Source organism: Rissa tridactyla, chromosome 9 (genome assembly GCF_028500815.1).
Source record: "Rissa tridactyla isolate bRisTri1 chromosome 9, bRisTri1.patW.cur.20221130, whole genome shotgun sequence".
In the NCBI taxonomy this organism is placed as follows: Eukaryota; Metazoa; Chordata; class Aves; order Charadriiformes; family Laridae; genus Rissa; species Rissa tridactyla.
Genome location: NC_071474.1, coordinates 41,452,889 through 41,524,977, shown reverse-complemented (window position 1 = coordinate 41,524,977; position 72,089 = coordinate 41,452,889).

The window sequence follows — 72,089 nt, the reverse complement described above, 5'->3', positions numbered from 1 at the left end:
TAAAGCATGGTCCGTAACTACACAGAATGTGTTTCTGGTTTGTTTCCAGCCGAGGTGGAGCATCAAATGTGCTTGATAAAGATCTTGCACTGTGTAAGGAAAATCAAGCATGTCTCACTGGCATTCCACCTCCTAATAAATCCCTGTAAAGTTATAAACAGTTTTCACACACTTAATTGACCGTATACCAAATTGTCACCTCAACATTAAAATATAAATGGTTATTTTTGGGGGGGAAAGCAATAAGCACACTGCAGTGCAATAGTCTGAAACATGCTCTGTGAAGACATGAAACAGCTATGCAGGAAAGCAGGACAAAGTGTCAGAATGCTTTAGTTCCAAGACCTCATTCAGTGCTGGAATAACGACAGAACTCACTGGGGCTAAACACCAAATGTTCAAGATACAGATCTAGTAACTCTCTCAAATAGAAAAAGAGCGGGGAAAAAAGATTTCTATTTACAACATCTGAAGTTACAATTTAAGAAAACAGTATAGGGAGATGTAAGGATCTCTTACTTAAATTCGAATTGTCAGCATACAGTTTTATGGATGCTTACCACATGTATCAGTATCCCAAAGTTTGGAGTTCCTCTAATAAACATATAAAAAGTTAAGATGCATAAAAGCAATGATAATTTTAAGTTAGGGAAAAGCTGCACCCCAATAAGTAATCATAACAGCTTAATTACAAATCTGAGATTGTTCAAAGTATCTGTTACTTCTAATAATTAAATCACAATCTGTAGATGCTTAGTGAGTGATAAAATATTTAACTCGTAGAACGATAGGCATCAGCTATTTCTAACTAAGAAAGAAACATTCGTACACAAGAAAGCAAATAACTACAATCTAGTTGCATCTAGATTGCAACTGCTAGATTTTGTGAAATGTGGAAACTGCTTCAAATAAACAGTTCTACTTTTATATCCAATACATTTTGAATTCTCTTCTGTATGCTGGACATTTCAAAAGGAATGGGGAGGAAGTAACTGAAAGCCTGTAGGTTAGAGTGTTTGCCTGAGAGCTGAATGTCTAAATCATCTTGACCGAGAGAGAGGAATTTACTAGTAAAGTCTTGAAAATGAACAGAACTTGATTTTCCTTTGCCTTCCATGTCTTGGTATCTTAAAACTCCACCTCACCAGAGCGCTAGAATTTTCTACCCTACTCACGCAAGCATAAGTCGACCCAGCTTCGCAAAAGCTTTCCAAGGTCTATTTTCCAGCCTACCTACCATCATATTTTACTGAAGCTTCTAATAAGAGGAAAGAAGAAAACTAATTGTGTTCAATTTTTTTCTGGTTTATTTTTAGGCAGGAGAGTTGCTGATTTTTATGCAGTAAGATTTACTAAGTATAGTCAATACCATTTTCATTACTCTACCAACAAGATGAATTCCTGGGAATATTCAATGGTGGTCAAAAGCAATGCCACATGTGCTATTATAGCCTACAATATTCACGTCAGTAAATTGTCCTTTATTGCAGCTATTACTGGATTATGAAAATCTTATTACTAATTGATTATTAACTCAGAATAATGCAGTATGTTTTCAGAGAATGCCAAACAGCCTACAAACACAATGCTAAATCAATACTTATTTCTTACCTGTTTCATTCATCATCTTTGAGTCCCACTACACCAAATACAAAAGGTTAAAAAAACCCTTTCTAGCAGTAGATAGAGACGGGAGACTAAATAAATCAATATAAGAGTAAATAAAACCTGGAGAATAGAACACTAGTCATAAATTTAAAGTAGGACAGGTGAGAGCATACATTTACAGACATTTCTTCAGCTTGCCTCCACTCCTTTTCAATAGCAATTCTAAGTCCGATTTTATTCCTTTAAGTATTTTGTGTTGTTAAGATGTACCATAATGTACAGCGCATGACCCTGGAGTTTTCTTGATCTATCCCTACATATTAAGAGAATTTTTTCTGGGAAAGTGTCTCCATCCTGAGTTTGAATGTAGGCTACACTAAATTTTGGTGTGAAACTAAAAAGCCCCGGGGATAAGAATAAGAAGACACCTGCGAGCGACTACACAGCTTGTATGCAGATACACTATTTCAGCAGAGTTCTGCAAAGCTTAGTTCCATAATTTTCAGGAATTCCTTCGAGTTTATTGCCTGTCATATACTGCAGGACCCTCGGACATTACATTTATTTTAGAGAAGTATAACATCACCTCTAATAACAAGCTTTCATTTAAACAGCTACTTAAGTCTTTCTGTATAAGCAAAGGACTTTTGTTTTATTTTGAGAAGAACATGCATGAAAGCGCAGTACCCAACTGCAGATTTTAATTTACAGCCAGGCTGAATAAATCATGTACTTTCTGTTCCACAATTTAAAGTTCTACAAAGAACCCTTACCCATTATGAACTCAAACTAACTTTAGAAATAAGAAAAGGGATAATTTTGTTTAGTTTGTACCTGCAAATTAAACAATTTCACCAACATCAAAGATGATGCATAGACAAAAACATCCAGAACTAAAAGATGCACTGCCCAGATTCAAAAGGTGGTCCAAGAGAATCTTCCAAATAAGAAAATTAAAATTAATTTTGGAAATTTCCACAGTTCCCATAGCTCCAAATTTTCCAGGATTCAGAGATTCCCTTGGATTATCTGCTGGATCCATAGACTAGAATCTCTGTCTTTGTAAAGTGTCAGGTTATTAAGCACTGTTTCTATATTTCCAAGTTAAGCAAGCACTAACTATTTAAATTATAAGCTCCCATTTTAGATGAACAATAAATGCTGTTTTATTTGATTTTCTCATGTGTTATGGACAGAAAAAGACATCAAATTAATAGTTTATAGCAGAAACCAAGGTCAATGCATCCATATCGATCATCTGATGTTTGCCCTAGATACCTGCTCTTTTGCCAGGCACACAAACAATCTCTCAGTTAAGCAATATAGTTTTTCTTTGACTATACAATGATTTCCAGCATTCATAAATCCAACTCTTTCCCTCCCCACCAATTGCCAAAGCACACCTTTACACCACCTCCTTACTTCAAAAATATACTTTGAAAATTAAGTTTAAAAAGGAATGAATCAATATTTTCTAACCTGCTTTACACATACCAGAATGAATAAACCAGGAGAATATGATACAACCAATATTGCTCCCAAATATATAAGTACAATAATGTGTTTATAAATATCTATTATACAGTCATTCAAATTTAAGTGCTTATAAGTTAAAGCTGTGGGCTATCCTACCTACAACACTACAAGGGTAGGGAGGTTTCCACCCTCATCCTGATACAGTGCTGCCGTCAGTAGAGGTTACTGCCCACAAACGCTACCAGCATGTGCCTGTAATTGCTCTCCAGTATGGTTCAAAAAGTGATTTAGGTTGCGGGGTGGAATTACAACCAGTTAAGTAACCTGAATAATTTTTATGAGAAACACATCCGCGAGAGGCTACAAAGGAATTTAACATAGCAAATCTGAGAGAAAGGCTCAGCAGTGAGCAGCTGAGGTGGTCTCTTCATGTAATTGAGTCACAAAGTGACTGTAGTCCTTCAGGCAATAAGTTGATTACAAGGAAGTAGAAGTGAACGGTCTGTAAAGTCATAGGTACTATGTATGTCCAAAGTAACTTCAATCCGACTCGTAAATGATACATGACAATTGTTTATTTTAATAAAGAAAAACGATAGACAGATTTTGCTGCCAAGTGTACAAGAGCACTGTGGGCTGATTCTAGCTAAGGCTGATTCAGTTGTTAAAAATTGCTAGAGAGAATGAAGCTATCCACTTGAAATGAAGGATATCTGGACTCCTGGAAAGACTGAGTGTCTCAAGCTGAAATAAACTTGCAAGTAGAGCCTCATATATGAATGTTAAATAAGTTAGCTACTGCTGTGGAAGTAAGTGCCTTTTAAATTGATACTGAATATGTTTTACTCAGTGCAAAGAGAGTAGGTTCACAAAGATCAACTTCTGCCAAGGGAGATCTAACTCTCTAGGCTCCCCCAAGGATGATTTAGAGCACCTAAAGTTAGCCTCCAGCCTTGAATTGCTCTCATACGAACCACAGAGAGAGGGAAACAGAGACTGAATGAGTGAGAGCCTTGAAAAAATTCACATTGTGTGCAATGTGTGCAGCAGAATAGCCCACAAGGAGCTCTGAGAGACTGCCATAACCCAGGGCAACCCCTTTGCAAACTGTCTGCAGTGTGTGCAGACATCCAGACTAGGTTTAAACGGGATAACCTGAATGCCATTAACAAATTGCAACACCACAGACTTTAGCATGAAGAGACAGGTACAACTGCAAAGCTTAATTTAAGAACCTAACAAAGTGGTCTAATTAGATAAAGTGGTTAATCCCTACGTCTGTTTAAAGACAACTGACAAGAGTGGCTTAGATTGGTGAGAACCTGGAACAGGATCCTACATTAGGATCTCTGCATTCATGATAAATCCATAACAGTAGTGCTGAAAAAACTTACATAGATATAAAAATGCTCAGACTTGTCTGCTTTACACAGAAAAATGAAGTTGCAACAGTGTATTATTGCTGTAGAAACACCACAAGGTGGCTCAGCTGCCTCTATCAGTCTCACCAGCTGGTTAATCCTGTTAGATAAATGCTCAAATCTGTCTAAATTACTAAATGAAGTGAAATACAAATGATGATGTGGGCCTCTCTAGACACACAGAAATGACGTCAGGAAGGTCTTTACCCTTCCTAGGTATGACTTGAAATATGTACATCAAAAATTGGAATTGATATTTCATTTTCTGAAGGATGCACAGGAGAGCAGAGCATGCAGTTTAGGCTGTGGGAAAGACTTTGGTTTCCTGTGTTGTTATTTCTCCTGTTTCTCATGGTGCCAGAAAAAGATAAATAGGTACTCGGGGACCTTCTGAGTCTGTGCGTACTCCTTGCACTCAATACTGCAGTGCAGCTTGGAGGGTCTACTCATACAGAGCCGGTTTAGCTTGCTTAGCTAACAAGGGTGGATGGGATCATATCATAAAGCAAGACTGCTAAAGGCATATTCTTACAGGATTTAGTTTTACACCACTATAACATATGAGCATGTAGCTCACAACACTGGATTTTGGGCTAATGCTTTACTTCAAAAGTCAGGCTGTCAGAAAGAATCGACACGTACCAAGTACATCAAACCAACTAATGATCTTGTCCGGTAACTTTTGGTGGAACGCAGTAGCATTGGGACATCTACACCATGATAATGTTTTTTCCCATTTGTGAGTGGTCACTTCTCTGCCTTAGAAGCCTACATATTCATGCAAATTCTTGGAGATAATACATAATTTCTGAAAGCTCCACAAGGCATGGGAGTGATACACACTTCATATTTTTAATTCCGTATTTCATCTTCGTGTTCTTTTAATCTAGAGAGCTATGGGTCACTGCAAAGACCTGCAATAATATTAAGTTTGTATGTTATTTGGGCAGTAGCTCATGCTTTTATGGTTAAGTAAAATAATAAATAATGATAAATTGAAGTTATTTAATAAAACAATGTGGTTTACAGAACAAATTCTGAATGTTCAATTCTAAGTTCATGTCTACTTGGAAGACTTTTAATGTATAGTATTTTACAAGCACTCAGAGCTGGAAGAAAAAAAAATCCATATTTTAGCACTACTCAACAATATAATTCTTTCATTCTATCTTTATGCGAAATTCAATAAAATACCAATTCTGAAAAACGTATTACACCCTAGAACTTTATTTAACAGAAAGGTATTTTAAAGTCTCAAGTCAAATAATAACCTTATACTTCATATGAAAAGCCTTTTTTTCAGCCTTTAAGGATCAAGTAAATATAAGGAAAGTCTACTTATTCTTTAGCAGGTTTGTTCTGAACCACAAATTGAGGTGAAAGAGCACAAAAAAAACCCCCAAGCAAACAGTCTGAACCCACATGACATTACTTCCTTAAAATCTATAACGCTACAGTGTTTTACTATCATGGAACTTGTCAAAACACTGTAGTCATGCTAACAATGAAACAAAAGATAAACATCTGAAACAACATTCAATATCACGGACAAACTTAAGGTAGATGTCCACATCACATAGGAGAGCATCCACTCTGCCTAACTTAAAGTCTAGACTAATGGCCATTTCTAAAGGCAATGTGCTTCACACATTTTAAAAAGGGACTGATCACTTCCTAGTTTTTTACTGACTAAAAGGAAGCCTAAGCAATTTGCTCAGATTAGATACGTTTATAGCTATAGTAGATAAATCACATGCACAGTGTTTACAGTAGAACATGGAAAAATCTTGGGTTGTTTGAAAACCTCAGTCTAAAAAAGCATCTTCCCAGGGACTATACAACTTCACAAAGTAACTTCCTCAGTTGGCCAATTCAAACCCAACTCCACACTTGGGTAAACATTCAAAACTACTCCTCATTTAAATATAAGTTTGCTGGGACTGTCTGTTTGGCCTTAGGAACTCCGACTGGATATACTAATACTTTGAGTGTGAGAAATCGCCTTCGTTTCAATTTCCATTGTATACTGTCAAGAGGGGACAGTAGCATAAACCTTTCCATATTATCAGGAAAATTCCTTTCCCCAGTCCCCCTCCCTCACAAAAACCCCAACTCCCCCCCCCCAAAAAAAAAAAAGGTTAAGAGAGTAACCTCAATTCAGTACCTCATCTAATCTCTCAAAGTCATGTATATGTGAAGAGCTACAGTTGTGAAACGGTTGGTATTTTCTAAGTAAATGAACAGGGGCATAATTCAGTGTGGAACTTAAAGGCAAGTGTCCCAGACCTAGTTAGCAATTCACACATTTTATTGACAAGGAGGAATGATGTTGACGATATCTTGCCTTAAAAAGAAATGGCACAAGCCAAATGGGATCAAATCTGCAGGATTCTGGAATGGTGTTAATGGACTTAAAAAACATTACCTAACAAATCTAAAAGTCTACAGGCTCGGAGAGAATGCAGTAGTAGGTACTGAATGAAGGCCAGTGTAGCCAAACTGAAGGTTTCAGAAACTTATGCATGGAATTTAGCATTAACAGCACCGAAGCCATCATTGAAGTTCTATTCAGATAATACAAGGCACCTAAATTGGACAAGTTCTGATTTTCTCCCTGGTAGCATTTGTTCATCCCTAATTGAACCATTAATTCTTTTTTTTCCCTCCTATCAGCAAAGAACCATTTGTCATTAAGATGAAATTCCTGTCCAAAAAAACCCCAAAAGACAACCTTCCTCCCTGCAAAAACACTTTTTTTCTGACCTTTACAGAGGTAGCTTGAATGAAGGAGATGAAGTAATTGCAAATCTTTCAGAAAGTAATAATAGGAACGTTAACAGCAATCTAGTTTATTCATACAAGTCCTTCCTCTAATTGTTCGCCAGCATGGCCTTGGATTATATCCAACTGAAAGCTGAATTAAATACATACATTATTGGCATCACTACATTACAAATAGTGTGGAAAAGATGTGCAGTTTCTGCCTTACATCCAAAACTAATGGAAACCAATTAGCATCTTTTAATTATGGTTGAGCAAACCTGAACACACACGAGTAAGTGTCATGATTCAATTTGGTTCCCTTCTCACCTCATTGAAGTTCATTTAAATTTCAAAAAGATCTATTCTTCCCCATAGTCTATTTTTTACGCCCAAGTAAAGTTTAAGAAAAACTCCACAAGAACCCGGAAACTCCCAAAACCCACAGAGGCTTCTGACTATTGAAAAGACAAAGTCATCACCAAGTGGTCTTTCTGGCCACCTTTTGTTGAGCTTTGGGGGCAGGACGAGACTCCATGAGGTAACTACGCAAGTGCAAGGCCTGAACATAGATACGCTGGAGCTGAAGCTGGACTTGGCCTGGTCACGTACCGAAGCCAGCTGTACTGGGTTTGGTGACTGGTTTGTGGCGGAACTTTTTTGTGCTGTGCCAGAACGACATTATGGTTTGATGCTAATTACTAGTTGATGTGCAAATTAAGACCTTAGATCATCCCAAATCACAATAGGTCCTGTTCTTTCCATACCTGTGCACACTGTTCAGAAGGCAGGTGTATTTATAGTGGTACGCCTCTCTGCCGAGCAGCACTGGACCCTGAAGAGAGCTTTCAATGAACCAGTAATAGAACCAGAACCTTTTTGCTATGCAGGTGATATCTTGAAACCCCCGAATGCAGCCTTTTGGGCTGGACTTTGAAAAAGGTGACTTTCCAACCAAAGAAAAATAAAAAGGAACATAACATCTTTTAATATTTTATACATACACCAGCTATACTAGTTTTATTTGCAGAGGAAACATGCATGATGCAAATGTATGCATCTTATATCTAGCTATTTCATAATAATTTCATTTGGTTTTATTGTTATTACCTGTAGAAAAACCAGACAGACGGAAAAATGTGAAACGTCCAAATAGCAGGAAAAATTAGATCAAAGCTATGGACCCCAAATAATACAACCAGAAAAAGAGGGAAAAAATGGTTAGTTTAGAGAAAAAAGGTTCCTTCACTGCTTCTGGAACCACCTGCATGTTCGGAATGCTATCTTGTAGGGATGTTATCTTGGAGAAAATCTAAGTTTTTTCTCAAAGTCAGAATCCGCTTTCACCTCACCACACTCCTGTAGAAAACTCAGGCAAATTTCTGCAGTGCTTCAATTGTTACACCTCTCCAAGCTTTATGAGCAGATCTTTTTTTTCCTTAGGTAGGTAGGTAGTTTGCTACCTGAAACTTAGAGTGGACCCAGTAACAGGGACTCAGATGCAACAAAACAGGCTCCTGCACCTTTGTTTCATGGAATACCATTCCTCTCCTATTCATCACATGTAAGACCAAACCTGGAGAACTGTAGTCCAGTTTTGAGCTCCCCAGCACAAGACAAACTGGAGTGAGTCCAGCACAGGTCCACCAAGTCATTCAGGGGCCTGGAGCAGAGGACATACAAATAAAGACCACAAGTGCTGGGTTTCTCCAGTGCTCAGAAAATATTAAAGAGGCAATCCTATTGCCATTTTCAGGTATCTAAAGGCATTTTGCAGAGTGGATGAAGACTTATCTTAGAGGTGCAAAGTTAAAACAAAAGGCGAAAACATACAGAAGTTATATCAAAGATATTCTGATTAGATATTAGGAAAAACTTTCAGTGGTGAAAGAGGTCTCCCAGAGATGTCATGCAACCTCCATCCCCGGAGATACTAAAAACACAGCGCTGTGTGACCCTAAGCAACCTATTCTAAATTTGAAGTTTGATCTAACTTCAAAATTGGCTCCGCTTTAAGCCAGGGGTGAGACCAACCGCATCCCAAGGGTTCTTCCAGCCCAATTATTCTCCAGTTCTCATCTATTTAAAAGCTTTGATTTGTTACAAATGTTACAGTCATTTAGTGGATTTACTTTTTATACACACATAGACCTTATTATTTGTGGAGCTTTACATTATGCAAAACCACATACATGCAAAAAAAAAAAAATCTCGAAAAGCCAATCCCCAAACCCTTCCTCCCATAACAGAAGCTTTGTGGGGGATCTGTTTTTTCTTCTGTCACTGTGGCTTTTAAGTAATATAAAAGCCAAGGAGACCATTGTGACCATTACATGGTTGAATAATCTAGTGAAGCAACACTGCAAGTATTTATTTGTATCTTGTTGGTTGTTTTCCTTTGTTTTAAACTGTCACACTGTTTTTCAGACATTTCTGAAAGGAAGCCCAGTAGTTAACTATTGATTCTTCTAAGACTGTTTCTTGTCAGGCTTAAAGAATTTCTCTGCAAACACCCTCTGTACCAGGATTACTGATTTCAACGTTGAGTTGTGCTGTTCGCATTTGTCAGGATTTTATCCCTGCCTAGAAAAACACTTCTCATCAAAAATGCCGTATTAAAAATGAGAACTTCCTATCTCAGTCATATGACATATCTGACATTAACAAAAAACCCTATTTTCTCCACTAGTTCCTGATCAATTCTACTCCTGATCCCAGGAAAGATCATTTACAGCTAGGTAACAGACACAGCACCTTTCATCCTGGAGCGCTGGCTAGAATGCCAACCGAAGTTTTCCCGTACGAGCATTAGTGACCCTCTCTGATTTTGAAAATGTAAGAAAGGTCAGAGCGTGGTGGTTCATATTTCTCACGCCCAAGTTTGAGGATTGCCCCAACTTCTAGGCAGAACATGGTTCCTCATTAACGCTGCGCAGTCTATATGAACTGCCAAACTTATCTTTTTAGTTAAAGACACTAAAAAAAAAGAAAAGTGAGGCAGTGAACAGAATTTCCAGAGCTGTCTCCTGCAACCAAACAATACAGTGACAAACTACAGAGTTTGAAGTATGCTCATCAAGTATTGCAGACATGTAATTCCCTGTCTAGAAAAGCCAGTCAGCAACAGAAGCTATTTGGAACTAAAAGAAAGAAGAAAGCGTTCTGATTAGGAATTATATACAAACAGGAATGATCAAAAGGAGGAGGAGTTATGTATAATGGGCTCAGGGTGGTACAATCAAAGACTGAAAATAGATACTTCAGCAAATGAAAGTGAAATCAAGAGACTTTTACACACTATAAAGTAGCCAGGCATTGCCACCTGGTCCTGAAAGTCCTGCTTTAGCCCATTTAAAATTGTTGACCAGAAAAATTGGATTTACTTTTGCAAATAATTCTGACATTGAAAATGCTGACGTTATTTCAAAATCAGAACTGCTGCAAACTTGAAACATCAAAATTCTCTGTTTTTAGCTCTAAATACCTCACCAAATGCATGGCACACTGTTAAATGTAAAAAAAAAAAAAAAAAAAAATTCAAAAGATACCACAGTCACATTCTGGTGATGTTAAAAAAAAAATCTGCAATTTTGCTGACTACAAGGCTTCCACCTGGGAAGTCCATCTTATGTTCAGGAAGAACTTCATCTGAAGTTCATAAAATTGGAGGTCCCGAAGCTGTTACTATACAATACAAAGAGACAGAAAACGAAGTTTCCTCAGCTCTGCTGCTGCTCAGGGAAGTTTCTTGCCCTTTCTGGTTTTGCATTTTAATCACTAAACCAAGGAACCAAAGATCCCCCCACCTCTAGTACTTAGCTCACAAATACAGTCTCTGCTCATTTAGATGTCTCGTCAAAAGTGAATTACCTTTTCCACATGTGCTGCAATCGTTTTGCCTGTTACAAAGATCTATGCCTTAAATAAAAGTGCATCCTTTTCTCAACAGTTTCAAGAGCTGCAAACAATCTGTTTAGGCTATATCATTGCAAGGTAATCTCCGAAAAATTTACTGGACTTGAAAGCAGTGCGATAAAAAAAGCCTTTAAAACATTCTGACATCATGGTAACACATGCCATGGGCCATTAACAATTCTACCATTACTATCCCAGGAACATCTGAACACTGTTTCTAAAATCAAACTAATAAAAATTTTAAAAAGGATACGATACAACGAGATAGGGGAAAATGATGCTCATTTCAGGAAATCATCTTTATTCATGAAGACATTTTTGATTCTCATATTTAACTTAGATTAAGCTACCCGCACAGAAAATCTTTGCAGCATTCATTTCATCTCCAGGCTTAGAGTGAACATACCAGGCAGGGCTACTCTTATTTCTACTATTAATATTTTTATTTCTTTTTTATATTTCTGCAGATTTAAAAAGCATGAAATGGTTTAGGAAAGATCAAAAAGTACAAGAATAAGGAGTAAAACTGAGATTTCCCAATCTTTAGAACTCCATCCTCACCATTCCTAAGTACTAGCTCCTAAAAATATGTACTCACAGAAGCAAACCAATCAAAACCAAAACAACCAAACAAAAAATCCAGCCATTACCATCTACCTGGTAACGGTGAAACATCTTCTTCGGAGGTACGACAGGTCAGTGAAGCCCACACGGCACCTTGCAAAGACATCTAGTGACTTACACCCCATCCCAGGAGGCAGCCGGGAGCCCCACAGCTAGCGCTGGGGTGACAAAGGAGAAGAGCCTTCTGATGGCTGTGTGGCATTAATTAGGTCAACCCACTCTAAGCCAATAGCAGGAATGGCGAGAAGCTGGTTGGCAGCATTCACCTATTTCTCTGGAGGGTCAGATATAATTCAACAATAGGTTCATTTCAGTCATAAGGGACTGCTCAACTATAAATGAAAATTTGTGTGAAAGCATCAAGAGAAAAAACAGAGCAAGGGTTAAGAGATTATCGGATTCACTGCTGTCAGTCGCGTGGGTTGTAACAGGAGGATGGCAAGGGGCTTATACCACATTGTATATATCGCTTTCGTTTCTGTTAACCCAAAAGATAGGTTATAGCCCTAAAGATACCCTAATGAGGAAACAAAGACACAGGTTGCCTTTTGTCTAGTACACACATCTCTCAAAGTAGAGGGCAATTCTTTGCTAGAGATTTCTGCACTATACTGCAGCAATGTTATCTGTTCACTTCAGGCATTTCTGTGCTGAGACTATCATCACGTGAACACAAACATGTAATCCTAAATAAAACAGAGACCTATCTACCCCTTCAGAAAAATATTTCACACTAGTTAGCCAGAATTTGAACAACTATGATATATTTTAATATTAACCACAGTCCTCATAATTGCATTTCCAGTTCCCAAAATGCTCTCGATAATAATGTAGTGCAGCAATTGCAGGAAGTCAATTAACATTGAAGTGTTTTGGGCAGAATCCCATAATGCTTTGCAAGCTGTCCATAGGCAGATCCTGTGTTGCAAAAATTGTCTAGCAAAGATATTTTCATATAAATTAAAGCTAGTGACAGCTTTATTTAGTTCACTACTCAGTTCCTCTTTTCTACTGCACATAGCATGTACAGCGCACGTTCAAATCAACACATCTGTTCACTGTTCTGTTAGGAACCCTACCTAAGTTCACCTCTCTAGTTCTCCACACTATATATATATATAGCGTTGGTTTGTGGGTTTTTTGATGTGAAGAGCTTCTTCCATTAGATTGCCACTTGGCAGAAGAGGAAGCACCATTCAGTCACTGGTTTAGGCTGCACGGTTCAAATTCTCAGCTGTTGAAATTCATCACATGCTTATGTATGTTACAGATTTTTATCACGCACAGGTCAAACCTTGTAAATGAGTAAGAGGTATAATAAAGATTTTTTTATGAAGACACAAAAAGGCATGTGAACAAATGCAAGCAGATAACCTCTAATTAGAAGTAGAAATAAAGTATTAATCAAATTATAGGTAAGATTGTAAAAAACTACATTCTGCTGTCACGTCTAAGTAAGCCTTGTTTACACCCTGTCTCATCAAAGGACAGATCAGCATGAGAGCCAACGGCCTAACTTGCTTCTTTTTGCAAGATCCCTATCCAGCAAGCCTTACGTTGTTTGTTTGTTTTCCTGTTTTGATAGAATGGTCACTCAGTTTGTCCTACACTCCCCTTATAGGGAAAGCAAGTAAGGGTAACATTCAGGTAATTCTCTCTAATTAAGTCATGTCATCAGAGTTTAATGGTGTGAATGCTCATCAGGAACACTCATTCTGATATGCCAGCTACCAGCAAATTATGAGTTGCCAAACATAATCAAGAGAATAAATTACGAGAGCTATCATCAGCGTCAAGCTGGATAAGGAAATGTATGCTTATTACACAGCCATAGTTGAGAGATTCACAGTACAGTGAAGTGCAGAAAGCTCTAATTAATAAAAGCTGTGGAAGTATCCCACAATTTTTTGCCCCAACAAGATTATGAATTTGAAATAAAAACAAATATTCAAACTATTCATCCTGATTGCATTTTCCAGTTTTTTAAATCATCATGGATTATTTTCATATAGTGTTCACTACTCCAGTATCTGGAGTACTGAACATAAAAGTTCAGGCTGCCTAACATCTCTAGTATTACTACCTTGCTATTAGAAAACAAAGAAATACTCCTAGTTTTTGCTACCAAGCACTCTCCTTAAACACATTGGAAAATACTTACATAAAAGGTTACTTTGGATAACGAGAAAACTGGGGACAAAAACTCCAGGAATGTTCCCCTGCAGAATTTTCCTGAAATATTACCAAAATATTAAGATATCTATACGTTAAAGTCTTTCACCCTCCAGTCAGATACTTTCTCTTGAGAGCATTTTCACTTCGGACGTGTCTCATGGAAACAACATCAGCAGATAATCAGCTGCAGGTTTAACCACCTTAAATGCCCAGTGTGGGAAAACCACAAGAAAACTGAATTCAAGCCTAAGGAATGAATTTTCTTTACTCAGCAAATAAATTTTAGACACCCTGTCACAACAGCACTAACTCAGGGTGCAAATATTCACTTCATGTAAGCATTGAGATTTACAAAGGTTAACTCACTGATCAAAGAATCACCTGTATCAGCCAGCTGGGCACACTCAGGTAGGAATCTGTCGATCCCTGTTCCTGTAACCGATTCTCTGTGGGACGCACACTAGTTCTTATACCAGTGAGAATTACTGAGTACCCTAGCGGTTAGAGTCCTTACCAGAGAGAATCAGTTCCAGGCTCTAGTCACCTATTTGTAGAAACGCTTCGATATTTTGAAAGAAACTGAGGTATTCGTTCTCATAGGAAGAGCCTCTAATCAATAATCTAGAGGCACGCTTTCTCACCCAATGTCGACAATGACTTAATTATGCCAAGACAGATAACGGCTGCAAAAAGTGGGGTTTAAAAGCTCCCACTGCAGAATACTTCGAGCTAAGTGGTTAGGTCATCTTTCTCTACTTTCACCTCTACTTCTACCCATGGTTCCGTAGCCAAGGAATGCTTTAATCCAAATAAAATGGAATGATAACTCTTCCTTCATTAATATTTTGTGGAGCATTAGATATGCTTGGTGGCTCTGCGCTGAGTGATCTGTGAGTTAGGTAACACACAGCTTTCACTTATGCTGGCAAAAAGGCTATGCTTAGCTGTAAAACCATCTGGAATTTAGGAGATGAGCTGGATATTCCATCAAAAGGCTGGTGCTTCTATGCATTCCTAATACTGGCCTCAATGAATATTTAAGTAACTAGGAAATTTCTCTAGGGGAAACCTTGGTGGTTGGAGTCGATAGATGGCAGCTGAGCAGAGATTTCTGGAGGTTTACATTTTTGGTTTAAGAGGCTGAAGTAGCAAGTATGAACCTTTTGTCGGTCTACACCTTGCCCCGCTTCCCTCCTGGGTTAGGGGCAACCCAAGCCAGGAGGGTACCAAAGGTCAGAAGATGGCAGCATGTCACAAGACACGGGGCACAGAATCCAGCAGATGACAGAAAGATCAGGAGAGACCTGGTTTTACACAGGAGGCAGTGCTCCAAATTCATCAGCTCTCTAATCATCATCCCCTGGACGGGAGACAAATCAAGCAAGACCAGGAGTAGAAAGGTACAGGAGCAGAGAGCAGCTATTGCTAACAACATGGCTCAGGCAGGGACCTGCACTGAAATGCAGTCCCAAATGCGAGGGATAGAGGCTCCCAGCCTTTGAAATGTGGCTCAGCTGTACACACAGTGATAAGATTGAGATATTTCTATCCCTTTCCAGACACTACTGCATTCCTTTGTTTTATTCCTGGTCTAATAATTCATCAGACTTGACAGGCAATCCATCAGACAAACAATAAAAATGAAATGCATAAAAGCTGAAAACATCTACCAAAATTCCGATTTTCCAAACAGTTCTCGTTATTGACTGTGAAATATTCCAGTGAGCCAAAAGATTCGTTATTATCAGCTGTGATACCTTTAGCACCTACCCATTCACATGATATACTTGTAGCATTCCTTAATTCTTACGTTGCCATACATCATTTCTGCATAGTGTTTAAATACACAGGCTCTTTCCAACCTGAAACAAAATTGTTGTCACACTTCAAAGTCACTCATGTTCTCCCAGAATTCATACTTAATGAAATCTTGGAAATAAATAGTATGAAAATAAAAGTGGAAGTAGAGGAAAGAAAAATAAATGGCATAACCTTGACTTCTGTAAGTATGAGAAATTATGAGAAATGCAGTGCTCTGGATTAATAGAACAGAACCCAAGGCAGAAGATCTAGGAAATTCTGAAGAAATTTCTGAGGTTTTTTTCCTTTTTTTTGGTCTCCTTTTAAATTCAATCCCTCACCAAAAACTCAGGAAAAAAAACCTGTGTATCATTTACTCTGCTCAATGTTTGCAAAAAACCTCCTGAGCTAACAGCATAGACATCTTTATAGTTAACCAAATGACAGGAATTTCTAAGTATGATTCAAAGTATTCTGAAGTGCAACAGTCCAAATGAATTGGAAGTCAAAATATGCCTGCCCTGAAACCCAAGGAAGTCCAGAGAACTATCTCAGATGTAGCTGCAATTATAGCTAAATGTATCTGAAGTCAGGCACGGTGAATCCCGTGACTGCTGTCCCTGTCATGCATTCACCTGGGAAAAAGAATCATAGCTAAATGACAGCTCAAATACATATACTTACTTCATTGATTTTAAGGTTGTTTTCATTCCCAGTCAGTCTACGTTTTTTAGAGAAAGTTTAGCTATAAAAGTATGCTGAATGAAGAAATGGAATAACTACTTGAAACGCTGCTGAATTGGGATTTCAATTAGATTACGCACTAGATTTTATGTTAAAACTCCATTAGCATCTTTCCAATTCCACAAGTGTAAATAAGGCTCATTATTACAATCACACCCTGTACTTCGTCATGTGTTATCTTCTGTTATACACCTCTGTGATGTGTATAAATAATTATTGGAGGTGTATCAGCATCACAAAATTCGTCATAATAAAAAGTACTATAAAAGATCAATGATTTAATTTACAGGTGGGAAAGTAATTCAGCATTGTATGGTTTCTTTCACCCATGAAGCTCAACTTCAGATGAACATCCTCTGAAAATTATAATTCAAAACAGGATCTTATTTTTAAATTTAATTACTACCTTCCACCTTCAAACAAAAAGAGAGAGGCCTGAAACAATTTCTCCACCCCCCTACAATTCTTTACTTATTTTTCTAGTGTAGAGATGAAATCTCTTCTTTAGTAAAGATGAGCAAAGCCTGTGAATTTCCTATGTATGAACTTCATGGCCGCAGACTCACCTCACTAGGGATTGCTGATATCCTATTACCATGGTCTTTTGAATAGAGAAAAAGATATTAATTTCAGGAAACCATCTGTTTTCCTGTGATAAATCTTGTTTTCTCCATGGAGCTGGAATTGGAAACTTAACTCTGGTAAATTATTTTATAAATACTGCAGATGTAAGTGATGTGAGGGCTGCAATTCCTTTAGGTTTCATTATGTATCATTCCTGCTTAACATTTTAGCTGTTTTGCTGTTAAGCAAAAGGAAGTGGGAAATTAAGTGTATTTCCAAGTGTGAATATCTCCCAGGGCTTCCAGAAGTCAAACTGTTAATGCATCTGCGTTTCATTGAGTCCCACAAACAAAATACAAAACAGTTACTTTTCTAAAGTTACGGGTGCCATTTTTTCTACACTTAAAAGAAGTACATTTTAAAGGAAATTATTCACTTAGAGGAAAAAAAACAGTCAATTAAAGTACCTTCATGAAAAAAAAACACCATACAGCATTTGTGGCATTATTCTAAGCCAAATCAAACAACTTTTGGCTAGCTACGGAGATACCGTTTCCAAATTGAACCTGCAATTCTGGACCTTTATCTGTTACTCACATTTTCTGGAGATAAGCCTGAATGATTTCACTTACAAGGAAAATAAAGCTCCTGGAGAAGAGGTGATCATATAAGAATGCCTTGAAAGAATAACTGCAAACCAAGGGCACCGCAGGTACAGAAGGCAGAACAGAATTACTTATGTTGGAAAATTAGCGTGGGACTGAGATTTTCTGCTAATGCTGAAGATAAGCACATTCAGTGCTTTCAGAGTATCTAAATTCTCTCTGGTTTACTGTTCCTCATAACCCTTTTGTTATTTGCTATCCCCAGACAGATGATGGGAGAAGAAATTTTAGTTTTATTTGGATATTTTACATCTTTTGTCAGTGCTATAAGTCTTTCTTCTGTTTCATTATTACCATTAAGAAATAATTTTTTCCAGTGAAAAATTTACTGTTTTGATAGAAGCAGAATCAGCATGAATATAGTCAGTAAATAAAACTGCTAATGTGTAGTTACGTGACTGTATTTGAAAAAAATGCAAATGTTATAAGTAAAAGGTACAAAAAAGTCATAAATATGGGGAAGCTGATGATTAAACACCCTTACAAATTTGTTCTGGGAATGCTAGTTGAACACATCTGAATGGCAACAGTTGCAGTAATTGCACTTGCTGTCTGTAGATAAATCTCAACTTTTACAGGCAGCTGCTTTATGGATACGTGTAAAAGGTGCCCAACCTTTGAATCTCTTATCCAGCAGATCTTTTGCTATCAGGGTGCCATGCAATTCCTACAGGTTGATTAAAATGCAAAAGATTTAATAATTTGCTGATGCAAAATCTGTGTTTAATTTTCTTCTTCTTCAAAAAAAAAAATTAAAAAGAAAAAGCATAACATTTCCACTAAAATGTAGCAACTCCTCCAGAATTTGTAAAGCATTTCCAGAGCACTGCACTCTTGGAAAAAAATAATTCCACGGAAGTCAGCAAAAATAAACAAATGATTTAGCAGAAGTCTTTGAATAGTGGGGAACACCAGCAGCGATGCAAGAAGTTGTTCACACGCTTTCTTTAATCCCAAGCCTTGCTAAAGCCAACGGAATCTATCTCTAGCTATCGATAAATAGATTTGCCCAGTCCGTAGGTAGTTCAATGCCTCTGGTGGCTGTAATACACGTACGCTGCATTCTTGTGTGACAGTACTGTAGTAAGTGTTAGAAACCACAAATATTTGGGGATGTTAATTGAACAGATTATACCCTTGAGATGGTTCTGAGCACTCTTGTTTGGCAGATTTGTGTACACAGAAAATAACCCGTACTTGGTCAACTTTGAAGTCGGCAATGACATGCTTCTGCAAGGTGTCGTGGGCTGGTTTAGGGGGGGAGGGGGAGGTTGGTTGGTTTTGGTTTGGTTTATTTATTATTTTTTTTTAATCATCCTCAAATATAAGCAGCTGTTTGGATCAGGCAGATTTTCTTTGGTGGCTCTGCAAGGATATCTCCCCTCTACAGTAGTGAAATGCATTGAGCAGGGATTCTGTAAATATTTCCTGTGTTCCTTCCACTCCTTCTGTCAGTCATATGGTATGACAAGAACCATTTAATTAGAAGTGCTCGTGGTTCAATAATTGGTTTCAGTCTTTGACTTTTGAGTTTGCAGGGATTAGAGTCTTAGGCAAAGCAAACAACGCTTTCCAGTTTAAGAAGCTAGTTGTCCAGACAGGTGTAATTCAATAAGACTTTCTCGGCTGGAAGCCAGAGAAATTAGGTGTCGCAGTCAAATTCTAATGGAAAATTATATTCTACTTAATGCTTCTTCTCTAATGTACATTATCCTGTAGAAACTACAGTAGTAGTCCCCCTTCCTCGTACTGTGCTGCTATTTGGTATTAAACAGCTCTTCTTGTACATCTGAAAAAAATGCCTAAGTTTCAGCAGATAATATCTAGTGAAAAAAGCACACTAACAAGTTGCAGGACTGTCTGCACCTAGCATGGTCTTTGGTTAATACTAATTTCTATCATTTCGGATGTGCAAAGGCGCTAAAAGGTGGAATTATCCAAGGACGCTCACTGTTAAAATGTCTTTCACTGATCCAAGGTCACATTTCTTTTCTCATTTTAACAACTCAGTATAGGAAGTGTTGTAAAGCCGACTTGCTTACTTTTCTTATTGATACTTTAGATATGGATTTAGGTACGTGATCTCTTTTTCCTTCAGAAATATATTTTGAAAGAACAAAAATAAGTGGTTGTTTGACATCCCTCATTTTCCAAGGCGTTATTATCCATCAGCATTGATAAAACTGCTTCCTCATATACTTTTCAAAACAGAAGATCAAAGTAATTTCTGGAAATAACATTTCATTTCTTTCTCCTCATTATTTGAGAATACTTCTCCAGTAATACTTGAGATATCTTCTCAGACGATATAATGCCTGACATTTCCTTTCCTGCACTGTCTTTCAGTTCTGCATTGAAGAGATGTGTTTGGGTAACATACCTTGACATTAACCTCTGATGGACAATTTATTAAATGTGTTTGCTAAGAAGGTTTGCTATGAAGAAATAATTTGAATTGTGTGTTACTGTCTGTCTTGTTTTCATATTTAGCAAATGAGATTAGAATGAAGAGCAACAGAATACATTAATTATTTTCCTTGTCCTGGTCAAGAGATCTTTGTCATTCTGGGCTTCTGCAAACTTTCCATCAGTCTAAATTCATTAAAATTCATGGATGTGCCTTTACATCTAGCTCCAGTGGCAGATGAAGTTCATGATAAAGTTATTTGAAAGCCTAAATTCATTTAAATGTTTTTCACTGATAAACAAGGCATTATCATTTCTGTTCTTTAAAATACAGAACCGTCTTGTTAAAAAAAAAAAAAGTTGTCTGAAGTGAATTTTGTGGAAGGTTGTCTAGAACAGAACAAGGTATTGCAAATGAGGACAGAGGTTGTGCTTTATCACTCAGCCGTTAATTAGAATTGCATTTCTCTGCCCCAATTAGAAAATAATTTATGCACTTAATTGAAAATAGTTCTATGCAAGAAACCATCCAAATTTTCAATCAGATGTCCAACTTGCCTCACCAATTCTGAAAGCTCCACTGTGTTCATCATGCAGCGACTGTGAGTACTTATAGGTTATTGCAAAACATTACATGCTTTGAGTCTTTTATTTTGGTGTCCCATGTCTCCCCCCGCTCCCTCAGTTAATGCTCTTCTTACACGAGTAGTTCTGTGGTTTTGTTTAAATCCCAAATCCCTCCCTCCGCAAATGCATCAGTATAAAAAACTGTAGGTTTTGCCAGTGGTCACACCGTAGTTTTAGGTAAAATGTCTCTGGTGAATGGTAAAATATCATTAAAATTATGCAGCAAAGAAAAAAGGAGAAGGTTAGGAAAAGGTTCCTCACTGAGAGGGTGGTCGGTCCCTGGAACAGGCTTCCCAGGGAAGCGGCCACGGCACCGAGCTTGTCAGAGTTCAAGGAGCGCCTGGACGATGCTCTTAGTCATATGGTTTATGTTCAGGTAGTCCTGCGAGAAGCAGGGAGTTGGACTCAAGGATCCTTATGGGTCCCTTTCCAACTCAAGCTATTCTATGATTCTCATAGTAAAAGCTTCTAAAAGTTACACAGCCTCTTCTGCTAGTGGATGCGTCTTATGACTTTGCTGAAGAGATACACAAGTTTGTTAGTATTTCTTTTTCTTCTTAATTGGCTCGGGTTCAGTCCAACCTCCATAAAATTCTACTTTGCTGAACGCTTGGTGTTATTCCTTTGGATCACGCTGAAGAGCACTCACACGTTTTAAACTTCTTGCAAAAAAATGGCCAATTGATCAAAACATCTGGGCAACCCTGTGGGAGGCTTTGCAACTTTCGTTGCTCATTTTCTGTTTTATGCTGTAATTTCAATCACTTCTAATTCCTTTGGCCGGTCTTACTATTTTTGAGTGTTAAGCAAAAGTCCGCTGTCAAAGATTTATACTGTTTAAACTGAGTCCGTCATGCAGTACACATTTACCACTTCACTGTTCTTGCATTTACCAATTACTTACTTATTACTGCATGATTTATTAATATAATTTGTCATATAAACAGTATGAATCATTTAAAATATGGCAGACACCACTAACAGGGAACCATCTCATTATCTGATTGTGCAAAAATGAGTGAAGCGTCTGACAGAAAGTACCTCCAACAGCCAACCATTATCTAGCCAGACCCTGGTGATGTTTCAGACTAAAAGGCTCATTTGGGAATTTTTATAAGAGAAATGATACAAACTTACAGAGACAACTTATATGCATGTAAATATCATAATACAAAGCAACGCGTACGATAATTTAGGCAATCTGAAGCATTTGAAAAATTCTAAAAATAAAGATAAATTGACTTAAGACAACGCACTACCAAATGGATCTTGCAGATAGCTGAAGGATATGCATATTTAAAAAGGGACTTGTTCTGCATGCAGTTTTGAGCTTTTGTGTATTTGTTTTCACCTTAGTAACACAATTCTACAGAGCAGACACTATAAGAATATCTCTTCAGTCCAACAGTCTCTCAGCACCTGATTCTTGATTTACAGGTCAGTAATAGCTACAGTCAGAAAAACTATCGGTAGATAATCAGTAAGTGCCCTGAGATATGAGTTCACGAACATTTCTTTACATGGAAGTCACATGCTAAAAGTCTATTTCTAAAGCAAAAATGCTGGGATTATTTGTCTTAATCCTGAAAGCTTCAGTTATACAGATATCCTGAAGAACAAACAGAAAGAGAGAAGAACTGACTCTCCTTATATAATAACTAAGCTTGAATTCTAGAAAGATGCTTTCCCTTTATAGATTTAGGGAAAACACATTGCTGTTTTATATGACTTAATAACAAAACGTGAAGTATCATAATGATAAGGCTTAGGCTTGTTGGTTTTTCCTCTACATCCACAAGACAGCTGCAACAAGATGTTTGCTCTCCTATAAGTTTGTTAATTATTTTAGTGTAGCTGCAACAGACACAATGAGTAGTATCTGTATTATAAAGCAATTCTGAGATAAGAAACAGAAGCAATTTTACTTCTTCTAGTCATCTGTAATAAGAACTTAATTCTACCAGCATGTCATGTACTAGCATAATGAGAAGAAGAAAGGAACACATGCAAAAAACTTCTAATTGTGTTGGTTTTACTGCTCTGAAGAACTTAAGGAAACATTTTTCCCTACATTCATAATAAGCTACTCATCACTCGATTCTGATTTTGTTTGTTTTTTTTTTTTTTAAAAATTAATCTGCAAATGGAAGAAACCCCATGAGGACTCTAACTGATTAAATCTCATCCAAAGTTCTTGTAAGTATCATTTTTGATGAAAGTTAATTTAAATGTAACCCAGACGTTTGGTTTTTTTTAATTTATGTGTCTTCACTGAACACCTTAAAAATATCTTTCAGGATATAAAAACTATGAAGATTGGTACCAAATTTATCTGCTTACATTTTTCAGTTGTCTCTCTTTTTTTCTTTATTATTTAAAAAACAAAAAAAGAAAAAACTTGAACACGTGAAAAAAATCAAATGCCAAATGTTCTCCTTTAAAGAAAACGTTTTCACTCGGACAAAAAACATTCTCTGAGCAACTCCAGATCCAATTGCACAGTGCCAACAGCCATCATACTCCCTCTGGAATTGAAAAGAAGTTTATGGCTCCCCAAGACTCTTAAAATCCCAGACAATCTTTAACTCAAAATTACATCCAGATAACTTGAGAAGTTCTGCTCTCTCACTGGTGACTGATACATTCACTGCATTAATGACGGCTGAAAACTTTGGGGAAAAAGAAGTACAGAATCTATAATAGCAGGATTGCACACACATAACTCAAATCATAGTTAAGATCAGGACGCCATCATACAGGTCCAAGATAATATCTCAGTACGATTTGATAAAAGCATGTCTCTATATTGATAAGCACAAAAACCCAGAGATTCAGATAGCAACACGGTTTGTGAAATATGCGGGGAATCCTTCAAAAGCGACAGGAACCGCCTCAGTATCTGACGGCACTATTTTTTCAGCATAAGCAAGAATGTTTTCAACAGTGAATGTCTCTGAATCCTGATACTGAAGAATAAATTGTAAACACGATTCCCTGGTACCTTGTCTTGGTAGAGAAAGCAATGCTCATTTGCTATTAAAAAAAGCTTTTTGAATCAGCATCTAACAGCTTTGATTTATCTAACCATCCTGAAAGTGAAAAACATCAGGATAAGCACGGTGCCAATTAAATTACCGCCAGCGTAGTAGAGCAAGAGTTGACAATGTAATATGTCACCTGCAGAAGCATCAGGCAAATGGCAGCTGAGTCCTTGATATCTTTTCCTCTCCAAAGCATAAAACACCATCCCATTACACTGGGAATAGCAAAATAAGAACATTCAGATGAACCATGAAGAGTTATTGATGGAAGTTTTTTGAATGATACAAGATTTTGTTTAGAAAAAAACCCAAAACTTTAATTAAACTCTTCTAAATTGGGAGTTCAGTGATTCATAGCTGTGCCAAAAAAAAACCCTAAATGGCAAAAGTGCCCAAAAGAGCAGTCTCCTGTCTTCAGTGTTTATTGCAGAGTAAAACAGTTGCAAATGACAACAAATACTTTAACTACAGAGCATTATGCTTACTTGACAGAAGTCTGAGGAGATTAGTATTTTTTGTTAATTTTCTTTTGGTTTAAATTCTGCAGTGAAGGACCACTGTATAAACAATACTGAAACACGTGCATAAGTAAAAGGACAAAGCACATATTATAAGAACTGGACAGATCAAGAACATCAACGTATTATTCTGAAAAGCTCTAAGGATTTTTGGGAATCTCTGGGAATCACAGGAAATTTCTGTGAGGAAATTATCCAGAACTGGAACAAAACAGCCTACCTGGTTTGATCTTAGCAACCACTTTTTACAAGAACAGTAAACCTGACCTATCTTGCAATTGAAAGTATCTCAACTGTTACAAAGGGCATTTATATCACATGCATCTGTGATATATTCTGACATTTTAAATCATCATTGGCATTCACAACAGAGGACAGAGAAGCATCTTCAGAGTGTCAAACTAAATAAATCCTGCATCAAACTCATCCTTGATTCATGGAGTCTAGTAATGTGGTTCTCAAAAGGTTGCAACACCACGTAAGTGGCCACCGGTTTCATATCTGCAATATTATCATATTAGGTGAATTTAATGAGTACATACCATAAAGTTCCTGGTGGACACATCTGAGAATCACTGTCCTGGATCAAAGAGGTGAAATACATATCACCCAGCATCAGGAATGTATACCTTTGCATTGACACTTGCACACCACAAAGTGCACCAGTGTGAATAGCTGAAAGATTTATTGCTATGTGCTTATATCTTCCTATAGAAGAATTTCAGCAACATTTATCCCAAATCCTCACTCAGAAAACAAAGGACATTTCTACACGTGACTAAAATGAGTGATACAAAGTCTGGCTTAATTGTGTGCGTTTCCATCCACAATGAAAACATAAGATATAAACAAAGCTCATTTAATGTTACTTTTTACATAACTTTTATTTCTCTTAGACTTTTGCTAATTTCTGTTCCTTAGCTGAAGCTATTGGTGAGATTTACAGAAATCTTAGGTCACAAATAAAGAACCACTTAAAAAAATGGCAACAATAAAGAATGATATGAAAAGTGGGCTGCTCGATGATAAAGTATTTATATTCTTCATAAACTATTAATAGTTTTGAATCATAAACCCCTCAATTGTTTATTTTTGCTATGAAAAATGTATCTAAACTACTGGTTTAGGTAAAGGATCCAAATAAACTGAAAGTATTAGAGACATACAGATTTGATATTCAGGCGCATAAAACAGAAGTAAATACACTAATACACTTAGAATTGATGTGAGATCAGAATCCAACCCTATACATCTAATGAGAAAAAAGGAAAAAAATAAATAAGTTCTTTGCTTTTCAGTCCTTTCCAGCTTGAGAAGGTGATATATGGTACCATCTACCTATGTATTCTGTTTAACAGATTACAAAAAACCCTGGGGTCCTTCAGGGCTATTCTAGACTTCTAAAAACTCAGGTCAGATCCACGAGGTACCTAGACCAGAGGGAGCTGGACTTTTGGCACAAGATTCAGTTTTTAAACTAAAGCTTCTCGTGCCTGAGGCTGAGACACCCTACGCCGGCTCAGCAGATACTGTTAACTTGCAGGAGAGGAGATCCACTCCTATACAGAGAGGTATTTGGAGGCCTGGCTGAAGGCCCTGGAACACCTTAAGCCATGTTAAATACCTGCTGAATCCTGCCATAGATGTCCTATTTCCCACTCTTGATGAAAGAGCTCCTTCCTAAGTAACTGCCTAACCCCTGCCCAGCTGAATAATCAGGCTATCAACATTTGCCTAGACTCTACCGGAATATCAAGCGAGCTAAAACTACAACTAAATCTTTCAAAAACCCACTCCTGTATGAGTACACAAAGCACGTACCTCTACAATCACCAGCAGGATTTTCATCCCTGCCTGCCCCTGAAATGCATCCGAAACCACTTTATCTATAAAGCACGGCACTTGGGAGGAAGGAGGCACGCTCAGACTCCCTCAGAGCAGAGCTGCTGATTACTTTTTCACAGGCTGCCAGTACGATGACCTGTCACCATCCAAAACCAGTGAGTCTTGCTCAAAGAGCAGTGTATCTTCAGGACAGGACTCCAACATCTGGATCTTCAGCAGAAAGAGACTTCTGCTCGGCCTAGGTACCTGTGTTCCAGAGAGGAAAGGAGTTCAGATATATCCTCTGCCTAGTGCTTCCTACAGACTGGCCCCAGGACCCTCCCTTTCACAGGACTCCAGCACACAAATACTTGCAGCATACAAACTGACTCTAAAATGTGGAATTTAATCCCAAGGAAAGAGAACTTGAAAATGGGGTATTGCAGTGCTGGTGTTGGCTTATCTCTGTGTGGAGGCATAAAAATCGACCTGTAACACATTCCCACCTGGGAATATAGAATATTATTCAATATCCATATAGAGTAGAGAATTCTACAGAATATAGAGAATTCTACGTTCATATATCATTCCTTTGATTAGCATGATCTTAAGCCCCAGAGGCTACAGAACTTAAAATGAACAATAATTCATTTTGTATGAACTGCAAATTTGGCTGACACTCCCGGGACTGAAACACGGAAATTTGGCTGACGCTCCCAGGATTGAAACAGGGACCACCAGAGCAAAAAGCATGAGTTTTGCAGAAAGTGATCAAAGAAATTTAGCTAGGTATCTAAGACCACAACAGACTCATCCTATATGGGCTGACCCCCTCCAGTGTGGCAGACAGGATGCTCCTTCCATATTCTAGCATTCTAACAACAACCTTTCTCAGTCAAGGACAACAGCTATCCAACAACTGGCAGTCATAATTATTCATGGTGGTTCTCTCTCACTGCCCCAAGACTATTTTATTTTTCATGAGTACACTCACGCATTCGACTCTGCACCAGTGTCTTCAGTTCTGTTGCCTGTTATTAGCTGGCCTATTCCACCACTGCTTTGTATGCACCGTGTCCTGTTTCCATTGATGTTCAGTCTTGCACTTTCATGTCTTCAGTGCATTTTCATCTGCTATTCTTCAAAAGCCATTACGAACAGATGGTATCCCTCTATGAATGTTCATTCAATCTGCCATAATGGTGTCTGTTTAGTACTGGACAAATTGTTTCGCTAGCAAAGTTTTTGGTTTGACATTGGCAGTCGCATTAATTTGGGTGCCAAGTTTTCACAATCTATTTTGTTAATGCCTTGTATCAAGCAGGTTTTTTTCAATGTTACTAAATAGTTCTGCATTTCAGGGATTACACATATGCCTTAACCTTTAGTTTGTCAGTCAAGATTTCCTATTGTTCTACCCTACTTACAGTAATGATGAAAAGAAGCTTCTAGGATGCTGAGAATTATATGTTGACAGATTCAAAAATAGACAGGATGAAGATTTTGCTTTCTGTCAACGACGTAGCTTCTTTGGAACCTAAGAATTACAATTACTCTGATAATTTTTCCAAAGCTAAATACTGCAGCTAACTCTAAACAAAAGGATTACACCATACAGTAAAAACAAGCCAACTTCACCTTCCCATATTTCACCAAATGATGTGAGAAATCTTCCAAGCTGGTGAGGCCTGAGTCACTAAAACTTTAATGTGTTTATAAACCATGGGGAGATGCAAAGGGACAAGTATTTGTTTGGCCTGCATGCCAGTGAATACAGGTTTTTGTTGGCCCTGGGCACTCACAGGTAACTACCCAAAAGACATGGAGTTTAGGCTTAGGGACGTGGAGTTTAGGCTGAATAATTCTGTCTCCGTTTTGGTTTTGTTTTGTTTTTTTTAAATATGGTTATAAATACATTTTTAAAAAATAGAAATAACTGCAATAAACCTAGCCAAATATTGCATCAGTCAGTCTCTTATTAAAATGAGCCTTCTGTATTTGCATACTGCAAATGGTACAGCGGTGCAGAGACTCTTTTCTATATAACAGAACACAGAAGCATAATGTGCGTATAATGATACTGTGCACTTTTAAAATTAAAATTTACATGAATTTTATGCAACTGAAATGAAATATTCTGCACAATTTTAAACCTGTGCTTTATCACTGCTGATCTGTCCAGATTTCTTAAAGACTCTCTGGCAAAAACATAACATTAAATGATTTTCAAAGGAGCAGTCTTGATTGTTGCAGTAATTTCATCTATTCTAGTTAGGGAAACTGAAAACCTTGGAAAAGCCAGAGACTTTCTGAGTCATAATTGATTTTTTCCCCTACGTTTTAGTTCAAGAACATGGCCTTCATTGACTAGTAATTAAAAACGGAAGAAACAGGCAACCAGAGATCTTAAAGTGCTGATACTCATTTGCAGTAAGTACCGCTAAACTCTGGCAACCTTGCCATATTTACTTTTTCAGAGACTTTTAACACCTTCCATTCCATGGAAAATTACAAATATTCAAAATTTGTTTGAGGGAAAGATCAGACATGAAGTTTAGGGAGGGGGAATCCCACAAGATTAATCTTAAAAACTCCTAGAAATGTCATTTTAAAGGGTTCTCAGACACAGTGCTGCCAATACACTGAAGTCAGCGTATTGGATTTGCATGGCCAGATTTTAAGGCGAGGAGGGGGGGAGCTACTGAGGGAGGGCTTCTATAAGAAGACACTAGAAGCTTCCCCCGTCCTACAGCCAATGCTGGCTGGCTCCAAGACGGACCCGCTGCTGGCCAAGGCTGAGCCCATCAGCGACAGTGGTCGTGCCTCTGGGATAACATACTGAAGAAGGGGAAAAAAGTTGCTGCATAACAGTAACTTCAGCCAGAGAGAGGAGTGCCCCTCTACTCCACTCTCATGAGACTCCACCTGGAGTACTGTGTCCAGCTCTGGGGTCCCCAGCATAAGAAGGACATGGACCTGTTGGAGCGAGTCCAGAGGAGAGTCACAAAGAAAATCAGAGGGCTGGAGCGCCTCTCCTATGAAGACAGGCTGAGAGAGTTGGGGTTGTTCAGCCAGGAGAATAGAAGAGTCTGGGAAGACCTTATTGCTATTTTTCAGTACTTAAAAGGGGCCTACAGGAAAGATGGTGAGGAACTTTTTATCAGGGAGTGTAGTGATAGGACAAGGGGTAACAGTTTTAAACTGAAAGAGGGGAGATGTAAATTAGATATTAGGAAGAAATTCTTTACTGTCAGGGTGGTGAGACACTGCAACAGGATGCCTAGAGAAGCTGTAGATGCCCCGTCCCTGGAAGTGCTCAAGGCCAGGCTGGATGGGGCTTTGAGCAACCTGGTCTATTGGAAGGTGTCCCTGCCCATGGCAGGGGTGTTGGAACTAGATGATCTTTAAGGTCCCTTCCAACTCTAACTATTCTATGATTCTATGAGTGAGAATATGTGAGAGAAAGAACTCTGCAGACACCAAGGTCAGTGAAGAAGGAGGGGGGAAGGAGGTGCTCCAGGCGCCAGATTAGAGACTCCCCTGCAGCCCGTGGTGAAGACCATGGTGAGGCAGACTGTCCCCCTGCAGCCCATGGAGGTTAACGGTGGAGCAGATGGATGGATGGAAGGAGGCTGTGACCCTGTGGGAAGGGGAGGACCCCACACCAGAGCAGGTAGATGCACCCCAAAGGAGGCTGTGACCCTGTGGGAAGCCCATGCTGGAGCAGGCTCCTGGCAGGACCTGTGCACCTGTGGAGAGAGGAGCCCACACTGGAGCAGGTTTACTCGCAGGACTTGTGACCCTGCAGGGGACACACACTGGAGCAGTCTGTTCCTGAAGGACTGCACCCCATGGAAGGCACCCACGCTGGAGCAGTTCATGAAGAACTGCAGCCTGTGGGAAGGACCTGTGCTGGCGAAGTTCATGGAGGACTGTCTCCCATGGGAGGGACCCCACGCTGCAGCAGGCGAAGAGTATGAGGAGTCCTCCCCCTAAGGAGGAAGGAGCGGCAGAGACAACGTGTGATGAACTGACTGCAACCCCCATTCCCCATCCCTCTGCACCGCTTAGGGGGAGGAAGTGGTAAAATTGGGAGTAAAGTCAAGCCAGGAAGAAGGGAGGGGTGGGAGGAAGGTGTTTTTAAGATTTGATTTTATTTCTCGTTAATTCATACCAATCAAATCAGAGTAAACTAATTTCCTCAAGTCAAGTCTGTTTTGCCTGTGATTGTAAAGCATGAGTGATCTCTCCCTGTCCTTATCTCAACCCATGAGCCTTTCATTATATTTTCTCTCCCCTCTCCAGTTGAGGAGGGGAGTGACAGAGTGCCTTTGGTGGGCACCTGGCATCCAGCCAGGGTCAACCCACCACAGTCACTAATGAAACCATTATCATGCTACTCAATAAAACCATTATAAGACCACAACCTAAATACTGTGGGTGGTTCTATCCCACTTTTTTCCTTTAGTGAAGGGAAACATCAGAACTGAAAAAAACCACAGAGAACTGGAAAGGATGATCAAAGTTATGGAACAGCTCCCACATAAAAAGAAACTAAACAGGTCAGACTGAGGTCTGGAAAATGGTCCAGCCACAATTATTTAAGCTTCTGGAGAATTCTCTGATGTAATGAAAAAACATATGGATATAAACTGGGTAGAGAGGTGCAGCCACTGACATAGAAGTCCTCTGAAACTTTCAAAATATATTGCAGTCTAGTTATATTTAGTTACAACAGAAAATGAGATAAGCCTTCGGTCAAATTTAAATTTGAGACTAGCAGAGTTATAATTATCTCATTTTTGTAATAACACAGATTTAAGAAGCAATCACCTTTATGTTGATAAGCACTGTACGGCAACAAGGAACCAAATAAAATGAAGTTGTACTATGATACATTTAATATATTGTTTAACATATTCAGATCTTTTTCCTGGCAGAAAAGCAAAGTAACCATCAAAGTACAGTAGCAGCTGGCCACTGTACATGCCAATATCTAGCTCCTCTAAGGAAAAATGTTGCATTTGAGACAAGTTTGGCTTCCTGTGTTTCCTTACAAACTATTCCAAAATTTTTTAGAAAATAAATAGGAATATTGTAATGCAGTGGAATAACAGCGATGATCAAAACAGATGTTATGAGTCAGATCCTCAGTTTGAATAAATCAACGCATTTTATAAAGCCAAGAAGCAATTTGTACCATTTAATAATCATGTCTGCATGTGAAAGGTATTTCTCCATGAAGCTCCTGAGCTCCAACACGTACAGAGGGCAAAGCAAAGAGACATCCAAGCGAGTACCAGCCAAAGCACATCGAGGCAGCATCGCCTCTGCCCGGCACAGCTCAGCGCACAGCCGGAGCTCATCAGCCCTCCCCAGGGCACCGCTTCCGAGACCTCTGGCTCTACCTTTGAGAGGCTGTACTTGCAGCAGACCAATGCAGCACTTCTCCTGGAGGCAGACCCAGGATTTCTAACACAATTTTGTATCTTAATGAAAAGACTCGAGCATCTGGGTGTTTTGACCCTTATAAGACAATTTTCAGGACTTTTGCAGCGACATAAATAATTAACTTCTTTCAAAGATTTGAGTGCTTTCAGCCCTCCTGTGGACCCCCTTCTTTGCTTGTAACCAAAGGGACAGAAAAGAAAAGAACAAATATTTTTGTTTGCCTTTAGGCCTGGAAGATCTTTCTGTGGTTCTGTCTTTTTATTAATGTGTGGTAACCTTCACAATTCACTTGTGAGTAATATTCACGTTGGTGTCTACTGCGGAATGCTGCAGTTTTCTTTCTGGAAATAAAATCATTAATTGAAGAAAATGCATCACTGTAACATGAGATACAACGTCATTGGTTCTCACTCAACGAGTCTACAGATGTTACAGATTACCAATGTCATAAATGTTTATATGTTCTTCAAATGGAGAAACTATAGAATACAGTATGTACTCTTCATCAACCATACAATTTTTGTCTGACAGTTGGTGTATTTATTTTAACTGTCAAATTACGATATCTGTCAAAATATATCGCCTTCTTTCTATCACCATATGTCAAGCTAAATCTTCACGTTCTCACTTGCGTGTCATGACTGCTTCAGCATTTTGTATTGCGTATTTCTCAAGTGTAGAACAATCTTTGAAGTAACACGTTCCTTTACTAATAAAGTAACAAGATACAAAGTATCTGTTATTGTCACTAATTTCCACATCAACTGTTCTGTGACATTATGACTATGGCAGGAAATGGTCTGTTTGCCTATAATTAAATGCCATAAATGTATCTGTACCTGACATAAATGTAAAGTACCAGATTTAAAGAGTGTGAGGGGACAAAGTACCACTTAATTTAATGGGAAATTTAAATCGTATTTTCAAAATTTGACAGAAGAATATGAAAGCCTATGGCTCATTTCATCTAATGAAAATTCTCCTCCAAAAATTGTGAATTAAGTGAGAACTGTGTGTCTTCTGTCATTGGCTCTAAATGCCAAGTGGGTGCCTAAATGCATTCTTCAACATTGAAAACACTCTTTCACTCTGATCAAAAGTACTATTTTATTTCACATACCCAAGGAACTTAATGCAAAGGCACCTACTCCAAGTCTTCGGTGTCACTTTCTGGACATAGACCAGTGGCTTAAAGAATCTTCAATGTCCCTACACACCAAATCCTTTGCCTTTCAAGGCAAACTTGGAGGTAAAACCTGAAATCACTTCTCATCACAGATAGCTTCTGGATTTTTCACAGCCCTGATGAGTCCACTTATTCTGTAGATGGGGAATTAATGATCCCTTTCACGCAGAAATATTGAGATATTTGAAAATGTTCAATTGTAGCACAGGGTATTTTAGAAATTTACACTGGCAATTCTCTCACAGCCTTGTTAATAATTTAGTTTCGTTATAATACAAAGCCTCTCCATTTAACAGTACAATCACCCACACTGAAGGGTAGTTTTCAGCCCAATGATACTGTAATAGATGAGGTACCAGTGACTATCTGGACATCCTTCACTTTTATGATCCATTACAAAACAAGACAAAAGACTAGAAAACACATAGTAATTTGGAGAACAAGACTACACTAGTAAAAGGCTGTTGTTTTTCTCTTCATGTAATGTAATTCCAGTGCAATGTAGTTCCAAAATTGCTTTCTCAGTATCACCACGTGCTGATACAGATACCATTCTTAAGATTTTCCTTTGTTCCATTGACCCATCCTTGCTTGTCTTTCTGGTATCTCCTCCCTTTGTTTCTACTGATCAAGGTAAAGGAGTTTAGGTTTCATGAAACTACAGTGGAAATTTAGAGACTTGTCAAGTTCAAATCCTCAGGAACCACTAGAACACTTAGAATGAATTCCAGAATATTACAATGCAGCTACTTCTGCATTCAGCCTAATTGCTTAACTTTCATTAAGAATATCTTCTGGAAAGGCATTTAGTTGTCTTATATGCCACAAGGAATGAAATTTTGTCTTTTGTCAGTTTATTACAAATGTTTATCACACTCAAAACTATTTAAAAAGTCAAATTTCCCATTTGAATGCACCTTTCCATGCAGAATTAAAAAGCTCTTTAGAGCTAAGCACTTTTTTAAATCAAGTTTCTCATGTAGCGTAATAAAGCTTGATTTTAATCCGCTTTCTGATAAGCTTAAGAAATTGAGATCTTAAAATCTCTCTGACACAAGTTCTTCTTTTTCAAGTATTTCTGTGGCTCTTTGCTTCCTATCAAATCCTTAACAAGTGGGAACATCAGAGAAAAAAATTGTTAAACTTTTCCCTCCAAAAAACTCTGGGTTTACTTCCCCTCCCTCTGTTTATCTGTACAAGAATCACATCAACTTCATTCTAGCACACCACCCTACAGTTTCACTCGCAATGAATTCCTTTCATACCGTCTGTTCCATGCCATGGAGTATTCCTGCATTTGTAGATCCCAGGCACAGATCTAAAAGACCTTCTGAACGGGCTCTCCTCTGCATCCAATTCAGAAAACTGTATGACTGTACTGTAACCAATACAGCTTTAACTCTTAACCATCTCTAAATAACAAATTTAATCAGCTGTCATTCTGCACGCACTTACTCCAAAAATGATTGATGAAAATAAAAACACAGGGCTTCATATGAATGCCTTCAGAAACTCACCTGAAACACGTTCAATTACTAATTTTTTCTAAACCACTCTACACCAAAAGAGTTGATTTCAACGTTTTGAAATCCTCTTAAGAAATGCTTCCTTGACTGTTAACTATTTTATAGAATTCTTAGTCATATTTATGAAAACAATTAATTGCATTTACAAATGTAAATGTTAAACATATTTATATCGTAATTTTTTAAAAAAATTACACCCCTTTTTTAAACATGACTTGTGTTCATAAAGCTTCCCAAAGTCAGTCAATTGGCAAACAAGCCTACAAAAGTAAAAATTGCAGAAGAACGTGCAAGGGAAGCAGAGTTTCTAGTTGTAGATCCCAGGCACAGATCTAAAAGACCTTCTGAACGGGCTCTCCTCTGCATCCAATTCAGAAAACTGTATGACTGTACTGTAACCAATACAGCTTTAACTCTTAACCATCTCTAAATAAATAGAGTTGGTTCTAGTTGGTTTTGCAATCTGGGTCTAGGGAATAAGTTAGGACAATACAGACGTAGAAAGCTCTGGCTGGGAAAAGATGGCAAAAGCCACCAAATCATGATTTAGATCTGCTTTTCAATACATTGCCTCCCATAACTAGAAAGAAAGAAAGTTGCACTTTATCCTGATGATTTAAAAGGACCTGTTAATAAATCATATTACACCAATGTGTAAGTGATTTGTTGAGCGGGCATCGTAGCTCATTTATTTCAATAGGCCACGCACATAGGAAGGTCCTATTTGGGAATAGTAGAGAACCCTGGTTAGCAGGGAATAACTTTAAAAAAAACAAAAATAAGCCCACTATATTCTTATTTTATTTCTAGTAATTATTTGAATGTTTCTGAGTGAATTCATTTAATAACATTTGATAACTGAATATCTGGTTTCCAAAGTTATTAAATTATAACACAAAATGGCTCATATCTCTTTTTAAAGTATAATGGATTACATCAAAGAGAATGCCTTACAATTACTGTGATATTCAGAAATAAACAAGTACGAAAACAATTATTTCCCTCTTGAGTGGATAACACTTCCAGTTTAACAGTCACTAGCAAAGTAATTTGTGAAGTTTATTAAGATTATGGCTTTACAGGCTCTAATTTATTGAGACAAAGCCTCATTTATGCAGAAACATTAGGACATGCTACTGACTCATTTTATATCAAATATTCTTCCTGGAAGAATTTCTTCACATAATTACTTCAAATAAATGAGGGGTTTATAGTAAATGAACCTACTCCCTTTAATCTGTTTCTGAAAAAATAAATACTTATGGAAAAATAGCGTAAGTTTTTTCAAACTGAAAAATAACTTGATAGTGAAACATAGCAAGTAGCTGGTATTTCTAAAGAAATACTTCTACTTGACTAAACATATCCCTACATAATTTTAAAAATTCCTGTTATAACTACAAAATTTTTAGGTGTCATTTTTGCTAACTCATTTCTCAGATTGTTGTATAGACAAAAATTATTGTCAGATCAAATTCCAAATCGTTGAGAAGCTTTTTTTTTAATCCGTTTTCACTGGATTGGACCAGACCTACTGTGAGTAACTCTGCAGTGTTCAAATCCACACCTAGATGAAAGACCAGCCACTGAATCCAGTGAACGTTATCACAATCTGCAACACCTAAATTAGGGGAATCTTGAATAAACCTTGTAGTGTAGATATATGAACTAAGCTCTCTTCACAGTCTGCTCCGTCCTGCTAAGAGGTCTGCTTAATCAGCAGCCAGATGAAGCTAAGTGCCTCCTGTGATGAACTGACTACGTGGTTCCTCAGCCAGGCTGGATAAGCTCATCATGCCTACGCACCATACCACTGCACAGCATGGAAGTGGAGTTCCCTGGATAAGGGAAACAGAAGAGCATCAAAAAAGTTGCTAGTGGACCATTGCTTCATTGCCTTAACAATAAAGTTCTTTATTCTCACAATGAAATTTTAAATGTATTGTTTTAAGTAGTCTTCAGTGCTCAGTTATCCCCAGTAAAAATAAAATAATAAACACAAATTGTTTATGTTCCTGTGTTTCAGTTTGTGCCCACAGCCTCTTGTCCTGTCACTGAACACCACTGGAAAGAGTCTGCTCCATTTTCTTTATACTCTCCCTTCGGGTATTTCCACAAATTCATGAGATCTACCTGAGCCTTCTCTTCTCCAGGATGCACAGTCCCAGCTCTCTCAGCCCTGTCTCTTAATCATTTTAGCAGCCCTTTGCCTAATATCCTAAGAAAATAAAAATCTTCCCCCTAGCTGGGGGTAGACTGAGCCCCCACCTGGGCTGAGATTTGGCTGCTTAAGTGTTCCAATTGCTACCTTCCTAAACAGGCAGCCCAGTATAGAACGAGCTGGTATCTTATGACTGGGAGAAAGAAAGTCTTCTGTAATCACCTGAAGATTTACAAAGGCAAACAGAGTGAAACATGTCGCGTTGAGTTCAACTGGTAGGACTCTGCTAATCTTCAGTGTACAACTCCATAAACCAACTCATTTCTGTATCTCCTGACTGTCTCAGATGGCAGATGTGTTCATAATACACTAGCACCCTGGAGGATTTTCCGTATTGTTATGTTAATCCAGTAAATGGATAACATATGTGATTTACATAAAGAGTACCAGTGTAATTCTAAAAGCTCTGCAAAACCAGCTTTCATTCTCAAGGGGTTTGTTGTTTGCGGTGTTGGGGTTTTTTCTTTTTTTTTTTTTTTATTATTTAAGAAAGCTCAAATAAATGCATTTTACTAGGGATAAGAACATGAGAATGAAAGAAAGAAAACAGAAGTGTCACAAACTGGGAATACATTAAGATCAGTGCTTGGAAGATTAGTGAAAATAATTACAATTAAAATACTCTGTCTTCTCGTCTACTACTGACTCACATTCCTTCTTTTTAACAGGATATTAACTGACTCCTGTTAAACTAACAAATACTGCAAATACGTATATGTTACTTTCTTTGGAAGTCAATGTTCCAGAATCTAATCTAAGCCTTGTCTTCCTCAACAAGACAAATATCTTCTTGTGGTTAAAACCAGAGCAAAGTGTTGGGAGCAAAGACCTATGGGTTTATCACTGTGGAGAGAAGTCTTCCTTTCAGCATTCATACACACGTGAGCAGACGTGTGCGTGCCGTGGAACAGGGTATTCCTCCACATTTACTGCAACAGGAGCAAAAAAGATTGTCAGAGTGCCTCTGCTTCCCAGTGAAGAAAATTTCATAAAAATATTATTTAGAAGTACGTTCTGTAAGAGTTGGTTAGAGAAATTATTTTGCGGTATACAAAACAGTAAATGGTCCACCATTCACTTATTTTCCAAAGATATAAAACTATATTTATTTTCTCAATAACTACTGACATAAAAACTGTCGATTCTTCATATCATTAGGACAACTTTGGATTTTTTTTTTCCTTACTTCTAACCAGGAAATCCAAACAGGTTTCTGCTCGCTCCCATATATTATTTGATATGATAAACTAAACTAATACGATACCTGGCTAAGAAGAAATACAGGTACCAACATGGAAGCTATCTGTATTTCATATGTTCAAACCCAATAGTCAGAAAGCTCAAAACATACAATCGCTTTCAAATTTATGCTTATAAAAATCTATTTTCAAACAATAGCATTTCAAAATACTATTTGCCGAAGAGCAGCAACTGTGTTAAAATGAGAATAACATACATTGTCAGGTCGTGACGTAAAGTACAGCGAAATTTCTAGCACAGCCAGCATGCCACGTAATAAATTGCCATCTTTAAATGACAGGAATTTTATTTTTCTTTAAATGTAGCCTTGATCTTTCTTCTGTATGAGGCTCGTGTTTTCTGTATAGTCGATCAGTTATTATCCATGTCCATTCTTATCGAGCCCACATAATGATTATGTAAAGATAAGCATAGATTGTTAATGCATTTTTGTTTGGTATATTGGTTAATTTAAAAATATCTCTGCAGGAAACAGGGTGGACAAAGCTATGCTGGTCCAGCAGGTGGTAAAGATCAAAAGTGAAATAAATCAAAGAGGATGTACAACAGTTGCAGGCGCTATTATATCAACTCACTTATGATGTGATAGTTGTGGTTTTAACTATCAGTTTCATTAGATGTTACTATTCCTCAGTGTAGACAGCTTTGAAGTGAAAACTCCCTTGATGTACAGCCTTGGAAATAGGAGTTCTCAGCTAAAAGAAAACACCTCCTCCCACATGACAAGCCTGTGCTTTTGGTTACATTTCTTCCTTAAAAAGATGCAGTTTAAAAAAAAATAATCGTGGTTTATCATTAGCATTCTTGCTTCTAACAAGTTGGCAAAAAGTCTTCATCTCTTGTCCCCCTTCACCACCACCCACAGAAGACTCTTCACAGGCAGCTGTTTTTAATAGGGGGCATCATTTATTCTAAACAGAAAAAGTAGAGCTTTTTTCAGAAAAGCATGCTGCGCCTTTGTATTCCTTTTACGTAAGTTGTACACCTGAAATTCACTACCGACTGAACTAATGCAATGGACTCGATAGGATTGTACCTCTTCGAGCCAGCAATTCTATGTGGTGACTCTTACATTCTGTTCCTACGGAGGAAGTTTAAGGAACTAAATCCAGGAGCCCAATCCCTCCCGCAGGCAACTAGGAGACACAAATTAAGATCCTATTCTGAATCACCCACGACAGCAAGTTCTCTGCATGCGCCAGTGTTAGAGTCCACTTTGTCTAAGCAGGTATCACTGTCATTATTCGTTCACATAGGAATGAAGATCCTACTGTCTGTAATGCGGATGGGGAGGTGTTTAAAGTGTTCCCACGGTCCTGGCCTTTGGGGACACACCGCATTTCCCCCACGGCACATGAGGAACACAGCAGGGGCCAGAGGGGGAGCAGACATACCGTGTCATGTAAACCTCACTTCTGCTTCCCGGCACAGAAATTGGTTACCCCTGAGATGCCACGGCTGCTGTCCTGATCATCATAGGAAGGAAAATAATAGTACTAATACTCTGTGCCTTTTGACTAAGAGCCGGCAGTACGGAATAGCGGCAGCATTGCCCTTTGCCAAGAGCCAGCTTGACTGCATGGCTGGGAATTAGCTGCTCAAAGACAGCAAACAACTTATTCCTCACTGATATCAAATGTTAAAGCAGAAAAGTACTAGGACTTCTTTGTTCTTCCTGGGATAATAGAATTACCCAGGAAACTCAGAGCGGTTTCTAAAATTACATTTCAGTCTTGTGTAATCTTAAGATTAATTAACTTCTGTGTTCCTTAGTTGCTCCTCTGTGTATAATACTGTTTTATTGACATGTAAATTTGGGGGGAAAAAGAAATCCTCAGATGTTCAATATCTTTTACAGCAGAGCAGGAAAAGTAAAGCAGAGGTCATGCAGTTAATTCAATGCATGGGAGTCACAAACTAATATATTTTCCATACACGTTCCCAGAACTCTGCTTAAATGACTGCTGCACGTATAAGAAAAGCAAACCCAACCAGAAATTGCCTTTTCCTGTACCTCATCTTCAGAAACAAGGGGAGATCATTTGTAATGAAACTTGCCCTTTCTCATTTGAAAAATTAATCTGCAGGCAAAACTAAAAAGTCTTTCCCCACCTCCTTCCCACCCAGAAAACGTTAATAATTTTGGTTCAAATACAAACAGATCATTTTAAACTCAAAACCTTTCCTCCTTTCCTAACACCCACACTTACAGTTCTCCGTCAATACCACTATTTAGCTGTTTGAAATGATGCTACAGTTAATTTCAAACCCATCAATGTGCAAAACTTCTTTAAACAAACCATTCTTCTATGCTACAGGTTCCTTTGCTCACCAGTGATTTATTTTTCTTTAATCTATCAGAGTATTTCTACCTTATTGGTTTTTACCAGCCAATTTCTATCACCTGTGAGGAAGAAATCAAGAAACAATGAACGTATACTAAAAATACCAACACTGTTGGAAATCATAAACCATGTTTTGTTTGATTTCTCAGGACAACTAGTTTTGTGAATACATGGAATTTACTGCCTTACCTGTATACTAAAATTTTATTTGAGCACAAAAATCATATGACGAAGATAGGTAACTACACATAACTTCTAACCACACATAACTTCTGTCAGATCAAGGTAGTGGCCTTTTTGTCTCCTGCTTTCTGTATCAAGTTTTATTTACTTGTTTCCACGAGCAGCCACATAGGTTTTGCAAAAAATACTAAAAAAAAATAGAAAAAAAAGCCATAAAAGGAGCTACCATATGGTAGAGAATATGCAGAATGGATTTAAACATCCTAAAGCATTTCTGCACTTCACATTTTGAACAATAATCTAAAACAAGCATATGCCATCCTGGTCTATATACATATGTATTAAGGTACTGCAAATCCTCTCCTCAGTGAAATGCTGTGACCCTACACTGGAAAATATCTAACTCCAGTGCTTTTTTAAACTTCATTAGCCATCCATGTCTCACCAGAATCTCGGACATGCACACAAACCATGATTTGCATTTCAACCAGGTGATAGGATGACACCATGTCCTGCATGTCGCATTGAAATGAGAGGCTTGGGTGTTCTTGTGCAGTTAAAACCAACAGACATGCGGCGTGTTGGCATCTCAGCAGAGTGGCAGTCCTTACAGTGTCTTTCAGCCACAATCTCCTTGACTTGAATGCAGTTGCTGCTGACCTTCAGAGTGATATAAAACTATCCTATTTATCTCCTCTGCATATCGGGATATGTCCAATGCTAGAAGGTATTTTTGTCACTGCTCAATCTGTCAACTAACTCTCCAAACGAGTGCAAAGGTCCATTTATCTGGCAATTATTGGCCGGGGGAAGAGGATGTGGGAAAACATCCTTTGAGAACTACAGAGGGTTTAAAGTAGGGAAATATTAAAGAACAAGCATATAAATAACAGAAACTTAACACACTCCTTGAATCCAAGGCTCTAGTTATATCGGAGATGTGCTTCGATCTTGCTTCTAGCAGATAATTTCTAACGGATCTTACTCGTCTTCTTGTACACTTGTATGGGCAGCAGTCTCCTTAATGCGCAGTTAACCCCAGATGGCAGGGCTCCAGCCTCAGATGTAAGACCTGAGATGTAACATATAAATAAACCCTAAGTAGAGCTGTGAAAACTTGTTTTTGTAGCGAGTGCTACTTTATTTATTTAGCTTGAAAGGCAATGCCAGTCCAAAAAAGGCTGCAGGAAAGGGCAACACAACCGTACACTGAAGTAAAAAGTCTTTCCATACACGATTTAGCTCTGTATTTTTTCCCAATGACACCAACCTCAACTTTCTCAGCACCCCTCAGTAAGATGATTATGACTCACATATTTAAAAATCAAGTTTTAAAATAAGATACTTTGAGTTTTTCTTTGTAAGAACATTTAACATCAAAAAAATGATTCAATGTCTCCCAAATCAATCAAAAAAAAAAAATAATCATCAGAGTACACTATCTAAATACACAAAACCTAGATGAGAGGAGTTATTTCATTGCAAAGGACAAAGCCATAATGAAGTGTTTTCTTCTGGGCATACCAAACCCTTTCATTTAAATAAAAAGCCAAAAACATTGTGCTCTTACATGACATTGTATTAGGTTCCCACATAGGGCTCCCTCTGCAAATCTGCTTTTATTGTTACGTTGCTTAAAAACATGCACTTCATTTTTCTCTAGAAAACAACTTCACAAGCGAGGACAAATGTGCTTATGTTAAGGACTTCATATTTATGATTCACAGTAAGGAAAACCGTCAACTAGCTCACTGCTCATGTGGCATATTAGTTACTAGCAAAGAAAGAACGATGGGCAGTGAAATCAGTTTGCAGTCCATTACAGAAAACAGTTGACACTGATTACATTTTTGAAGCTTTATCACATCAATTTCAAAAATGTATCTAACAAACAATTTCCAACAAAACTATGTATCAAGCAACAAAACCAAACAGTATGAGAGTATTTAGAAGCGGAAGTCTGTTACATACAATGGAATTTCACCAAAGCACTTGAAGGGTTCTCAGTCTCCCTTCTACTCTCTTTCTCTCATCAGTGCCACCCTGGGTGACAAGCAGAGGTTTATTTCCTGGGAAATTTCCTTGCTATTAACAGGAAGGAATTTAGGATTTTTAATTTTTATTTTTTTTTCTTTTAAGAGGGCTGAGCATTAACATCGGCAAATCTAAAAGCTGTTACAGGGAAATTCATATCCAGGGACAGAAGCTGACTTACGAACCACCAACAGTTGTCGTGTACATATCCAGGTTACAAGAACGCTATTTCAGCTGCAGAAAATCTTCAAGATTTCCACTCAAAACAATTCTCCAAGTGTGGTATACCTGGTCTTTTATGTCCAACAATAAATGGCAGCAGTATGTAAAAATTCAGTACAAATTGGGAACTTGGTCAGAAGACCTTGCTCTCTGAGTTAGAAAACTCAAGGTATGCACTTATAGCATGAACACAATATAGATTTTAAAACTTTTTAACATATTTGTCTTAAAATACAAGAAAGTATAGTTGTATTGTCATGGAGCCCTTCCACATTTTCATTCAGTATAGAGCACCTTAAACATGGTCTACTCTGCAGACACAATCGTGATCTCACGATGGTCTCAGCTGCACTCATGGTTAATTCTGGTGGATTGAAAATGTACCCGGTACACTGCTGTTAATTTATTCTTCCTATTTGGTTGGATCATAGATCAGCATCACTGGTGTCCTGCCAGACAGCACAAAAGCAACAGTATCTGGCAACTGAAGAGATTTAAATTTATTGATAGAAACATACCGTCTCCAAAATAACTAAAGATCTGGCTCCTATTCAGTTGTCAAATGAAGTCTTATCTTAATTATAGGGTTTGGGCTTTTCTCTGAGCAGAGTAAGATTTTTTTTTTTTCCTCCTTTTTCTGTATAGCTACTGAAGCCCAACTGTTACAGGATTACCTTTTCATATCTTAATACTCCAGGCAACACAGTCATAGAGAAGCTGCCACTTGAGAAAAAGGAATACAGAACGGATGATTTCCAGAGGCAAACAACATAATGAGCACCAATTCTGCAAGTAATACAGAGAACGCTCCCATGAACTGAGAACACTGGTGTTCTCTTCTCTTCTCTGTGTGCATCATTTCAGTTTATATAATTGCTAAATTTGTTAATTAAAATCAGCCCTTAAAAAAACTAAGGAAGCAAAAAGATTGTAAACTGTAGCGTTTCATGAATCAAATAGGACACTGTAGTGATCCAGGTATTTAATTCCAATTTCCCACATCTCAGTCTGTTACACCAGTTTTGTATCCCTGCCATCTTGCTGGTATCTACAGACACACTCAAGATTCCCACCAATGTGCATAGCACAATCGGAGTAGATGGAAGGGAGGAATTTCAAAATAGTAATACATCCATGTGGGGATTTCAAATACAGACCTTCTGTGCTTACTTCTGCATATTTTCCTGCAACTTACGCTGGAAGGAATTCCTAGAGGAAGCATGTAAGCCATTCACTCAGCTTTGTTTCCTCTGTGAAAAATCCTACTTGCTGTTATCAGAACTAGCAGAGATGCTGGATTTCAAAGATAATCCTAGCGTTTCTCTTTAGTTAATCACAGAATGGTAGGGGTTGGAAGGGACCTCTGGAGATCACCTAGTCCACCCCCCCTGCCAAAGCAGGGTCACCTAGAGCAGGTTGCACAGGAACGCATTCAGGCGAGTTTTGAATATCTCCAGAGAAGGAGACACCACAGCCTCTCTGAGCAGCCTGTTCCTGTGCTCTGTTGTCCTCAAAGTAAATGTTTTCCTTATGTTCAGACAGAATTTCCCGTGTTCCAGTTTGTGCCCATTGCCTCTTGCCAGGCGCCACTGAAAAGAGTCTGGCCCCATCCTCTTGACACCCACACTTTAGATATTTATAAGCATTGATGAGGTCCCCTCTCTGTCTTTTCTTCTCCAGGCTAAACAGACCCAGGGCTCTCAGTCAGCCTTTCTTCATCAGAGAGATGCTCCAGTCCCTTGATAATCTTTGTAGCGCTCCGCTGGACTCTCTCTAGTAGTTCCCTGTCTTTCTTGAACTGGGGAGCCCAGAACTGGACACAGTACTCCATATGTGGCCTCACCACATCTGAGGCAGAGTAGAGGGGGAGGATGACCTCCCTCAACCCGTTGGTCACACTCTTAATGCACCCCAGGACACCATTAATCTGAAGATACAATTTTGCATGGATGGAATTCCTTCAGGATGGAATATCTCCAACAGCAGTAACTCAAAACCATTCTTAGCAGGACAAAATGCACCGCTGCATGCAAATGATTTCACTCTAGCCCGCGTTAATGTCATAAAAACCCCTATATAACTAAGCTCTCCTATGTTCTCTAAGCAATTTCATTGGGGATAGGGTGGGACAGAGTGGGCAGGAAGGACTGGAGTTCGCAAATCAGACTTCTCAATGCAGAAGCATTAAAGAGATTTCCAGTCACAGCGAGTTAGTCAAAAATGTAAACGAAAGCAGTAATAAAAAATACATTCTATCATTTTATTCCCCAAGTCATGGACACTCACTGGAACTATAAATCCCAAAAAGCATTGCCACAAGACATCACGTGTAACATAACAAACCAACTTTGTGTAAATTAAGAACAAAACAACTTCTACTTCCTGCTCAGAAATGGAAAAAGTTCAAGAAAAATTGGCCCTACAAGACCAAATAGAAGCACTGTAATTGTATGATTAGATCAACAACATAATACAAACAATAGAGACTTACAGACGCTCCGCTTTAGAAAGATCACTCTGATTTAATGATTTCACATGATACAGAACTTTGGTAAATTGTTCAGATAGTCACTGTTGAAGATTTGGGTCCTATTTCCTACTTGAATTTGTCCAGCCATTGAATCTGTTATTGCTAGATTAAAGCGTCCCAAAGCAATTTCCTTGATTTGAAAAAATTACGAATAACTGGAAGATGATGATCAAAATATCTCAGCTCAGCATCCTTCTTGAGCAGAACACATACTATGGAAATGTAGAAAATATTTATCCTACTTTTTGAATGTCCATTGATTTGATCAGCATAAGACATAAATTGTCAGTGATTTCCTATATGCTACAAAGCACCACTAATACCAGCAGCATTGATTGTTCAACTGATAATGAATCACCTATTCAGCCTAAACACCCGTCCTACAAAAAAAAATAATCTGAGTAATAACCGCTCCGCTAAGGCCCACATCGCACCATTTGGATAATCTACATCTTTTCTTCACAATCCACTTCTTTCTAGTAAATTTTGTGAAATGACTACTTTTTCGTTCTGTATCTATGAAATGCATAGTACTCATGCTATTCATGGTTACAGCAGCTAGATTTGTGATAAACATCAAGTTCAGTCTGGAACACTTCATAAAATCTGAAGCACAAGACAGTTGAAAAGGCAAAGTAACAACGAGCAGAAGAATAAGTAATGAGTTCCTCGTACACTGCTGGCTTTCCCACGTACAGCTTCATCTGAACAGCACTTCTCCTTGTCATCTTGGCCTTTCTGCATCTCAGACAAGCATGCCTAAAACTTGACTTTTATAAAACCATAGTGCTTTGATTAAAATAGCAACAACTTCAACAGAGGACCTCTCCCTCATCTTAAAGCCACTGACATACCATTATGCAGTGCTGATACTCCATTGAGCTCTGTAAAGTCATGTCATATCACGTAAAATGATTTCACCAAACTACATGGCATATCATCTGCAATGCATTGCACTGTCTTCTTGCAAAATGCTACATTTTTAATATGTCCATAGGCACAAAGAAAGCAAATTATTTTACCTGAGGGACAGTAGGCTCTGTGCTCCACTGACAGAATTGTAAGCAGTCATGCACACTTATGAAATGCGTTTTTCCCGTTTCTCCCTTCTTGGGGGTAAAAAAAATTAAGTTAATAAAAAATGCCAGCTTCTACAGCCTGCAAAAATTTATTTTTCAAACTTCAATTCATGTTAGCTGTTCAGTCCTCGAAGTCAGGATTCCCTATCACGCAGGGTTAAGTACTGTCCAAGTACATCACATTGCATGGTAGTATGTAACCCAAAGTCACGAAATGCAAAGTAAATGTCACGTCATACCACTAACTTCAAAAGGTGTGGCTTCTTTCTCGTGGGAAGTCCAGACTATGAATTTAACAGCCTGATTCATAAAATCAGAGGCATGCTTTTAGTACCTGAAAATCCCGTAAGAATACAATCCCTCTAAGGAAATAGTCTTAGTCTTCATTATAATGCACAACGAGCACTACGCAGTGACACTTATTTGCAGCCCTCCATACATATCCCACAGCTCATACTAACGCATTAGAAGGGTGATCTGGTAAGCAGGTTGTCCCGTACCTTCAATAAGGGACAGGAATCCTCAGGGACCAGCCAACAGGTATGGAAAAGCACCTAGCAGAGCAGCAGCAAGTTGTGTGGAGCTGACCTCGGGGAATCTAGCCTCACTGGCAAGTATTCCTTATTTCAAGGCAGAACACATCTGCTGCCTCCACAAAGCCCGTTAGTATCCAACCCTTCAATCTCTATTTGTACAAATCTCGCTTAAACATATAGAAATGGAAGGAAAAACCACACGGAGACACTAGGGGTCTCCGTTCTTTTACAAACCTTTTGTAAGGCTCCCTCCCCAACAGCACCCAAGTGGATTGTGGTTTTTTCCATTCCCGGTTATGCAACATTTTCCACAATCTAATACATGAGAAAAGGAACACTGAACTTCAGAAGGCAATCCTTATCTTAAATCCTTCGATCCTTATCTTAAACTCTTGCTCTCACAGCTTCTTATAAGTCATCAAAAAATATTAAGTTGTCTTCACCACAGTGCAGAACTTTACCATGTGGAAATACACTGTGCTAGGCCCTATGCTGTATTTCAACTCAAACCTGAAATGACTTTAGGACAACTGCATTACAGCCCATTCAGTGCCCCTGTTGCCAAAGAACTAAGCCTTATCCCCAGACTCAAGACTCCAAGTAGAATTTGCAGTTTATTTGCTTAATACTAAAATCAATGAAATAATCTATCTTCAGGCTGAGATTTATTAAACAGAAAATGAGAGGCTTTCTATGGAACATCTTTTACAAGTTACCCCAAAACCCAAACATATATCCAGTCCAACTTAAACATACCGAGTAGGACTTGGACAGACTATGGTTAAGCCATAGCAAAACAGAACTTAGAGGCATGAAAATTAAAGAATTGAGGAAATATTGCTAAATACCCCTCTGCAGTAAAACGTGGCCAGAATTCATTCATAGGCTATGTACCTATTCTGACCCCCACAGAGGAAATTCTGGTACACATGAGGTCAATAGAGGCCTTCACTCAAGTAAAACTTAATTTTACAGATCAGAAGTGGCAAGAGGAAAGAGGGGCTTGCTAGAAAATAAAATTACATATTCTTTTAGTTGAAAAAGAAATTAATGATTTGGAACATCATGCTCCAAAAAATGTTCTTTTTACCCTTAACTTCGGTTGAAATGCATTCTGCGTCCTCCTTTCATACTTGGAAGGCACCCCAAATGCTTTGAAGTTCATCAGTCTAATGAGGAGGTCCATATAGCTCAGGCAACTGCTGCATACTTAACAGCTCTTAAAAAGGAGAACCATTTATAAACTAAAGGGATGGTTATCCAGATACAAATATAAATTCACTTACCAGCTCTGCTGTTGACATGACTCACTGGACTCTGAGCACAAGATTTAAATATAACAAGGAAAGGTATTACAGAAGTCTTTGTTTTGATTCACTGCAGCAACGAACAGGGTATATCTACAGCAAAAAACAAAGCTACAGCCTCTATCAAAGTTATGTAGTCTTGGCATCAGCTGTGAGCAATTACTGCACTATCTGAATGCTTTAAGGATTTCCACAAGATTTTAGCAGCCTGAACAAAGGAGCGCACTTTTTAAATGATCTATCAATGTTTTAATAAAAAATAAGCCATATTTACTGTATTATATTCCTAGCCCTATACAGGATTTGATCTTCTATTGAATGCCATAGGCTTAGACAAAGTCCCATGACTGAAAAATGAGTAAAACCAGAGGTTTCTATTGATAACTGAAACACACTGTGGATAATATCTGTGTCTGGGAAGTGTTACTCATGACCTGTAAACCAGTTACTCCCTTAAACTCTGAATTTCATTTTCTAATCTTTTGCTGCCTGCAGATCCTCCAAAACTTACATTCTTGTTGCTTGGTTTTCCTGTGCTCCTAATTACATTGTAGCTGAATTTCTTAAGAGAAAAAGAATTTGGAAGAAACGGGCCTCTCAGAGACAAGGGCAGCAATTAAGCTGGAAATGCCTGCTTTTTCTTCAGCATAAACTGAAGCATAATTATGCAAGTGACGTTTCTACCATACCACTTCATTATCTGTGTGCCAACATAGAGGGTTTCTATTCCTGTTGGACGGAGGTACCATAGTCAATGTGCCAGCATGGAGATTTGAAGTTGCCCAGTAATTGCAAATGAACTGAAAATCATAAATGAAAAGGAGTATTTACAGATATGCATGTTTCCTGAACACCAAAGATTATCTGCAGAGAAAGGGTAGCAGAACTACCCCAAAACTCATTTACAGGATGCAATTTCTTTCTGATAACTCTCGAGTATGTTGTCTTTCTGCTTCCTACGGTGCACATAAAACTAAACTCTGGAGTTTGCAGACTATGACAAAGGAATGCTAAAATAAGGTACTGAAATCAAGCGTTTTAAAGGACAAGGAAGGGAATGACATAAAAAGTCACTCCAGTTGGCCCACTGATGTCAGCAGTCCTTCAGCTAAGTTCAGAGTGCCTACACCGCATAACGTGGAATGCAGAGGTGGCTGATTACTGATCACCGTGCATCTTATTACTGATGCTTGAGCATGTAACTCAAAGGGCTTCAAGCATGTAGGCAGTCTGTCATTACATTTTAAACCATCCAGATAGAATTAGATCATGAGACTGGATCAGACATTTCAGAAAACCCACTCCCGCTGTCTCCCAGATAAAGTACATTAGACAACACATAAACCACTGAAAAATAAGCTTTTCACTAAAAAATTAAAAATATATCTTAAATATTTTCAAAAAAACTTCAACTTCTATCCTTCGATCTTGACTGATTACTCTTAATATTACAATATTAAGTTTCAAAGATAGAGTTATGTTCTGCACAAATAAACAAGGGAGTGAATGTTAACTTGCTTATATTTTCATATATATTCAAATTGTTTTCTTATTTATGTGAGAGCACAGGTACGTGACGTGCTTTCTTAGAATGTGAAACAATATTAAGAATACTAACCCCTGCTGTAAGACTGCAAAGTAAACTGTAGGAGTTTTTAACAAAAACTGTAGGACTTTTGTTATAGTTTCTCTTGGCTTTTTGCTGCCTTCTCCCAAACTTATCTCATCAATTTGCATGTTAAACATGTAATTAAAGTCACAGCATTCCACAGATGCCACCATGTAAAACAACTAGAGGAAATAAAAGGGGAGGAGAAAACAAGGAAATTTAATTTTACAGACACAAATAAATAGATGGCAAACATGACCATGAAAGTAGATAGGCAGATAGCAAAAGCACAGGGAATAAAAAGTAAAGCACACCATCTGGGTATCCTGGATGGCATGAACGTTCTGTCCCTTTTGTCCAGCTGGCCAGGGGCTGGGACATGGTACAGCTACTGCTGGTAACGTATTTGAGAAGCTTAGCCATCTCTGTGCTGCTCAGCAATCTGCATGTCTGGCTGCAGCAGGAATGAGGGCATTGGCACTTTATGTGGTAAAAATGCAGTTTCTGTGAATCAGGATTGCTTTCCTATTCACTTCAGTTGGCATCAGATCAAGCCCTGAAGTTAACTGCCTGAACATCCTCCATCATTTTGAATTAACTTCTCTTTGGATTGGTCACTTCTTTTAAGGACTAACTTCATAAGATGACGACTGAAGGAAAACACAAAAATAATTTTCCATATTTGCCACTGCAAAGAAAAATTCAATAAAATGTTCTCTGTATCCATTAAGTACAGAGTAGACATAAGGGGATTAAAGTTACAGCAAGGGGAATTTATATTGGATTTTGCCACGTTTTCTAACAATCAGGGCAGTGAACATTGATACAAATCACCTAGAGACACTACGCAACAGTCATCACTGCATCTAACCAAGAACAGGTCAGAGAACTTCTGAGAGAATGCTTTAGATACAGTCCATTCTGATTCGGGAAAAGATGTTGGAACAGTTGGAATAAGACAAACTCTCAGAATCCCTCCTGGCTCAAACTGTTATGGATGTGACCTCCTGGGGTAAAAAAAAAAGATGGTGAATACTTGGTGAGATAACTACATTTTCTATAGCATAACACAACACACGAAAATACAGCTACGTATGGATGTGAGTTTCAGCATTTTTGCTTTAAATTATAATGTAGCTTGCTGTCTTCATCCTTCAGTAATATTTTTCTGTTCTGCTTCTTAATTATCTCTCAGAATAATTACCATGTCATGGCTTGCAGTCTTTCCTCAGTTGTAATCACTGCTAATTTGCCTGAGAAAAAGACAGCAAGTTCAAATGTTGCAAGAATCTGAGAACTATGATGACCGCCTCCAGAGAAAACGGCAGCATAGGATGCAGAGGTATTTTATCTGAAGTAATTCTTAAACTTTAAAATTTGTCACAGTTAAACTGTTAGCATTCTAAACATGGTAATATAGTCCCAGATACACTATGACCCTGCCTCGGCATTTTGCCAAGTCAAGAATGGTGCAAAGATGGTGGTGTTGCTACATACAGCTGTAAGGGTTGAATTAGGTAATACTGTGTTCAAAGAAAACTACTCTTTGTATTTAATTTTCTGTACTGTCTATGTACCCACGAATTTCGTCCTAATATTTGCCATAGCCATAGCCCAGAGAAGAAACAGAGAGAGAAGCAGCCCTTTGTACTCAACTTGTGCTGACTGAGGTCAAGGTAGTTCATAAACAGAAAGAGGAAATATTTTTTCCTGTTGTAGTACGTGACCGTTCACAGTAGACAGGTGTTAGTCAAGAAGGAAGAGCTTCCTTTCTAACACTGAAATACATATGATAGAAATTGTACCATTCTGTCCATCACATTTTCTTGTGTTCAGTTATAGCCCCATAAAAAGTATGTGACCTGAATATGCCAAAAGATTACTTCTGAGAAATATGTGACTTCATTAAATAGTCCTGAAATATAACATGCAGGTAAAACTGAACCCACAACCTTTTCCAGAGAGAATTCAAGAAACATTGCCAATGATACGCCAATTGGTATGATCAGGAACAATAATTCCAACGATAATAGCATACAATGGTCAACATTAAAAAGGTATTTCACACCAAATGCTACTGAAATGCTTTTTAAAAAGTCCGTTTAACATAGATGTTAGTATGCAAAATACGTTGGCACCCTTTACAAACTTCCAGTTTGAGGTTGTCAGTGTGAAAGGTCAGAGGTTAGTGCAAATTCCAGGCTGTCCAGAAATATCTGACAAATAATAAAGAGCAAAAAGCTGCAGCCCATTTTAATTTGACATTAATGAGGGCTTTTGCCTTCGAAAGGACCGAGAAAAGTATGCAATATTTATGCTGGGAGGTGTGACAGTTAAGACATTTAAGGCTAGATTCAGAAAATGTAGCAGGTAGTTAGGAACTGTGCTACCAACTGGTATTTACAGTGGGGTAGCCAAGAGCCTTAAAAATGCATGAACCATGAGACACCTTAAAACAAAAAGAAATGGTTCAAGAAAAGCACAATACTGAGTAGAAATCTCCTAAAACAGCCAGGTATGCTGAGATGAGGGGAAGAACTTCAGGTTTCAAGATGTACTGCTGTTCCTCAGCTTTTTAAGGTTTACTTTCCACAGAAACTATTCAGAAAATTTTGTGTGCTCCCTAACTTTCCATTTTGGGCCTAAATGCTTCTAGTCTAAAAAGTATTTCTTCCTTTGCTAACAAATGTTTATCCTGCACTTCTAACTGTTAGGATCTATTGACTCATTACCAGTGCCGCTGGGCCTAATTGATAGCCTATAAATAATGGATGCAAAATAATGTAGTTACAATGGTACCAATTTTACTTGCAGTAAATAAATTTTTCCTGTAACTCTCAACTACATAATAATCCATAACCAACAATCCCCATACACCTTCCCTACTGGGAAAGATTATTATTCCTATTTCAAAACAAAGTCACCTAGAGAAGATGCAACTAGATCCAGAGGAGACGTGTTTAAGCGCGTGCAGTTGGGTCTTTACCACCCATTTCATCCTTTCATTACGTTAGCTCAGAAAAGAGTTAAGTGGGCAATCTCATCATCTCATACCTATTGACCCACTGCACTAAAGGATCTTCTCTTTATTTTAAATAGCAAGAGCTTTATATAGTCAAGATTTTAATTTTTTAAGCTTAAAAAGTGTTTCTAGGTTGTTACTTTAAGACAGCACAGTCAGCTCAAGATGTTGCTGGCACCGCACCATTCAGAGGTATTCAAACCTCCCATGAGCTCCTTTGGCACATGTACAGTATGCAGTGGTTTTGTTCAATAAATTCTTCTTAGCTCAAAAACATAAAAATTAGGTGCTTTAGAGTATTATAATTTACAAAAAGGTTCTAAGCAGCTAATCCAAATAACTTCAGGATTATAAAATTTATCTCTCTCAATGTTGAAGGGGTAAAATGAGCAATAGCTCATAAAGTAATAGTAGTGTTGGAATCCATTCATTCTCCAGTGACCTTCTACTGGCATTGAACTTCACTTGGCGCTGAAATGCAGAAGTGTACCAACAGTGCTTACTGATGAAATACATAATGAATGCAACCTGCTTTTTAGAATATTTTGTACCTTGTACAAATGTTCTGCTTTTCTGATAGCTCAAGAATTCTTCTGTTGTTTTTCTGCTAGTGGAAAAAAAAAAAATTAATAATTCGAGCAGCTTTTTGTATTGCCTTAAAACTCCCTTTATACCTTGCTTAAAGCTTAAAAAAATGATCATGATCCTGATAGAAATTCCACAGCCATTAAGCTGTTAATATCCCAAAAACTAATTTAAAACTACAGAACTCATTTTGACCTGCTACACAGTGAAAGCTATTATAATAGATAACAAATTATGCCTTGCAAAACTTCATCTATTTTGTAGCCTACTGTACCTGAAATAGTCCTATATTAAAAAATTTAACTCATTCAAAATAAAATGTAAGGGGTCCATGCTCATTTACTGAGTAGCGCAATTAGATTTCTTTTTCTTTTTAAGTTCAATTACATTTTCAAAATAATGTTTGTTTTCTTTCACTGATATAATGAAATAGGAATAAAGATCGCCTAACATTCTAGCCAAAGGGCTCTTTTAATGCTTATAAGATGAAGAGCACACAGATGACAAAAAGAAAGAAACAGAAAAGATGGCTTTTTGTACTGACATGAAATATGCCAAATATATGACTAAGAATGTGGGTTTTTTTAAGAAAAAAAAAAAAGCAAAGACTGATTGGTAAAATAAATTGGGTTTGAGGCTATGTGAGTGTGTGTGTTCCACTAGGAACATCCTTCTTATTTTCAGGAATAGAAAACAATATCATGAGCTTTGAAAATGAAGAAAAAAAAAAAGCTATTGAACAGGAAGATACTCTTAATCTCTAAAGGCTTTAATCTGTATCCATTAATTCAATAGGGTCTACCAGGCTCTGTTTCTAAATACTGAGCCAAATCTCTTTCACAACACAGTTCACTGTATCCAAGAGAACCACAGGAGGGATTAGTTGTCAATTTTCCTGGTTTTACCAAATTCAGATAACGTGCTTGTAGTGAATCAGTTCACTAATTTGAAATGTTACATCACTGAATTTGTAACGTTACCACACAGAACTCTACTGTCTTTGAGTTACGTAAAGGTAAGAGATGCGCCAAACTCTTTACTGGTTACTTGGGCAGTCCATGAAGAGCGAAAGACAATAGTCCTGCTCACAGCGTCGATTTTTGTCATCTACTTTCTGTCTTTATTTGAATAGAGAATAGCTTCGTGAGGTGAACATAAGTGTGAACACTTGAACTCTTCAGTATTGTGCTCATTTTATCTTCATGTCAGTTTAAAATTTGGTTGTCATCTGTCATCTAATCAACTAAGGGAACTAAAATTCAAAGTTAGATACTGCTTTTTAGCATGGACCGTGTATACCAATTCTGACAGTCAAATGGAAATTGCCAATATGATCGAGAAGGCAAATATATATCAAAAGGCAGTAATATAACTCTCACAGTCTGAATAATTATCTGTAAAGTTAAATACATTTGTATAAAATATTTTTCTTTTAATGATACCGCTGAGAAATTAATAGTTTTATAACTTCAGTGATTCTCAGACAGATGTGCCTGTGATCTTGCCCTTTTATGACCAATATTAATCAACATAATTTCTGACAAAATAAAATAATCCAGGAGACAATTCAAATGTTTCAGCTCTTTCTAACATATATTTACAGAAAAATCCACTCCACAAATGAGAATGTATCTGAGAAGAAAATCAGACAGCATTGTACAAGTAAGCACACTCTATGGTTTCTGAAAATCATATCTGAGTGCCATGGGCAGGGAGATCCTCTCTCCATCAGTACCCTTCTCCACCTTATGGTTCACAACCAGAGCTGACCTGTGTCCTGTGGGATTATTTACTTCTGATCCTACTTCTTCCCTACGCTTCATCTGTACGTGCACATTCCACCCAACTTCACTGATTCCCAGCAGTTTATGATGCACTTTCTCGTATTCTAATCTCCTCTTAGCCCTTGATGACCAGGAAGCATCTCTTCGTATAACCACCCATACCATGGACCTAGCAATTAACTAGGTCTGTCAATACTTTTCAAGTAAGAACAGTTGATTTAACTGCATTTTCTGTTTCTCTGCTTCTATAACACTTTGTCTTCCTACATCAGAAGTGTTTTAAGTAGGAACTAGAAGGACAATGAAATGCCTTTTTGGATACTTAAGGAGAAGTTCTGAATATGTCATGGTCCTTATACGTAATTTTCACGGTTGTTCAGGAAACTGGATCCTAGGACGTTGTTCTTACAGGATTAGTCCCCTCTACTCACTCACTCAGAAACACCCTACCATAGTCATGTCTGATCAACTCACCTATATTACTAAAAATGTAGAAAAAGAAAAAAAGTGAACCGTTTCTCTGATGAAAAGTTCAAGAGTTTAAAAAAAAAAAAAGACAAAAAAGACAATCATAATCATATCTCAGAGGTAAATATTTTTTGCCTCTAGAAGTCTATTTCAAAAACTAGTCAAAAGACTCCTCACTGTTCCTAGCCTTTAATCTGCTTTGTCTGGGCTTGGGTTTTCTATATCTCTCTATGGACAAGGGTTCACTTTAGAAAAATTGTTCATATGCTCCTGTGTTAATTTTGCTACGATTACACTAACTCCTAATGGGTAGGTTTCCTTCTATGCACCTTGCCCCACCTGTTAAAAAGAAAACTTTTCATCAGAGCTGACTTAAGACAGTCCAATTGTTATGAAGTATTAAACAGAGAGGTAGATCAGAAACATATGGTCCACAGAGCTGCTACTGCATTCTGGTTTATCTGCAAACTGGCCACCACACTGGTGTTTGCTTTCTGAATAACCAGTTCGTAAGCCAGCAGTCCATAATGTAAACATGGCTTACAGTATGTAAGCCATAATTAATCTTCAGAAGCTTGTAATAATTTGTAAAACTAAGCTTGTGCTTTTACTCATGTCCCAAGTTTAGGAGGTATAAAGCAACGTGAAGTAAATCTGGAACAACTTGCAAAAACGCAAAGCATCCTCACATACCTTATACAGCAGGAGACGATCCAACTGAAAAGGTCCTTTTTCTTCCAGGCAACTACATTCCTGGAATCTAACACAGTGCCATAAAAAATAGAGGGTTTTTTCTGAAGCCATGTATTCTATTTAGTGGGTTACAACAATGTAGCTCCTACCTCTGAAAAAGCAGCAAGTTTTGCAGATCTGTTGAGTATGAAGAAGCTTGTCAAGACTTATATCTGATCTTATATCTGTAGGTAATTTGACAGAGCTGCTAGAGTAAAAGCCAAACTGACAAACTGCTACCTAGTGAAATCACTCATTATTGGTTCAGGTTTGACACGTCCGGCCAAAATATCCCAGGAACTCTGCATTTCAAAGTTGTAAAAAAATGTTAAAAATTAAAAGCTAATATGCAGGTTAAGCCAATCTGATAACTCAACAAGCTCAACATTCTACTGCTATCAAGGAACTGTCACGGGTGCCAGGGAACAGATTTTCTTTCTAATGGACAGTGCTGTTAATTTATTTGTAGGAAGAAAAGTCTTCAGTAACTTGAGACAAGATACATACTGTAAAATCAAATAAGGGGGGGAAAAAAGCAGTAATACAGTCACTACCATGGCATGCATTTCCATTGCCATAGAAAGACAACTACACAAGAAAGGAAACTAAACAAAACAGATTGAGATATTCTCTGGGAGAGGACAAACACTAGAGGTTGAAGACACCCCTCCCAAACATTCACGTATTTGCATCTAGGTGTCTCTCATCCATAAAGCAAAGGTTATTTGCTATACAACATGGAACAGCAGGGTCTATTTTGAGGTGCAAACACTCCCCTCTTCCTAACCCATAAAGGTACAAGCAGTCAGAAAAAAAAGATTGTACTAATTTCCTGCTTGATAATCAATTTTTCTGCTGGTCTTCTATGTCTGGTCTGAGTCACAAAACGACCAGAACTATATCTTGTTCAGTTGTATCCACATCTACCCCAATAAGGATATAAAAAGATATTCAGAATTTCCTTGACTTCTTGGTAGACGTAAGAATGCAGATACCTTTATTAAAAATTGCAAATCCTTGGTCACGGCTTGTGCCGTCGTCTGGCCTGGAATATCAAGTCATGGAAATACCTAAACATCTAATAGCCTTTAGGAACACATACGGGAACCCGTACTATTTTCATAAAATATAAAGAAGTGTGGGAAATCCAGCTCCGCCACATTGTTTTCGTTTCACTCGGTATCAAAGAATAGCTACAAATGATTATTTTTGTTTGGACAACCTGAACATCCATTTATATTACTAATCAATTTGGTCCATGCCCATTTTGTAATGGCAAAATCCCTAGTCTGTGTGTCAGACACCTCAAGGATAGATTGCTTATTCAAATTTCTAATCTTAATTCATATCTTAATTCCATTTTAATGTAATTTGCTGTGAACTAGAATGGAACTCAGATACTTTTCTTATACATTTCACAAAAAAACTCAAGACAAACACTGATTTCTGCCTGTCTCCCAACAGAATCAAAGATGTCTACTCATTTAAACAAGATGCTCTAGTTTTCTAGTCATGTCATCTGAGTCAAAATTTTTTGTTTGCCTTTTAAGTTTTTAGTTTACACGAAAACTTTTGATGAATACTAGGACTCTTCCCTCTTCAAAGGTTGAACATGGCAAAATACCTATTGCAAAGTCCAAGAGTGGAACATTACTAAAAGAGGACAATAAAACTTCCATCTTACTTGTAAGAGTTGAAGCTGCATTTAAATACTAAGTCCATTTGAAGAGGTGGATAGAGCATGATATTAAATTGTTTATGTTAATGTATTCTGCCTGATAACCCTGTTTATCATTGTCTACAGTTCAGCAGCATCATTAGCAGTAAGCAGATAAACATCATAAACTGACGATAAGACTTGAGTGCATAAATAAGGCTTCAAACCACACTGAATTTATATTAAAATCTCTCAGTGATTTCAATAAGATTGCACACACACATAATTGGAAAAGGCAGAACAGGTCCTAAATTAGCTCTATGAATTCTATTACTCTTCATAACGCACTACACCAATCAACCCATGCTGGAGCGGCCTGTTCCTGAAGGACTGCAACATGTGGAAAGGAGCCACACTGGTGCAGTTCATGAAGACCTGCAGCCCATGGGAAGCACTCATGTTGGAGAAGTTTGTGGAGAACTGTCTCCCATGGGAGGAACTCCACGCTGGAGCAGAGGAAGACCGAGAGGATGAAGGAGCAGCAGAGACAACGTGTGATGAAATGACTGCAACTCCCATTCCCTGTCCCCCTGAGACAATGTAAGGGAGGAGGTAGAGAAATTGGGAGTGAAGTTGAGCCCAGGAAGAAGGCAGGGGTGGGGGGAAGGTGGTTTTAGATTTGTTCTTATTTTTTATTATCCTACTGTGGTGTTAATTGGCAATAGGTCAAATTAATTTCCCCAAGTCAAGTCTGTTTTGCCCGTGATGGTAATTGCTGAGTGACCTTCCTGTCCTTATCTCAACCCACAAGCCTTCCAGCATATTTTCTCTCCCCTGTCCAGTTGAGGAGGGGAGTGATAGAGCGGCTTGGTAGGCACCTGGCAGCTAGCCAAGGCCAACCCACCACAGTACGACTCAATCTCTCTTTCTTCTTTGCCTTCCTTGAATGGACTAATTTACAAACTAAACATGTAAATCAACATTCACATATTCATTGCAACTGAAATAAGTTTTAATTTTGTAACTGAACACAAAGATTCCCACCTAAACAATGGAGATTTTGAGCAAGAAATGAATAGAAAGAAATCAGATTATATATGGCTGGCATTAACTTCCTACTGATTGTAGAGACATTTTTCCTGCATTAAGTTATAAGACAGAGTCTAATTCTTGTTTTGGGAACCACTCATTACCTTGGGTTCTCCATAGCAGAACACAAATTAATTCTGCATCAGAATAAGGTCACTGTCACACCAGACGCACTCTCAGACACCTGCCACACTTTTGGTATCATCATACTCCTTCATAGTGCAAGATAAAAGAACTACATTAAGTAGCTATCTCCTGAAAAGGAGCTTAACTCTTTTCAAAATTAAAAACCAATCAGCTAACACCTACCAGAGAGATGATTTTAGAGGAAAAAAAAATAAAAATCAATCAACACATTCAAATATAAAATAAAATTTGAGAACTTGATGATCAGGAACGTGCCATCAACCAAGAAAGAAATTGCTATTGACAAAATAGAAAAGATACTTTTATTACATACTGTCGTATCATTTTGTTGAGCTTTTTTCCCCCCTCACTTCTTAGTTTCTTTCTACGCTTCTGATTTAGAAAGAAATGTTACAGCTAGAAATAGAAACACACAAAAAAAATCCATCTACAGACTGCTTTAAGCATTTTCTGTGATTCAAATGGAATTAAAAATACTTTAAAAGTCTACTTTGATTTCTTTATGATGATAACGCTCTAACAAGTTTGCACAACTGATGCTTCTATCAGAATAATTATCCTGTAATACTGAGTTATATGACAGAAAATTTGTATTAGAGAAGAAATGCTGATACTAGGCAATATTTACTATAGCAAAATCACTTAAAACAATAGTTGTGACAAATTATATATAACTAATTCTACATTCTGTCACCCCTGATTTCAGATATATTGAAATACAAATGAACTATGTCCGGAGAGATTTGAGTAGACTTCCTGACAGCCAGCAAGGTAACATGGTCTTCCCCAAAGTTACCCAACCATTCACAGTATCCTTACATCCTCCCACATCATGGGAAACCTGGTGGATATTCTGGAAGAGAGGCTTTTGCATTGGTGTGGGTTTTGTTTTCCACTTACTAAATTTGCTTTGGGATTTTTGGTTTTAGGTGCTTTTACTTTGCCTTTCAAAATGCGGTAAAGGAACTTAAGAATATACAAGCTCCGTTGCAAACATTATGGGACTTAACCAACAACTGGTTTTCCCCTCATGAAAGACAGAAAATACACAGAAATACAGGCAATAAAGTACAGTTACAGCTGAAGTTCATTTTTTGACATAACTTTTGTAAGTGACATTGACAGTGATACTTGGAAGCTTATGCTTTAAAAGTGGATTTAATGTTCAAAGATGGCAGTTCTGGCAACTGAAAGCAAAACAGCTGTGTAGCAGTAGCACTGGCAGGAGTCTTTTGCGAGTGGACCACAACTAAGGAAAACATACTGAGATCGTCCAGTTGATAATACTGGCAATTATATGCGATTATGATACTAACTTTCTAGAACTAATGTTGCAGCCACAGACATTTATTTCATACAAACATAATTCATTGACAAACTGAACTGCACAGAAGTCCAAGAAGCAACTTCAGAAAGGACAAAATAAAAGGAGACATGAAAGTCTGTCTACTGCCCACATGATTTTAATGTCACCTAAAGGTTCAACATCCACAAACCACTCCTTGCAATAAAAAGCTGTTGTGGTTTTAGGAACACTGAATCATTTCTATTATTAACTGCACCAATTAGCAAGTCGTTTTCACCTTAATGCAGTCAACAAGCATTTCAACAGAAAAAGTGTCATACAACAAACTGGTCAGAAATTGCAGAGTTGCCGACCTTCAATCACTTAAGCCTATCAGTCAAATAAGGTCTACAAATAGATAAAATCAGTAAATGTGTCCTGGTTTCAGCTGGGATAGAGTTAATTTTCTTTCTAGCAGCTGTTGTGTTTTGGGTTTGTCCTGAGAATGATGCTGATAATGCATATTATCTTATTTGTTGCCAGGTGATGTTTTACATGAGTCAAGGACTGTTTCAGCATCCCATAGAAGCTGAGAGGGAGCACAGACAGGACGAGCTGGCCAAAGGAATGTTCCATACCATAGGCATTGTGCTCAGTATATAACTGGGGGTTGGCCAGGGGGCAGGGATCTGCGATCACGGTTCAGGATGGGCTGGGGATGATGATCATCAGGTGGTGAGAGCAATTTCTGTTGTATTACTTTATTTTGTATATTCCTTTACCATTATTATTTTTGTTATTTTCCTCTTCTGTTATCGTTCTATTAAACTGTCTTTATCTCAACCACACGTTTTTTTTCCTTTCCCCTCCTTTGCTCCCTCTTTTTCCTACCCTTCTGGGGAGAGTCGGGGGGAGCAGTGAGCAAGCGGCTGCATGGTCCTTGCTGCCAGCTGAGGTTAAACCACAACAGTAAATAATTCTTATTTTATGAAAAGCTGTATGAGTGAAGTCATATTGACTTCAGCCAGCTGGTAGATGCAGGTGTTGACATATGTGGGCAGTGAAAGCATTAAAAGGATTATGTTCAATATACTCTGCTGATGCAGTGATTGTAGGATTGGAGAGTGTAGAGGGCAGCGCCCAAATTATTTAAACATAGATTTTCTACACATAGTTTAAGCTTCCTGTATTATCAGCTAATGTGTGGAAAATACAAGTTCAAACAATTGGCATGAGAGCATGAAATTACATAATACTAAAGTAAAAAGTTACAGTATCGCATCTTTTTGAAAAGCAACCTGCTGCATAACAGCTAGAATTTAATTCACGCTTTCTCAGGCTCAACAAATGTTAAGGCTCTAAGAAGAAAGGGTGAATCTTAGAAACATGCAATATCTTGAGAAGTACATGAAACTCAAAAACGAGGGTCACAAACCCATTAAGAATAGTCTGTATTATCAAAACCTCTGTAAAACACCAATTAAAAGAGACAAATAACTTCTAATAGCTAAGGGACCACCTGCTTCCAAAATGAATGAGGTTTAACTTGGGGGGTGGGGGGGTTGGGGTGTAGAAAAAAATTCACAGCATGAGAATTGTGAGATTAACAGTACTTTTTCAGAGCTCTGAGAATAGTTTGTGGAATGTAGCTGCTTTTATTTTTAATTCAGTGCACTTCAGATCAGGTCCTGTGGCCTACAGTAGCAAAAGGAAAAAAAACTTTTGACACAGACACTTCAGTAATTCAATTATCAGAAAATGCTAATTGCTGACTCTCGTATCTCAGACGGGGCACACAAACTCAGGCACTTGGAGTAGCTTGTCAGACTGGAAAGTTCATGCCTTTATGTTTAGTTCTAGATTAAGCTGATTAAGACTATGAAGAGATGACAAAACTGTCATCATATGTCACAGTTTATTTATAAGATTTCCTTTAACAGCTATAAGGTAGTATTCCAGTGCAATCTCTTATGCATATTCCTTATAAACCATATGCCATTTTCAACACGTCACGTGTATGCTGTACGGATACTGCTTTATTTGGTTGCATTTAACTTGTAGCCTTTGTCCAGATGAGTTGTATACATAAATGCAAACGTCTCCGGAGAAGTGACGAATGCAGACCTGGTGCGATCCAGACTCAAATGAGCAATCACCAGGGCAACAGCATCTGCTTACATCCTTCACTGGAGCAGTTTCACAGCATAATTTATCTGACTCATAGGTATTTATATCTGCTCATTACCCACAAAAGTCTACATCCTGCTTTTACTATGGAAAATAACTGAGGGTAAAACAGTCACTGACGAAAAACAAAATTGCAAATTTTGGTTTTGCTTTTATAAAACATCAAATGAGGAAGTGAGATACATGAAAGAAACTCTTCTCAAGTCCTCAGAAACAATATTTCATATTTTACATGAAGACCTATACCCTGAATGTTTTATTGTGGTTTGATCTGTATGTACGAACTCCTAAGATGACCAAAAATACTGATTTCTAAATTACTAGTAGACACAGTTAATGATTTCTGAAAATTAATTTCACTTAATTCATCAATTTTCAGATTATTCAGTATGCAGTCAAATAAAATTATTCTTTAAACTATAGTCTGTGAGCTAATGTTTGTCTTCTGCTCTTAATTACACTAGATAATCATTTTTGACAGTTCTACACACAGCTCAGATGCTAATTCATCCTTCATTTTCTTTAGACACTCAATTACCCACCCTCTGCTTTCACCTTTTTTACTGTATCTAAACATCTTTCTTGACAATGATTTCCATTATGGTTATTTTATTGTTAATGTAATTTCTTTCAAAATCTTCTAACTTCTTTTGCAAAAGTCTCTCAAAAAAATTGCACCAGTATAAAAGCAATACCAGATTTTTGGGAAGTATTTAAATTTTAGTTACTTTCTGTATTCCTTAACATCATTCCTTCTGATTCAGGTCATCACACTGCTGCTCTCTGCTGTCTGTAAGAAGAATTCACATGAAATTATTACAGAAGTAGTCTTCATTTTAGGGTCTGTTACAGGGATGTGTTCACTTTGAATTTTCTCATTTCTGATTTTGCCTTCTTCCAAGATTCATTTCTAATTTTATCTGGCAAGAAAACGCATACAATTGCAAATATCGCAAGGTAAAAACATGAGACGAGTCAGAACATTTTGCAAAGCAGTTGCACTCCCGTTTGAATAGTGTATGGACCATTATATATGCCCGTGTGTGGTTTCACTTTTAGCCCCCGATCCTTTATTCCTGTTTTACCACCACCTCATAACAAATTCAGCCAACAATACTTTCAATAGGTAATGAATGCAGAATTAGGTCCAAATTTCCACACCAGATCCTGCAAACTACCTCTACATGGGCTGACTTCAAAAAAAATTAAGAGAAAATAACTGTCACTTAACAGTAGTTTGCGTATTTCCATCATGACAAGACAATGAAATATTACGAGACGTTTCTCTTGGAAAAACAGCAGACTTGGTTATGTTAGCAGAAAAGTTTTCAACATAGGAAATGCACAGACAGCTCAAAGATTTAACAACAGAAAATGTAAAATGCTACCATTCATGCATAATTTTTAAAATGGATCATTTGAAGTCATTAGAATGAATACTCTCACAGGGAAAGAATTCTCCTAAAGGGAGAAATCTTTCACAGTAAGGCTTTATACCGACTTGAGTGCTCCTACTGATGTTTTAAGAAGATAAGCTATACAAGAAACAGAAAACAACTCTTGATAACTGATGGCACGATCCAAGAGATATCTAGTTACGTGAATATATATATTAGGTACAGGACCAAAACATATACACATACAGCAACTTAGACTTAGCTTGTAATAAGAAAGACAATGCAATTGGAAACTTGAAAATTTACAGAAAGTGGCCTTAGATGCTCCCCATTCTTACAGATTTATTCTCTAGAGACTCAATTTTTGCTGCCCCTTTTTCTCTCTCCTCATCATTTATCATCTCTCTGCTATGGTACCACCTATGGTCTTCTGAATAATACCCTTCAGAATCCTGAAAATCTGACAGTTATGCCTAATTATATGCGCAACACAAAACGGAAGGAGAGTTACAATAAAAGCTGTGAATCTATGGGTAAATCAGAGATGCCCTCTATTTTATAGTTTGGATGGAAACGCAGATAGCCTATTTAGATTTTGGCCTCCTGCTCCAAAATCTCTTCGTCTCTTATTTAGGATGCTGCTTCTTTCCCGTTCCTGATATGATAGAAAAAAAGGCCCTCTATAAATGCCTGAAAAACTACCAACGAAAACAACTCACAAATACAAAATTTCTGCATTGTGAATCAACAATAGCAGCTGGATTGTCCCCAACACATGGATGGGATTAGTCAGTCTTCCAGGTGCTCATGGCTGCAAGCAATAAACAAAACTGTCTTAATTACGATTTAACATAAATTAGGATTAGCGTACACAGGAAGGCTTAGTCAGTTATCATCAGCAGGTGTTTTACCTAAACTAGCATTTTGTGTACTGTTAGTTATATAGTCCATTTATTTCCTCACATAGGTTGACTCTTACACAAAAGCATTTCATGAAGGGTAAGGCAGGATTTCTCAAATTCTGTATATAATCTGAGCCTAAAAACATTACTACCCAAGCGGGTATGCAATCTTACAACTTAACCCCTTTCATACTAAACCAACTAGATTTGGAGATACTGCTCTAATTATTTATTTTTAATTAAAACGTCTAAAAGAAAATATAGCTACTTTGAAGAAAACACTCCCCAAGAGATTGTCAGTACCTGTGGCTACTTCACAAAAGCAGTTTATTCTCATTTTGTTTCTATGCAAGATTCTTATGATACCCATAAAAGTCTCACACAAGGTATCCATAGTATGTACTTATTCAAAGTACTACATTAAAAATATTAAGGAAATGAAAAAAGGACTTTTCTACCATTGTTATCACTCCTAACCAGCTAACCAAGACAAATATCAGTGAATATTTCCATAAGAACTGCTTGAAAATTTTCAGCCCTTTCTTTTCTATTTTTTTCTTGTTTTTAAAGAAGCAAGTGTTAAGTCACTGAACTTAAAATTATTGTGAAAAACTATTTGGATGGGTCTTAGCGTATGAAATCTGGTCGATCCAGAGAATAGAGACCCACAATATCAAAGTCCCAACAGTGTAGGACAACACGGAAAAGCAAGGATTTCAACTTGTTCTGACCAAAGGCTCACCTTTGAGTCACTAAAATCGGTTTCCCCTCCCCAAGGTTTGCAATTTCTCCATTCTTACCAGATTCAACCAAAATATCACAGACTGCTTTGGCAGAGCTATCATCACCAGGATGTTAAAATTTCCACGTCAATATTGGCAACTCCAGCTCTCTCATAATGTAAAACTACGGAGGAGAACAGAAATTCTCCATGGAGAATTCAGACCACACGTTGCAATTCTACATCAAGACTGGCATATAAGACCTTGACTTTAGGAATAAAAAACTTCTGTGTGAGAGGTCGCATTTAAAAGATAATCTGAAGTTTTCAACTCCAGATAGTTTTATACAAATAAATCGTGTTCCGCAATTCCTTCAGACATTGATAATTATTCCAGGAAATTGCCAGAAAAGGATTTGATGCCAGTATATGACTTCTCATGGCAATATGTTAACAAAACTGTAAAATTATTTATTGTGTGATAATTCTTCCATATTAGAAAAACAGGACAAACGTGTTGTAAAATCACATTTCTTTTCTCTCTGAAAAGAAATCAGAAATACTAAAAATAAATACCTAATTCTGGTATGGCTGGAAAATGTTTTCAATACTATATCAAAAATGCATTATCAGAGGAATCAATAAACTTCAAAGGTAGTTTTCTGATGTAAAAAATTGAAATAATAAAATAGAAGGGATTTTTTTTTTTAAAAAGAACATTCACTTTGATGATATTTTAGGTTCAAGTTAGTTTCAGACTGTGAACAATTTCCAAAGTTACATTCACAAAGCTAGCCTGACATATACTCCTAAAATATCTAAATTTGTTCAAAAGCTTTGTATCAGTACAATTCCTCAGCTACCCACGCTTCTTCCACTTGCATGTACAGAACCAGCCAAAAAAACCCTCAACTCCTAGTTAAAGTATTCCATTTTTCTTAGCTAAACTTAGATGAACTCTGCACTAAAGACACACAACTGCATTTTCTGAACCATGTTCTGAAGAAGTTGCCATTTCCACGGGTTGTGCCTGGCTGCAGCACCAGCAGCATCTGCGCTCTGCCCACCCGCCTCCAGCAGCCAACCTTGAGATCCCCGTGGCACCCATGGCTGCAGGGGACTTAGGACGGTGTGGAGGTGAAGGCCTGGCGGCTTTGGACCCCTGCCTTGCGACACCAATTTTATTCCAGAAAAAATATGCTCCAGCTATCCCATTTTTTGAAAACAGTGCTACATAACTATAAAAAAATTGTTTACCAGAAGTATTAGCATGCAAGGAAATACTCGGCCAGGGCTTAAAAGTTTTCTGCCTTCTAAGTTCTTCTCTCCGCTATCGATGTGCCCTGCAGTTCCTATTGCGCTAATCCCTGATCCAGTGTTAAGCACCTGTTCTTCAGGAGACCACTTGTGTACTTAGGCCTACAGTTATGCAGCTAACTAAACAAGGATTTCGGCGCACTGTCTCTTAAGCAGCTGACCTAAGAGGTTTATGCAAAGAGGATGACAGCAGAGCAGGAAGAATAAAGAAAGCAATATACAACCGGTTCAGTTTGGGAGATGAGGATTCCAGTAACTGAAATTGATGCACAACGTACGTAGGAAGGGTCAGTTTCCTTTGTTATTTAAGACCAAGTATCGTAGTAACTAATAGGAAACTATTTAATTGCTTCTGCCAGACGTAATGAATTAATAGTTTGCTCTTCCCGCTTTGGATTCAGAATTAATTCTTGGCCTATATTGGCATTTCTCTCGCAGGAAAATTTAATTTGCATCATTAAACCCCTGAGCCTATTACATTTGCAACTGATACATATGTGCACCAGAAAAAAAACTGTATAATTTTGGTAAACTTGTTAATATGATGATTTTAAGCATGATTTAAAAATCCACTTAAACATCAATAAGCTGCTTTAGGTATAGAAAATCTTATATTAATGCCAACAGACACAAAGGTGTATTTCACTGATACGAGACCTGAGTTCTCACTTAGATTCCAATTAAGTTTAAGCACATTTAACATTAAGGGAATTAAGTGCTTTGCTGAACATAGGCCTTCTTTCTTGATACACCAGTTCCATGGTGGCATTATGACTGATCTTACACAGCATGGAACCAATACCTATCATTCTCCAGATCCATTCCCTGTGACAATCCCAACAGTCAATTATCAAAAAAAATCATTTATAAGTTGATACACTTGGATTTGACACTCAGATTTGTCTTTAAAAAAAAAAATCACAGGCTTTTTCTTGATACCAATAGTAAAAATGTGAGCATTTCTATAAAAACATGATCATACCCTTAAAACACGTTACTGTGAGTAAAAGAGAGACTGTAGTAGTATTCCGTTTGATATACTGCTTGATACACGCAGCTTTGATGGTAAATACTGCTTAAGAATTCCACCAAAATTTTTCTTTTTCCTGTATCCTTTTATATACATTTCCAAAGAATGACTATGAGAAGATACACAAACAACAGGCTGAGCGTGAATGATACATTTTGAGTACCTTGCACCAAATATAAAAATGTCTAGATGCAAGACAAACTTCCTAAAGAATTAACAAGCTGACATGAAGGTAACCCATCTACACTAGAAGTTCGAGTGGTTTTATGCACGAGTAAGTGATATGAGGCTATCCTACATTTAAGAAGGCCACGTTTTTATTTACACCTGAAAAGAACCAATTAAATTAATGTCTTGGAAACAACCACATGTAATAGTCCACTGTAAATCTTTAGGCACTATTGTGTATATTTTAAAGACTTTTTTTCTCCTTTGTTCTTCCCCAATGCCATCACAACAATTTACACCTTCCCTCTCACAGTTCAGACATTGGCTGCGGCTTCAGGACAGACGAAGGTATGATGCTGAATAGTAAAACCTATAACTTGAAACTATCATAACTGTCCATGCCCTGAAGAACATTTGCCCTGGAACACGAGCAGGAAGTTGCTCTTTTCCCCTTCCCCAAAACTGAAAGTATTTTCCCTTCCAAATGCCTGTTGAAAGACTGCAACAAAATTAACGCAGAGCAGCATGTGCTAAACATCCACCCTAAATCCTCCTTAAACTCAATACAAAAGACTCCATGAAATGAGGACACGTACCACTTAACATTGGGGAAAAAAAAGAGTTTTAGTCTGAGAACTACTATCACTGCAAACTTACAAACTTTCAGTTTTGTTCACATTTACCTTAGAGATTCATTAATAAAACGTAAACTTCAGTTTAAGGGGATGCCATCAATTTGAAAGCGACTTTGGTTTGAGTATTTCACCTAATACCAATGAACACAACTAGAAAATTATTACTACTGAAAGTAATTGCAGTTTTCTCTGATTTCCAATTCTTTATTCTGCTCATGGGACTGCACTCTGCACTGGTCTCCTGGCTCAAAGATTAATTTTTCTCTAAGGCTTCTTGGGAAGTTTACCAGGCGTAGCTGCTAAAAGCAAGGAAAGAAAGCTGCATGTACTGAGAGATTATCTGCAGTGATGGTTCTGGATTTCATTCCTCATTTCCATAGAACTATTTTCTTCTGAAGTAAGGAACGGAGTTCTAGAATGCTCATAACAATACTAGCATAAAGCACTGAACTGGTAGTGCTCCCCGGCTGACTCCTCAGGTCAGTCACACTCAAAGAATAGCCCTGATGAACAAATCAGGATATATCGTACAACCAAAAAAAAGGTTAGGGTTTTTGCACTCACTGCTCCCCAAAGTCTCCGTCCTCAGGTGGTCAAAAACTGCAAACTACCCTCTCTTTTTTCTCAAATCCACTGAAAATGTACTATATACTGTAGTGAATATACTGTAATATAGCAACTGGAAAACAGCATTACAAAATGAAGACATATTAATTTTCTTCCTACTTTGACTAGACCCCTTTGTTAAACATTACTAAGCTCTTAGTAAATAGGAGGCCTTCACCTCCTGCTAAATTCTCTCAGTGATACCACAAATCCAGGGTCTGTGACAGTAACAATCCAGCTACGTACGAGTGAGTGATAATAATCCAAGTGGTACTCCAGGTATCTTCAACCCCAGATACAGAAGCTATTGTACTGACTGACAGTCAACACCCACGTGTTCCCAAATGAGATATCTTTATCAAACCTGTCACCTTGTCAAGTTCCTTATTACTAGGAAAGCATTTTAAAGAAAACAATCAAGCTCTACCTGGAATCTCTAAAGGTACTGAAGTGCTTTAATACTGGCAAAGTCAGGACTATGAAAGCACTTTGTATGTAATACCTGAAGGAGGAATGTATTTCAAAGGTGAGAATGCAAATTTCTTTATAGCTAAATATCAGAATCAGTGCACTTTATAAAAATTTTATAACTATTTCATTGCTTAGACTCAAGGATCTGCCTAGACTTACTCCCTATGAATTATAAAATTTAGCTGATTTTCTCTATCTTCCAATTCAGCACAGGTTTTGGTATCTTTCAAATTAGGGTCTTTTAACAGATAAATGTCCAGATAAACCATTTCCACATACTTAAAAAATTAACATGGTTACAAATCAATAGTACCATAACCTGGGCTTTAAGTGAAAAGGAATGGGCTAAAAAGTTTAATTAGCAAAGGAAGTTTTAAATAATACATATCAAAGTAGCAGTTACTTTTTAAGTGGAAGCTATTGGCTGAGGAAAAGAGGTGTGTAAATAAGATTATTTTTTTTTTCTGTAACAAGAAAAATTATATTAGACATTAGAAACAAAACATCTGTCCTCAATGCTATGGTTATTTAGCCTCGTACTTAAAAAATAATGTTAATTAGTTTATTTGCATTACAGTACTGTGAGTCAGTCCTAATCAAGGATTATTTTACAAGCCCATCCTGATGCTCTACTAATTTAACTTCTAGATCCCACAGGACTGATTCGAGTAGGTGAGTTATGCTAGCACACATTTGCAGCTCAGCCACTTTCCTCAGTGAACCATCAAAATGCTGCTCCCAAATGGAGACTTTGGGAACTTTAATACTCAAGTCTTTGGTACTTAGGTAATTGTTGGTCAATAAAAACAAAAGCTAACCACACGTAATTCCAAGGGTCTGCTTGGCCAGAAACACTTGACCAATTATTGGTCTACTAGGGTACCTATCCAACACCTGAGAATGCCGCGAACATAAATGATAATACATTAATAATACAGGATTGGTTAGAAAGGGTCAGGTTATTAAGTTTTATGCTTTTTATTAAGCATAGAGATAACACAGAAAAGGTGCTACTGAAAAGTAGCAAAGTGTCAAAAAGAACCCTAAAGTACAACCTGCAAAGCAGAATTTATGTTTAGCTATTATCTCATCCATTACATTTTATGGAAAATATGCTATTGCCATCAAAAGATTATATAAAAATACCAAACATAAAACACTGCTATTGACAATGCTATCAGATAAAAAAAAAATAATGCATTCCACCTGCTAATTAATAAGTATTATTTCCATTTAGTAAGTGCGGACAACTAAATCCATTCTGGGGAAAAAATACTTTTGTTAATGAAATGAGAGATGACTTTTCCTGCTAAGAAATCAAATGCACTCTGGAACTATTACAAACCTTACTCTGAATAGTCTTCTGCCTCAGAAAGTCAATTAAAAGATGGATTGTACCAACAGCTACGATGCAGCGTAGCTCTTACTATCCTAAGTAGAGGACAGTAAGCAAATTACAGCTCTAATTAATGCGTAGTGGTAGAATAACATTAACATGACGCATTTCCATTGCTATGCTGCTCTAGGAGCCACAGCCATTAAAAAAGGACACTTTGCTAAGTAACAGACAAACAGAACAGAATGGAGCTTATAAACTCTTTGAGATTGTAACCCAAGTAGAAAGCTTAAAAGACAGCTTAAAGAGATAAGTTTTTCATTGATTTAACCTGGGACCAAAACACACCAGCAAAAAGGTGGCGAGGCTATGGAAGAGATTTTCGTATTCTGTTCTACCTTTGCCACTTGCATGAAGTTTGCATCATCAGACCCCCAATGAAAGAGGAGACAATGTGGTCGGAAATGATCACATCAGATGCGTCACAAAGGAACATTCGGCACCTCATTCTTGTGCATTGGCTGCCCCTTAGGCAGGAGCCTCCACGTAGCACTGCACCTTCGTGTCCAGATGGCTTTTAAAACTCAGGCAGTTCAGGCACGTTCCTATTTCAGGTTCTGGATCTGTGGCTAAACCATGTCTGAGTGCACATTCAAAATAAAAAGGCAGGACAGCTCTTATCCAGAGGACTTCCTAGCTGAATTTATTACAGATGTGAGCTATTCTGTAAAGGAATAAAGTGCATAAAAGAAACACCTACGATGTGTCCAAGGAGGGTGCATTTTGCAGTTCTGGACTACTTGGAAATTCAGTTTTATGCCAATCCTTTCAGTAAGACAAGGTTTGCCATTGAAAACAAACATACATGATTCAAAAAAAACTTCTAGAGAAAG